General features: G+C 33.1%; 4 protein-coding genes, 1 long non-coding RNA gene and 2 pseudogenes across 7 annotated transcripts; 5 read left to right on the top strand and 2 right to left on the bottom strand.

The window, feature by feature from the left end:
- Nucleotides 1-1484: 1484 nt before the first annotated feature.
- Nucleotides 1485-10240, bottom strand: LOC146896986 (dentin sialophosphoprotein-like protein). Its single transcript, XM_085738997.1, has 12 exons — nucleotides 9881-10240; nucleotides 8126-8349; nucleotides 6814-6881; nucleotides 6487-6564; nucleotides 6011-6357; nucleotides 5831-5899; nucleotides 5663-5751; nucleotides 3133-5316; nucleotides 2927-3004; nucleotides 2712-2826; nucleotides 2057-2107; nucleotides 1485-1931 (listed from the first exon to the last, which is right to left on the bottom strand). Exons 1-12 carry the CDS (start codon nucleotides 10190-10192, stop codon nucleotides 1884-1886), a joined length of 3663 nt encoding a protein of 1220 aa, XP_085595123.1. The 5' UTR covers nucleotides 10193-10240; the 3' UTR covers nucleotides 1485-1883.
- A 5808-nt stretch (nucleotides 10241-16048) lies between these two features.
- On the top strand, nucleotides 16049-16620 carry LOC146896987 (uncharacterized). The gene is made up of 2 exons (XR_015024089.1): nucleotides 16049-16184; nucleotides 16290-16620. It is a non-coding gene; the product is annotated as an uncharacterized LOC146896987 (long non-coding RNA).
- A 2292-nt stretch (nucleotides 16621-18912) lies between these two features.
- On the top strand, nucleotides 18913-29382 carry UBP6 (ubiquitin-specific protease 6). The gene is made up of 18 exons (XM_085738998.1): nucleotides 18913-19013; nucleotides 19886-20031; nucleotides 20184-20219; nucleotides 20312-20419; nucleotides 21208-21308; nucleotides 21403-21529; nucleotides 22630-22689; nucleotides 22779-22846; nucleotides 23141-23191; nucleotides 24164-24272; nucleotides 25493-25581; nucleotides 26754-26823; nucleotides 26936-27016; nucleotides 27127-27222; nucleotides 28252-28300; nucleotides 28399-28509; nucleotides 28594-28668; nucleotides 28915-29382. The coding sequence occupies exons 1-18, from the start codon at nucleotides 19004-19006 to the stop codon at nucleotides 28968-28970; spliced, it is 1443 nt and encodes a 480-aa protein (XP_085595124.1). The 5' UTR covers nucleotides 18913-19003; the 3' UTR covers nucleotides 28971-29382.
- A 12118-nt stretch (nucleotides 29383-41500) lies between these two features.
- LOC146896989 (F-box/FBD/LRR-repeat protein At5g56420-like) lies at nucleotides 41501-48749 on the top strand. 3 transcript variants are annotated; one of them, XM_085733205.1, is made up of 4 exons: nucleotides 41501-41932; nucleotides 47141-47914; nucleotides 47992-48177; nucleotides 48429-48749. In XM_085733205.1, the coding sequence occupies exons 1-4, from the start codon at nucleotides 41501-41503 to the stop codon at nucleotides 48621-48623; spliced, it is 1587 nt and encodes a 528-aa protein (XP_085589331.1). In that variant the 3' UTR covers nucleotides 48624-48749. The 3 variants fall into 3 exon arrangements, with proteins under 3 accessions (XP_085589331.1, XP_085589330.1, XP_085589329.1); XM_085733204.1 differs by lacking the exon at nucleotides 41501-41932 and adding an exon at nucleotides 46236-46474 and having other exon boundaries at nucleotides 46670-47914; XM_085733203.1 differs by lacking the exon at nucleotides 41501-41932 and having other exon boundaries at nucleotides 46625-47914.
- A 10005-nt stretch (nucleotides 48750-58754) lies between these two features.
- On the top strand, nucleotides 58755-60685 carry LOC146896990 (putative F-box protein At1g49610; annotated as a pseudogene).
- Nucleotides 60686-62952: 2267 nt separating this feature from the next.
- Nucleotides 62953-65578, top strand: LOC146896991 (putative F-box/LRR-repeat protein At3g58880; annotated as a pseudogene).
- A 2965-nt stretch (nucleotides 65579-68543) lies between these two features.
- Nucleotides 68544-71439, bottom strand: LOC146896992 (FBD-associated F-box protein At3g52670-like). Its single transcript, XM_085733736.1, has 4 exons — nucleotides 71157-71439; nucleotides 69743-70984; nucleotides 69486-69665; nucleotides 68544-68828 (listed from the first exon to the last, which is right to left on the bottom strand). Exons 2-4 carry the CDS (start codon nucleotides 70973-70975, stop codon nucleotides 68634-68636), a joined length of 1608 nt encoding a protein of 535 aa, XP_085589862.1. The 5' UTR covers nucleotides 70976-70984; nucleotides 71157-71439; the 3' UTR covers nucleotides 68544-68633.
- Between the last annotated feature and the right edge of the window lie 38 nt (nucleotides 71440-71477).

A 71477-nucleotide genomic window follows, 5' to 3' on the forward strand; every position in this document is an offset into this window, starting at 1 on the left:
TAAAAACACCAATTAAAAGATAACTAAGCATAAAGAGAAGACAAGGAACTAAAAAAGACCACCAATTGCAGAAACATGAGTGACGAGTTGGAGGCCAGATTTACAAAGGAGGGGGCTCCGGAGGAGGTCGGATCGACACCGGATGTGAGGTAGGTGGTGGCACACCGCCACCACCGTCAGAGGTACGAACTGTGGGATAGTTGTTGAACAACAACAGCAGAGTAGCCATGAACAAAAGAGAAGGGTATGGGGTGAAAATGATGAGAGAAAGGGCTCAAAGGAGGATGAGAAGAAAAAGGGAGAACACTCTCCTCTCAAAGGAGAACAGAGACCTAGCCGGAGGGGTGGGCTGTGCTAGGGAGCGGCTAACCCTAGCAAAGCTAGGTTAGGAAAGGAGCGCTGGGTTCAGCGGCGAAGCTAGCAAAAGAATTATGCAGGGGCCAACTATAAAGAAACAATAAAATATTTTTAAAACCAATATATTAATTTTAAGGATAAAATATGTTTTTAGTCCTTATAAAAAATTTATTCAATTTTTGTCTCGATTTTTTAAAATTTTACAAAAAAAAAAGTCTTTTTAGTCTTGCATTTAATCTATAACAAAAAATTAAGGACTAACATCAAACAAAATCCTAAGAGTCCCCGTGAGCTTAGCTTAATTGGTAAGGACAAATGCATAATATATGCAAGGACCAAGGTTCGAACCCCAAACACCACAAAAAAAAAAATCTTAAGAACTTAACTTAAAAACCGCAAGTGTTCCAGAGACTAAAAACAAATTTAATCGAAATTTAACCAATACATGAAAAAAATCACAATAATTTTTACTTATATGAAATGTAAATTAAAGCAACAACAAAGGATAAAAATTGACAATAGTTATTTAGAAAAGTTGTGTAAAATGCATTTCAAGAAGCCAAATTTATCCATAATTGACCGTTTACTAAATAGATTAATAATGTATTTTTCAATGTAAGGAAATAGGTTATTTGTAAGAAACTATTGTACATTTAATTTGTTTATGACTATTGTCTTAATAATTTTTATTGTTGAAAAGTTTTCTCTATAACTGTTATTGAGTTCGAAAGTATCAAACAAATATAAATAAATCTATCAATCAGGTATTAATATTTTTACTTTCTTATGTTAATTTTTGACAACTGAATTTGTTTGGGGTGGCTCAATGTTTATTATTTGAGGTAGCCGGATATAATTATATACCAGTCAATTGAAGAATAGTATATTTTTTGGGGTAGCCTAGGCTACCCCTTGTTCATGAAGGGCTACGCCCCTGGCTGGGTTGAATTACATGTTTCGTTCTATTCTAACATGTGTTATCCTATAGGGGAAAAATGTCATACCTGAAATAAAAGAGTTGTAAAAAAATGTATTATGCTCTCAAATTACTATTATAAAATTAACATTCATCCATCAAAAAAAGAAATTATACCACCACCACTCGAAATGGGGGATTTACTGGGTCATTTATAATAGTTCCTTGCTTTATTTGGCAGCAATTTTCTTGTAATAACCATGTGACCAAGCATAAGTTCAACGATGCTTGAAATGTAAGTCTCAATTTTCTCCAGAAATGTGGAGACTGAAGCAAACTAAACTTGTTTGACAAGAAGAACAATACAACATTTATCCGGAATTTGAAAAAATGGTCGGGCTAAGCCATAAAAATGTCATACCTATGCATAAAAATAAATACATTTTATTTATGTACAAATATACGGCTCTACCAAAATTTATACTAAAAGCTAGTGCACATACAAATCTGCACAATAATTCATCTATGAAATGTACTTCATGTATCACCCAAAAGTTTTAAAGCTTTGATGAGCATGTTTCAATTTTATGTAAATGGTACTCTTGTATTTTCAGTCTTTATTGGACTGAACAAAGTCTCTAATCATTTGCTTGGTATTCTGCATGAAGCGGGGAAAAAGCAGCATGATGAGCACATAAAAACTCTAACAACTATTAAGTAAAAAAGTTCATAATTTAATCAAAAAAATTAGATTAATGATAAAAAAAATATTTAAATAATTACCACCAGTTCTTCGTGAAGCACAATAAATATTTTCTTCAGTCTTTTGTGTCTCTGCAATTCACATTGAGGCCACATGTTTAGAAAATAGGTCCGGAATATAATGAGAATGTTGCAATTTAGGTACCACAATGCTTTAGAAAATAATTGGAAAAAAAAAATACAATATCCCAAACACAACATTTGAATAAAAATTGATTCAATAATTTGCTCAAACTCAACCAAAGTTGATTGAGTTAAACTAAACAATTATCAGTTAATTAGTTTTTCTGGTAAGATAAACCAGCTTATATGACTACACACTAGAGGATTAAATTTGTCATATGCACCATCAATGTACATAAATTCATTACTGTTACCAAATTATGGTAGAACTAACAGTACATGTTAACAAGATTTTGTCTTACTCACAGTGATTTGGACAGTACATGAATTTTCAGTTTTTATTGTTCAAAACATAAAGGTAACGGATAAGATAAATAAAAGGACCCCAAGTACAAATTGAGAAACTGTTAGCTGCAAAACAAGTCAAGAATATAAAAAAATGACTTTTCAATATTTGAGCTCTACACAGTATATGATGAATACTACATCATGATGTAGTATTCACTGAATACTATTCAGTCTACATGCATGGGTGAAGACAAATAAAACATACCGCTCCGCATCGCCTATAGGATTCCTTAACTTGTGCTGCAATCTCTTCATATCTATCCATATCCCCCTTGCTTTTAGCATATTCTAAATCATCACCTAGTTTCTGAAACTCAACCCTGCAAATGGGTGAGATGTTTGACAAAATATCAGATACATAATCAAAATACACACTTGAACTGAAAAGAAAAGAAACTTTTAATCATTAGACTATTTAACCTGTAATCCTCCAAAATCTTGTTCAGGGAGAGGTAACTCTCATATTTATCCTGGTAATCCTGCACATATTCTTTATATCTAGCATTGCATGTAGAAAACATATATCAGAACAAGCAAACGAAGAAGCAGTTAAGTCAAAAGAACCCTACCACCTCACTAACTACTACAACAATATTTACAAAAGAAAATAAAGAATAACTGCTTACTGGGAGAAAGTCGTTATAGGTCCCTTTAATTCAGGTTCCTCCTTTTCAAACTTTGAATAAGAGCAACTATTTTCATCTGAGGAGGATTCTCTCTTCTTTTGGTCACCATTATTTCTATCTGCAAATACTGAATCCTTTCTTCCATCAGGCACCTCTTCACGTGAATTAGGTGTTTGTCTTTTACTTTCTTTCACAGGGTAAGAAACCATTCCACGTTTTGCCTCTTGCTTAGATCCATTTGCAGGCACTCTTCTATTGCTTTCACTGCGACCATCTAAATCAATATCATGGTTCACCCCAGATTCACTATTTCTAAATTTGGTACTCATTTCTGTCAATTTGTTTTGAGATCCAACGTCCACATTATCTGCTTTCAAATGCTGCGAATGAGTCTGCATAACTCTAGAACGAGACTTTGTTGAATCTTCAAAATGATAATCAGCATTCTTTTTATTTGTGACTTCCAAATTGCTAGGAAAACCTGAACTTAACACCGAGGATGGTCTTGCAGAATCTAAAGTTGCTTTCGATGAAGGTTTTACTTTATTGATGTTTGAATTCACATCCTCTGAAGTGTTTGCTTTGTTTTCCATATGTTTAAATGAACCTTTTCGTTCAAATTGCTTTGCAGCAATGGTTTCATCTGGAGTGGACTCACGAAGTTCTCCCAACTCCAAATCAGAAAGCTCTCTTTGAAGCGAGATGCCTCGCCCATTAACAGCAGGGGATTTGTTAAGACCAGTTCTGTTGTTATCCTTAGGTGATGTTCCCAAATGTGACTGCGTACTTTGTCGGCCTTCCTTTAACTTACCAACCATTTCACCTTGTTTTTGGTAATTAGAATCCATGGATAATAGTGATTGCTTACTTCCAATACTACCATCCCTGGAATTCCTGGGGACTTTTTTCTCAGTGGCATAAATATCTTCATTTTGACCATCTCTCTGAGATTTATTTTCCTGTGCATAAGAAACTTCACGTGCACGGAAGTCCTTTCCAGAGTGTTTCCTGCTATGCCTTCTACCTTCAAGTTTATTTGATTTTTCTAATGGATAGGAAGGGTTTCCTAGAGGGCTTTGGTCAAAGGACCTTTGACCTGTTTGTGGTAAATCTGAACTAGATTTTCCAGGCAATGCTCGATTAAATCCTTTCTGGAAACCAAGATCAGAGTTTCCTTGTCTGTCAGCTCTATTCCCCACTTGTGTATTGGGGCCCTTACCAGTGTCTTCAGTAAATTCAAATGGAGAAAAATTTCTAGAGTTCCCAAACATTTGTACATCTGTACCTGGAGGATATGATTCACGAGTCAAGTTTCCTGTTTTCAACCTCTTTGTACCTTCAGATTTCTCATCAATGTTCCTCAATTCAGAACCCCTCTTATGTTTACCTTTAGATAGCCTATCAGACTGTTCGTTCCTAGAGCTATCTGTGACTTCACTTTCCCTTTCATCAAACAAACTCCCTATATAATTTTTGCGCTCCTGGAGCTGTTGATAATCAGGTGAAGAAGGCTTCATATCTTCTGCATACTTTCCAACTTTATTGGAAATGGTATCTGTAGTTAGCCCCATGTTAGCTTCCTGTTCCGCAGGTGAGTCATTTTCAATATCAACTGCATCAGATTCATTACCATCCTGCTTCTCATTAACCTCAATCTGCATAGATCTTCCATCAGGAGATTTTACAGGAATGGACATCCTTTGATCAAAGGCTTCTGCTTTATGCTTTGGTTCTTTTTCATCATCACTCATAATATCTACATCCTCATCAGAACCCTCCAATGCCTCCTTGCTGCTGGAAGACGCATCGCTTTCACTGTCACTACTACTCCCACTCCCTGATCCAGCAGGACTTCTACTTCTGCTCCTACTATGGCTTCCACTGTCACTTCCACTGTCACTACTGTTGCTTTCACTGTCACTATCACTTCCACTAGCACTGGAGCTGCCTGCCCTCCCTTCACTATAATCAGAACCTTTTCGGTCACCAAATATATCAGGTGAAACATGTTGCGTGTCAATTTTTTCCAATGTGTTTGATGCTTCTTCCACTTTGGATTCTACTTGCACTGTTTCCTCCAAATCGTCGTTTTGAAGTTTCTCTTCAAAACCTCCCTGTGGAACTGATGTCTGATTATGAAACTCTTCATGGGCAGGTATTTGGTTATGATTTTCTTCAGGCGAACTGTACGAACATATTGAATTTAAAGAGAATGAGAGGAAGAGATAATATACTACTAGATTTGATTTTTAAGAAACTGATGCAAAAGATACAAAGCCTGGTAGCTATTAACCTATTTATACAACTACTCAAGCTTGTATTGTGTCTGAAATTCATTCACTTAACAGAAACTTATAATCACTGTAACAAACTAAACAATGTTCTAGAAAAGCTTTAGAATAGTCCAGTAAGCACATAAACTATACACAATGAAAAAAAGAAATGACACCTTAAATAAATTATGGGTCCAAACAAGACACACTTGCGGTACTAGTATCCAGTGATAACGTTGAGTGAAAATAACAGATACCTTCCACTTTCAGTCTGAGGTTTCTTGAAGCTTTCCGAATCTACCGCTGGCTTTAAAATATACCTTCCAGGGGGCTGTAATGTTGCAATCTGATGTTCAAGATCAAATGAAAAATTAGATCACACATGTATCATAAAATAATATCCTCAAAACATTCCCACCACTTACTCTTTTTATAATGGGCTCAAAATCCTTAATGGAACTTGGAAGTGATTCAATGACTGATTTCTCCAAGGCCTATAAACAAAGAAGAAAGCAGTTAGACAAATGCTATTAAATCTAAACTTAGAGATTGTAAAAACAAGTCTAAGAAGTAAGAATAACTATGTATTTGACTTTATAGAGCACCTTATGAGACATTCCGTTAGGTTTATCTTTTAGGAGAGAAATTAAGAAGCTCTGCAAATCTGATGGTTTAGATCCATTATTTCCTTTGCCTCCTGGTTTGTTCCTCATAGCATTGCTTGCCCTGGTAGGGATTTCTTTCTCAGAGACAACATTGGTATCCTGCTTGTCTGTCATTTCTGATGGCACAGCATCATCAAGGCTTTTAGAGATGTTTACAGCTCCCAGTGGAGAGGAAGAAGGAGCAAAATGATCAGGTGAAGATGGAAGAGGAGAAGAACGTTTGCCCTTAGCAGTAGTGGTTGTTGACTTCAGTCCAGGTCTATGAGAGGTTTTTGGGGGGCCTCCAACTATGAAAAAATTCCAGACAAATAAACTACATGAGCAGATGAGCTAACAAAGATTTATATGACCGGTTTCAATACTTCTATGTAATGTCATCTTACTATTGATTTAAACTGTATTGGAAATTTTAATACCTTGAAGAGTGTCTGGTTTCCTTTTGTTCTTATTAAGTGCAGCTTCTCTCTTTGCATATTTAGCCTTCCATGACGTAGCTAGAAAAAGGGAAGCACAATGCACTACAGTTAGATAGTTCAAATATAAACATCATTAAACTAAAAGTGGAAGTCTTTGACAGAACAAAATAGAACGGTGATAAGATAACAATACCCAAACATCATCAAGATTTTTCTTTCTTCCAAGTTTCATGGCCCGTTGACCCAATAAATCAGCAACTTGAAATTACAAATTTAAAGACTAGGGAAAAATTAATTCATAAATACAATAAGCAAAGCAAAAATTACCCTCCACAGCTGCCACTGCCTTCATCTGGCTCTTCGTGGACGGATTCCCAGGCTCCAAGACAATGGCTCTATCATGAGAATGTAGTAATTGATTAATTGGACAAAAAATGGGAGTAGATATCCATACATCATGTACTATTGCCAGTATGGAAAGTAATGTCAGAAAGAAAGAAAAAAATCATTGAGTTCGGTAAAAACTAAGCAGCCTATTTAGACTTTTAGCACTATAAATTGAATTTCTGAACCAAAATTTCTTTTACAGGCCAAATGGCTGATTACAACTTCATCAATAGTCAGTTCACTTTCAAATACTGAAGTACAGTAGAGCAAATGGCTGATTGCAACATTACATTGTAGAAAATTGATAGAACAGTACAGTAGAGCAGAGAAGCGGGTACCAACGATGGAATTTAATATTGAAGGTTACTCCTATCCTTCGGTCGGAACAATAAATCAAGAGGATTGCAGAACCAAATGAATGCCAAGGACAAATCTTCTCTAAACTTAAAGGATCCGAGAATCCCGGGCCCTTCCATCCACTCCACTCCCAAAATCAGTCTACACCCAAAAATTGCTAATCCTATTATTTTTATTCTGCCATTTCCTTCCCTTGTCCTTAATACTGTTTGATCCCCCACCACTAATCAATTCCGTCAGAAACTCCAACTAACTAAGTTCTAGGACAGCTGTCAACTGCAGGGTTGTTAATAACAGAAACTGACCCGGCCATGTTCCCCAATAATCACCCCTATTTCGCCTAGTATAAACCTTTTTTATGGGGGTCAGTTAACAGAAATTCATAATTCTTCTCAATGAACATAAATCCACCAACCTAAATACAAGTAATTTAACACAAGATACTTTTATTAAATAATAAAAAATGTGAGGAAATGTCCTGAGCAAAATAGAAATCCTTCGTGATCATAGAAAAGAGAAGTGTTTCAAACATCACCACTGTCAAGATTTTAAAACTAAGCTTCAAAATACCCTAGCAGTTGCTTGACATTTATATACATGCTCATGCATATATTATTTTTTTTATTACTGAAACCCTAAAAATTTATAAATACGAGTGTGATACTTTGATAGACTTCCACTAGTTACCATCTAAAAAATATATTCAGATAACTATCACCAAATATATCATGTTTACAAAATTTATTGTGTTTTCATTAACACGTGCCAGATGCATAAATTAACAAGAAAACTGAAAGAGACCGATAAATTCACAAGTTGAAGACAGGGTTTTCAAAGCGCATAGTGCGAAAAAATTAGGAGTGTATGACAATAAGTAAGGAGTGTGAGACAATACTTGCGTGACTTGAGCTTGTGTTCAGCTTCCTCAGACCGCATTTTGACGCGATTCTTAGTTGACTCGTCCAAGATACGTTGTACATTCACTTTGCGCCAGGCACACCCAGATTCAACAAGCAAACCACTTCCGTCTACACCACTTTGGCGCTGTTCATAAATATCACATAGATCACCATCCCTCGACCATGTAAATCTGAACTCCTTCCCACCAACGTCGATAATCTGGTACAAAGAAAAAACAGCAGGCGTTTCAAACTAAATAAAAAATTTCATACAAAAAGGCAAACACACCAAAATGAAAGACAGTAGATCAGGACTAAACTGCAATGGTAATCTTATATTAATCTCGAATAAAAAAGTTCGTAATTTTTATGGAAAGCTATCAAATTAGGTACACCATTCAATGGTTAGTTTATATCCATATTGTCATTAAGACAATGCTATAAGTATTTTAATCTAGATTCAGGTTCACTGTGAACCATGTATTTGGCCGCATATCCATCGCTGAACTGTAATCCATAATATGCACGTGTGGTGAATATATTAATAATACTCCTCTTTTGGAGCCACCAACCTCCTGCCACGTGCGATAAAGAGATGGGCGAGCCCATCATAAGCAACTTATCTCGAATTTACATGTTAATCGCATGTTTGGATACACAATATGGAGTGTCCAACACGGGTTTTTTCTTATCACACGTGATTTTGGTAAAACTTAATATTAGGTTTTTTATATTATACCTGACCCATTCTTACAAAACTGGTTTGTAAGGTGAAGGGTGCCACTCTTTATAAACTATTTTCAGGCTTTATCTCTTTTCAATGGGTGACTTGAGTTTTCCCCAATATACCCCTCAAGCCCTCTTTATATTCTTGTTAGTTTGCCACCAAACCTCGATTCAACGAGAATTAAAAATTACTTTTGCAATTTACATCAGCTTAAAAAAATTACTCTCAAGTTTTACATCAAATTTGTTTTTCGAGAGAAAAAATTAAAACATAATCACTTCACTTCAAACTAATTTATCAAACAAATCAATTTTACAAAGTCAAGTTGATTCAGAATCACATTTGGTAAAAACTCACCCAAATAAAGTCTAATTCCACAACTCGAATCTACGAAACAGTCTAACTCCATAACTCCAACCCATGACCTATGACTAAAAATATTTAAAACAATAATCACTTCACTTCAAACTAATTTTTAAACAAATCAAGTCGATCCAAAATCACATTCCGCCAAAAATCGTCCTAATAAAATCTAACTCCACGACTCAAACCTATGAAACATTCCAACTCCACAACTCCAACCTTTGACCTATGACCATAAATATAGTCAGGCAATAGCAACTCCCAACACTTGTACCGAGACTATTACTCGTCAAAATGATTATTTTCCCCCTAAAACAATAATCAGATAAACTCAAATGGAAAGGGGTGATAAGTCATAACCTAACAAGAGCATTACTAGAAACAAAAATCAACAAATAACAAATTAGCATCTAATGATCAAGTGATTGAACTCAAACGGTTAACCAGCTTCGTTAACGAACCAACCGTTCGTGGGAACCAAAGTTCAAATTCTGACTGAAACAATCATTGACCAGACAACTTCTGATTACTAGGGCTCCCTTCTATCTGAAACTTAGCATTTGATTACACTAACTATACTTCAAAATGCAAATGCAGTAATCAAATCAAACAAAAAAACCAATCAACAATTCAAAACTAGTAAGAACAAGAAGAATCATACATTTCCATTAGGATTATTCGGGTTAGGATCAAATTTCATACGGGGAGTACCACCCTGTGCTTCCACGCGCTTGATCTCTTCGATAAGGTCAGGAGCAAGCCTAATGATCATAGAGAATGCGGGGGGATTGGTTCCAGAGACAAGGCTGAAAGTTTCCTCCACCGCCGGCGGTGTTTTCTTGGCGGAGCCACCGAGGGAGAGACGAGAATTGGCGGAGGAAGGTGGACGGTGAGGCGGAGGTGGAGGAAATGAGTTGTGGAGACGTTTTGGACCGCCGCCGCGGCCCAGTTTGGAAGAAGGTCCCCCGTACATGTTTCCGACTCCGACCCGACGATGATGATGATGATATGATTATTATTAGGGTTAAATATGTTTTTGGTCCCTATAAATATGTCAACTTTTCGTTTTAGTCCCTCTAAAATTTTCCTTCAACTTTTGGTCCCTATAAAATTTTCAATCACTACTTTTGGTCCCTATTTTCAACTTAATTTATGTATTTTTTAATGAAATTGTGCAGAAATGTGTAAGATATTCTAAAACAATTTCCTTAAAAAAATTAGAATTTTTTAACAAAACACAAATTAAATATGAATTTTTAACCGTAAAAAATATAAAAATTCATATTAAATTCATGTTTTGTTAAAAAATTCTAAATTTTTTTTGGAGTGATTCTTATAATATTTTAAATTTTTCTGGAAAATTTTATTAAAAAATATGAATTCTACATATGAGTTTACTTTAAAAGAGGGGCCAAAAGTGAAGATTGAAAATTTTATAGGGACTAAAAGTTGAAGGAAAATTTTAGAGGGACTAAAACGAAAAGTTGACATATTTATAGGGACCAAAAACATATTTAACCCTTATTATTATATGATGAAAATGAAATATGAAATAAAAATGAAACCTATATTACTTGATCGTATTTTTTTTATACTATGGTTATATTTTTTATAATTCACTTTCTCTAACATTGCAATGATATCCCTCAATTTTTTGTTTATTAGATTTTATTTATGTTTGTGTGCTTTTTGTAACATATAAGTTTTGTGTTGTGTCACTTGTGTGTTTAGATTACCTAAAAATTAATTTTATAAAGTTTTGTTTGTAAAAATGAAATTAATTTTTTTAATATGTTAACTTTCCGATTTTTTGAGGAAATAATGGTGGTTAAATGAGGAAATATGTATGACTAGCAACTGAGGCGCGCAAATGAGAAAATATGTGTGACTAACGACTGAGACGCGCGTATGGTATAGTTTATAGCGGATCTTATTTATGAAACTAATACTATTTTTGGATGGTTTAAATCACGTTATTATTGAATCGGATTCGAACGAAATTATATCTTATATCTAATAGGTGTCTTGCGACTAGGTCTTTTTTTTTTTTGCTAGACAAGGAGAGAGGACAAGCATCAAGAGAAAACACCGACATCCCAACTAGGTTGGCGCCCTGGGAAACCTCCGTCCTGTGCAGCCAAACTCTAAAATTTTATTAAAAAAAAGTAAAAAAATATATACAAGAAGAAGGGGGACTAGGCCAAAACCCTCAAAAGAAAATAAACAAAAAAACTAGAGCAGACAACAGTGAACTAAGGAAACATGTAGTTAGGCAAGCCAACTCGACCACAAAAGAAATCCAGATGCAACTCCGTCGAAAGCGTATCTAACCAAAAGAGAACCCTGAATGGCGTGACCCATATTCGCTAACCTGTCAGCACAACAATTACCTTCGCGAAAAAAAATGGGAAGAAATAATCTGAATTTCAAGGCTACGGGCGTTATGCCATCTGTTCCGAAGCAAAAAATGGGACTAAAGAAGGGTTCGAAAAAATCAGCAAGACACTAGTTGAGTCACTCTCCAACCAGACATTCCGCCACCCGTGAAGAGCCACATGTTCCATAGCTAAGATGAATGCAAAAACTTTCGATTTTAGACTCTTATAAATAGACATGCTATAAATTATGAGTACTATGGTATATTATTTCTTTATTTTTTTTAACTTTATTCTCATATACCATGAGTCAAATAAAAAAAAAAGTTCCAATATAATTGCCTATATTAATCTATCAACATGTTCTTTGTTTATTCTAAAAGTATGTAAGTGTTTTTTTCTACAATATGTAAATGTTATTATTGTTGACTAAAAAATTATGTAAATATCATAATGTGATATTCCTATTCTATTACATGCTACAAAAATTAAGATGATAATATTTTTTTACTCATTTGTTGATCTTCTTGGATTGAACCAATCATATATTCTTCTTTTTCTTTTTCTCATTATCGTTGTATTTATCTTTCTGTCACGTGCTAGAGGATACAGTCACTTAAAAAACGTGGGACTGAATCCTAGTGTGTTAGGATATTCGGAAGTTTTTTTTTTGTCACAAGGATATTGGAAAGTTAGGAAATAAGAAATTAGATCATCATTATGTTTTTTTTTTGACCAAATAGATCATCATTATGTTGATATTTTATTTACTGCTTTTAAGCAGTGAATATTTGCTTTCATTTGATTTCAATTCTAAACAATTTGCTTTCAAAATACATACCGCTAATTTTGGTGAAGCGGAAACTAGTTTTTGAAAACTTTCCTGAATTACGCGTATTGGAATTAACAAATAAAATTTTAGTTTTGTCAAAAAAAAATTTAGCGTTATCAATGTGAATCTACACTTTGGAAACGAAATTCAAATAAAATGGTGAGACATGTATTAATTTCATTCAAAAAGAGAATGAATGTTAAAAAAAAAATGTTCAAAAGAGAACGTTGTTAACATTTCTCACCTATAAAAATATTGGTAAAAATGATTGCAAAGCATAGAAAATTAGGACTTCCTTCAAAAAAAAAAATAGGACTATGAGAAATGGCGAATATGCAAAGATTAATTGATTAAGAAAATCAACCAATTGAATTTGCTAAGTTAGTGAATGATTTAGACGAATTATTCAACCAATATTACTTCTAGCATACTATTTTGCTATTATATAGTTAAACAAAAAATTAAGTTTTAACCCCTCTAATTCAAAAACTAGCTTTTTGGTCTTTATGTTGAGTTTTGATCCCCACATAAGAGTAAAGATCCTTTCTATCTAGACTTATCCCTCATCCCTTATCCCTTATTCTTAAAATTTATTATGTCCGGTTACATGTAAACGTAATCTTTTTCCACTAATTATCTGTCATCCTTATTTATTAATTTTGTTACGTCTGCAACAACTTAACCTAATTTTTTCCCGCTCATTTGCTTTATTAGGTTTGCAATTATTTAACCTAACAAATTCCATCTAAAAAAATGTATTGCACACCAATTTCATTCCTATCCTCTTGCCTTTTTTTTTTGAAGAAAATATTTTCTACCATATCAATGATCTTACGGGTTAAAGATTATTTATTGGTCTCTATTATAGTCGAGAAAACTCGTGCGACGCACGGGACAAAAGTCTAGTTAAATGTTAATCCTTTAACCCTAAACTTTTTTTTCCCTCACAAATTGCTATAACTAATGCAGGTTAACGTGATAATAAGGTTGACTATTTATACTCTATCGGCTCCCCCAAACCATTCCTGCAATGCATTAAAAGCTTTGTCACCTATTTAAATTGAATTTAAAATTTCCCTTTCAAACTACCTTCGATTGCCCATGTAAATCAACAAACCATCCCATGCAATACATATATAATCTCATGAGCAATTACCATGCTTCACTACACGCACCCACCCTTTCCTTTTTTCTTGCCCTAAATGAGATTTTGAATATCGAATTCTTATGTATAACTCTAAACAGCCTTAAAATTCCATCTTTAATTAGTTAACATCGTAAATGGCAAAAAAAAATAAAATAATTGTTGTGTATTTTTCTATACACACACATTAAATTTAATTAGAATATTAAAAAAAATCAAGAGTATGTAATTTTTTGTATAAAATATCCATGACAATAAATATTAAGAGAATTAGAGTAAGTACCTTTTCCATCCTAAAATGAATGATCGATTTGGAAAAAAATTGTTTTAAAACGGTTCTTTTGTATTGTTTTTCTTGTCAAACAAGTTTAGTTTGCTTCAACCTCCACATTTCCGGAGAAAATTGAACATTTCAAGCATCGTTGAACTTATGCTTGGTCACATGGTCATTATAAGACAATTGTTGCCAAATAAAGCAAGGAACTATTATACTCGTGCACATTAGACAAAATCAACTTAAATTAATTTTGTTTTGAGGTTTTGGTAGAAGAAAAACATTTTATTAATGTTTTAACTCTAAGATCCCTACAATTTTTATCTTCTGTGCATGCTAAGCACTTGGATTTCTCAGCGACCAACTCTCATGATATCCTATATTGATAACAAAAGATGAACTATTATTTATAAATATAATTTTGACATCCTTTTCCACCCTATTCAGATTATATAATTCGAACGACATAAACATCACCTAAAAACCTCCAAAATACATTAAAGAGAAATATAGGAAAATATAACAACCTATAATTTTTTGCATGGAAAAATATTTGTCGATTTCAGTTTATTTCAAATAGATTTTTGAGTTGTTTATTCTTTATAGTTTAATAAAGCACCACAACTAATTCAAGTCAAACAACTAATTTTTCGTGCGGATTTATTTAAAGAGTAAAACACTCTTGTTTTTTCATTCATGTGACTTGAATTCAATGACCATTTTGGATATGTTTGGTTTTTTTTTCTTTTTTTTTTTAAACGATCAATATTAATAGTTACTTCCTCCGGTCCTATTTATAAGAAATTTTTCAAAAAAAAATGGTCGTATTTATAAGAAAAAGTTACAATTTTTAAGGTATATTTATTGCTTAAAAGACATTTATAACCCTAATTTAACGGTGGTCTTTTCAATATTAGTGGGTATATTTAATACTTTACAAATTTTATAAAGGTATATTTGTAAAAACATTAAAAAAGTTACAACAATTAATGACGATTTTGGTTTTGATGATTTTTGGTTTTTATTCTTATAATAAAGACCAGAGGTATTTGGATCACTCTCCATTCAATATCCATTAAACTTTGACTTCTTCAAACACTCCCACGACCTTCAAACATTTGTCTCAACATCCATTAAAACTTTTTTAAGATATTGTGATTTATGAGGTTTTCACCGTTAAGGACAACCACATTCTAACAATCATCACCATTAAAAATAATCCTCTGCTGAATCAGTAATGTTGTAAACCTTGATGATATTTGGATTGCCTAAATACCGGCAAAACAAATATTTAAGTCAAATAAAAAAATATATATCATATACGAAATTAGCATTTTTCTAATAAAATAGTAAAAAAAATTGTACATTTTTTATTATTTTCTGTAAGTTATGTGTAAGGTAAACAACCATCTTGCATGGATTAAAGATTAAATATTTGTAGTCTTTATAAATATAACAAATTTTTATTTTACTCTATAAAAGTTTCCTTCAACTTTTAGGATTTCAATCGTTTTTCATCACCACTTTTGGCACCTACTTTTCAATAAACTCGTGTGTATCATTAGAATTGCTAAATGAGTTTGTGCATTGATGTTTATAGTATTATAATTTTTTTGTGGAGAGAATATTATAATATTATAAATACTTATGTAAAATTTCATTCAAAAATATGAAGGTTACACAAGAGGGGGACCAAAATTGGTGATGAAAAACTTTTAATGAATTAAATGTTGAAGAATTTTTTAAAGGAGAGAGAGAGATCACACGTACTCCTTGTATATGTTTTACAAGATGGAATTATGGTCTCGTCAGCGTAACTTCAATTTATGCATGCTTGAAAGCACAAAAATTAAGTTTTATCACCAAAAAACCTGTTGAATCTTCGTGGCTCTAACACCTATAACTCGTAAGGTTTCTACTAATGACCTTACTTACTCTCTTTTTTAGTCAGGTAGCCTAGTGGCTGGAACTCACACATTTTTAAAGTGGATAAATGGGGTGTCAGGGGTTCGAACCCCGACCCCTGCATATAATATGTGTCTGTCCCTACCAACTGAGTTAAGCTCACGTGGACAACGACCCTACTTACTTATGGTATCATGAAAGGGTAAAACATGAATTTAAATAATATAATAAATAACTAGTAAATTAATGAATTATAAAGACCATCAAGAGACAGTTAATAATAATTAAATTTGTAAGAATGAAGTTGTTCACACTATAAATTGATAATGTAAATTTATATTTCTACATCCAAACAAGTAAACAATATGGGTGAAATTACAAAGATTGTTTATGTTATGATTATTTATCTTTTCATGTTCACCATGGCATCCAACAGTAAGTTTATTTTTGCAAAATAAAAATAAAATTTCTCTATTTAATCTTATACATAATGTTTTATTGCATTTACTAACAATTAATTTTTAATATTTTGCATCATAGAGGTCACTGTATGTAATTCTAATAAGGATTGTCGCAATTATTACTGTGGTCCTTATAAATTTCCAGTGTGCAAGGGGAAGATTTGTATATGTCTATAATGGTAGAAATTAAGTTCAAAGCTACGGATATGGTACTTCTAAAAGCGAATAATTGTATTTAAAATTATATTGTTCTTGCTTTTATGATGTATTTCACACTTCAATATTTGTTTGTCCGACCTTTAAATTTATTTGAATAACTATTGTATTTCAAACTATGATGTTGATACTCTTATTCCTCAAAAAAAAAAAACTATGATGTTGATACTCTTATGATATATTCCACACTTCAATATTTGTTTGTCAGACCTTCTGATGATGGAACATCATATCATATTATAGTCCATGTTTTTAGTTATTTTCTTTGCATTTGAAGACAAATTAGAAGTCATTTAGAGGAGTTGCCAATGATTTGAGGAACTTTCTGTATTGTTTTCATTCGATTCGTTGTAATTCAGTTTTATCCTAAATCATGAAACTTCATAGATGTTTTGAGTCTTTTTAGTGAGAAATCGTGTAAATCGGAAAGACAAAACATCGAGTGAAGGATCAAGTGAAGTGGAAGAAATAGTCGCAAGAAAGATGGGGTTTGAATTGCGACCCTCTTTAAATTTAATCCTGAAACTTAACAAGTTTATGTACTCAAGAAAATTCTTGGTAAATGTTAGACAAAAGAAGATTATAAAATATTTAGATATTTAAATAGTTGTTTTTATCAAGGACCAGAACGTTCTGGATATGGTAAGTTTAAATAATTAAATAATTTTACTAAGGATCATAATGTTTTGGATAATAATTATATAATTAATAAAGAGACTGAAATAATAAAACAATATTAATAATTACCAAGGACCAGAGAACTATGGAAGAATATAAATGTTAAGCAGTTATATTAGGACCAGAATGTTCTGGATAACAGTTATAAGATTAATTATTTAAACTGAATGGCAAAATAATATTATGGTTAAATAAGGATCAGAGAACTCTGGATAAATATAAAGTAGTTATATTTAAATATTAAGCTGAATGATAAAACAATATTAATGGTTATTTAAGGAACATAAAACTCTGGATTAATTTGGTTGTGATTAATTAGGACCAATATATTCTGGAGATTAATAAATATTAATATGAGTGTGATAATGTGAGTATAATAAAGTAAAGATTAAATCAGGACCATTGAACTCTGGATTAATATGGTTGTGATTAATTAGGACCATAATATCCTGGAGATAAATAAATATTAATGCGTGTGATAGTGTGTGCATATCGTGTATAAATAAAATAGAGAGAGAGAGAGAGAGAGAGAGAGAGAGAGAGAGAGAAGAGAGAGAGAGAGATAAGAATAACACAGGAGAGTTATCCTGGTTCACCAAACCCGGCTACTTCCCGTCCCCACACTTCGTGTGAGATTATCCACTATAGTATTCAACTAGTAGAAACTTCTAACTAGCACTATAAGGTCTGGATCACACCAGATCAGTCCGGAACACCTGTATTATCAACCTCAATAGGCTTCTACAATTCTTTGCTTTCGCACAAGAAAGGTTGGAGCTTTTTTATCTCAAACTATTAAGCCCAATAGTCTTGAGACATAGATTACACTTTGTATGATGGTTGGATTTGGTGGAAAATAATATCTCAAACAAAAGAGATATTTTACAAACACAAACTCAAAAGACTACATGGCACAAAATATAGTGTGAGAGATTATGGAGTTTTCTTATGTCTATTGAAGAGATTGATTGAGATAATGATTTCCTTAGCTTTAGAGAGAGAGATATAAAGCTTTTGTATTTCAAACTCTTGCTTTTAACCTTCATAAACGTCCTCTATTTATAGGAGATGTATGTCTTGATGTCATATGATGATATCATATGCTTTTCTCACAAGGAACAACATTTGATATCTTTCTTTGGTGGTTTTGCTTACCCAGAACATTCTCTTTGTACAAGCCAAACTTGAGCAAAGAATGAACATGTATTACAAGTTGTTATGAGCTGTTATCTTGATTGTAGAAGCTTGGAGACCACTTATGATGATGCCTTTTGTAGTTATTTTTATGATATTTTGGCTGTTTTTCATGTATTATATTTACACTTGCATCGGTGCGCATTTTGATGACATTTTCATTAGTTAATTATTCGATTTAATTTTACGTATTAATATGCATATTTTTTAACTTGAATGATTGAATTAATGTATGAATAAGAGATGAAATTGAATAAATGAAGTAACGAAGAAAATTAAGAAAAAAAAGTGTTTATGCTGTTTTGGTATTGGACACAGGCAGAGCGTGACTTAACTCACGCCGACCTACAATCTACGTGAATTAATTCACACTAGATATAATACCTGCGTTAAGTCACGTGGAAGATACTTTCTTCCATTTGTATAGGAGAAGAACAATTTTCTACATATTATGAAGTGTTACATGTCTCATTTCTTTAGAAAAATAAAAATAAATTGACCCATTTTCTAATATCGGGTTGTTTGACTAGATTAGCAAGCCCAAACCCGAAGAGAAAATATGGACCCATCTATAAGTGTTGATTCAATAGCGCGTGTGGTTTGGTTTCGTATCTGATTTTTCCCCTTCTTCAAGCCAAGAACAACCTCTTCTCAACTCTTCTCACTCTCTTCTTCGCTTCTCGATCTTTCTCTAATTCTTCCACCATGATTAATGGTTCGATTTCTATTCCTTTTCTCACATCTACATTCATTCACCTGATTTTGATTCCTGTTAAATTTTAAATTTAGCGATTTTCATTCATGTTTTGTAATTTTGATATCAATTCGATTCGCCCTTTGTAAATTAGGGTTTGCGTGTGGAAAAAAATGTGTTTTTTTAGGATGGGTAAACAAAATGTGTTAATTGGGATTTTTTAAGGGATGAGATGATTTTAGCTTGATTTATATGGATTATTTTTAACGAGATTGTGCTAAGGTAGGATTTTTCGTTAATCTGTGTTATTATTAAGTGCAAAGTTCACTTTTTTCGGTGTATTTGTTGAACTTTGGAAATTTCAGATGTAGTTAAGTTGAAGAATAACCATCAATCTTGTCACCCTCTTTCCAATTTTGTTCCTAAACTATATGAAATCAGTCTATTTAGTTCTTAAAGCATATGAAAATCTGTCAATTTAGGCCTAGCATATTAACAACAGAGACTAAATTGATGGAGTTTGTATAGTTACGAGACTACTTATTATATTTGTATAGTTTAGGGACTAAATTGAAGGTAGAATGATAGTTTAGGGGCTAAATTGATAGTTTATTCTTAATTTGAAATTGCCTTTGCTCGTGAGTTTGGAGGGGAGGGGAGGTCTCTGGGGTGGTGGCAATTGGAAAATATGGAGAAATCTTTCACATTTTGTTAAACTGTGTTTTTGCAGAGAATGATAAACTAATGCTTATGATCAATATATTTTTAATAATTGATGTGAAGTAAGTTTGGTTTAATATTAACGAATGGATGCATTGTCAATCGTTAGTTAGTATATTTCTAACGTGATATTAATTGATTTAGAATGCTGAATACTGAGCTTTTTTCTGCAGTGAGTGTTAAGTGGCAAAAGGAACTTTTCAAGGATGTAGAAATTGATACCAGCCAGCCCCCTTATGTTTTTAAGTGCCAATTGTTTGATCTGACTGGAGTGCCTCCTGAAAGACAAAAGATTATGGTCAAGGGTGGTCTTTTAAAGGTGAGTACATAAATAGATTGCTGAATGTGATACTAATTAGAAAACTGTTGATGAGCATGTTTTATCTGATTTCAATTTGATTTGATGTTCCTTACGTTTTTAAATAAGACCTAATATGTTTTTCCCACCTTTTATTTCCTCTTGCAATGCAGGATGATGCTGATTGGGCAAAGTTAGGAGTGAAAGCGGTTAGTGGTGCTAGAATGTGTTTTTCAGTAATGTTTTAGTACGTTCCATGCATCATTTTATTTGAATGACCTAGACTATATGTCTTTTACAGGGTCAAAAGCTAATGATGATGGGAACAGCTGATGAAATTATGAAATCTCCAGAGAAGGGAACTGTTTTTGTCGAAGATCTTCCTGAAGAAGAACAAGTAGCTGCTGTTGTAAGTTTTAACTCTTTCTTTATATATTAACAACAATAGTTCATAAACTTGTGAGTTGTCATCATGCTTGTAATTTTTATAAACTGTAACTCGAATTAACATGAATGGTCCAAAAGAATCTTGATTGCATTGATCCATAAGATTCTTGATTGCATTGATCCTTGTGTTATGTGTCATCTATAGATCTTAGAAGTTAAAACTAAATTTTCCTTTAGTTTAAAGGTTTATTGTCTCCAAAGACCATGGGAAACATATTGACGATAATGCCTTTTATCTTCATGCTTATCAATTTTCTTACAATTCATGCTAGCCATGAGATTCGATCGGGAAAGAAAAGGTTCATCAACTACATTTATTTCCATTTTCCACTCAGTTCTTCCTCTTGGTTGTCTTGGGAAAGGAGATTAAATGCCAAAGCACATTAAATATTGCATTGTCTATCCTATTGAATTTTGAAGGGAAATCGAGCATTGGCCATGAGAGTGTTCTTGCTGCAATTGTCTGCTTTGTGCAACTTATTTTTAGGATCGTGGTTTAGTTGATCTAGGAGGGCCTGTCTAGTTTTTAATTTTTGAATGAAAAAGAATTCTCAAATTTTAACTAGAATCATGTTGAAGAATTTTATAGTAATTATATAATTTTTTTGATGAAAACTTGAAAACAGTTAGAAAATGTTTAATAATTAGGCAAGTTTCGTGATGAAACTCAAACAATCTGTCTTAATGCTGGATTGAATCATATAATGTTTTTGTTTGAATATTTGATTCCCCCCTTTTCCTGTGGGACAGGGACATACTGCTGGTCTTTTCAATTTGGGAAATACATGTTACATGAACTCAACATTACAATGCCTCCATTCTGTCCCAGAATTGAAGTCGGCTTTGATTGAGTAAGTATTTTCTAAGGAGAAATTAATCAACATTTTCTTTTGCTGCATTTGAAGCTGATATCTGACAGCAATATTTGAATTTTTTTGTTATCAGTTACTCACATTCAGGACGAAGCAATGATGTTGATCAGACATCTCATATGCTGACCGTTGCAACCCGTGACTTATTCAGCGAGCTTGATAAAAGTGTCAAGGCTGTGGCACCTATGCAATTTTGGATGGTATAATTATTCATCTATTGCTGTTGATTTATGTGTATACAATGATGTGATGAAGTTTTGGGATTTATTTTTTAATTTTTTTTGCAATGTCATGGTTATATCATAGAATCATGATAGTATTGGGTAGATATAATTAAAATTTAGCTACAAATTTATGTTTCCAGGAATCTGATTCTAAAGAAAGTATTATTGTATAAAAAAATTATTTGTTAATTTGTTCTTTTTCTTACACTTTTTAAAATATGGATATTTTTCTCAATTTGACAAGGGCTTAGGAGTTAGGAAAACCATATTCCTCAACCATCATTACTGTTTGGAACAGTTATTTCGTATTTATTCTTATTATTTTTGGCATATAACTTGAGTGTTTACATCTTGGAGGAGTAGTATTATGAATTTTGCTTACGCTCTTAACATATATCTGTAGCTAGTCACTGCATTTACTTCGTGGGAAGTAAATTATTTGATGTGTTCATAAATTGTTCTAAGTCACACCCCACCCACCCCACCACCACCACCACTCACACACACACACACGTGATCAGACATATAACTCACACTGGTAAATATGTTTTCTGCTTGCTATATGTTTTTTAGGGTTGAAGTCATTTCGTAGGGTCTGCCCTTTTCTTTTGGCCATTATCTACCTTTGCCTTTGCTTGTGTTACCCGGTCACTTAATTTTTTGCCAATATCATCTGCATCGTTTAAGGCACAATTTCAAACCTTTATTTTCCAACATTTCTTTCATGTAGATTGATGTGTATGGGTTTGTTGAGGCAAAGTTGGTTTATGCCCTTTTCTGTGGCAATACTTTCGTGTTCTGAAATTATCGCAATACCATCCAAAGTGGGAATGTTATTTTAGAAGAAATTATCGCAATATCATCCAAAGTGGGAATGTTATTTTAGAAAAAAATTAGTAATTAATTTCGGCCACTTTTAGTTTACTGCTTTTGTCAATTGAGCAGGGTAGCTTATTCTCTGCCAGTGTATATTGTAAATTTTGTTTTCATAACTATTTTAATTATTGATTACTGTTTGACTTTTGCCTTACGTATAAAGAAATGATATATTCATAATTTGCTTCTGCATTTGCCAGGTATTGAGGAAAAAGTATCCTCAATTTGGCCAGCTGCATAATGGAGTGTTCATGCAACAGGTTCGTAAGTTGTATGCCTTTTTTTGGAATTACATTCATTGATCTAGTGAATTTATATACCTACGTATTTAACTTCCCATGTCTAACAGGATGCTGAAGAATGCTGGACACAAATTCTATACACACTTTCACAATCTCTAAGATCCCCTGGATCTAGGTAACTTTCTTCATATTTCTTGGTAAACAAATGCAGTTGTTGCAGTATATTGTAACTAATATTTTATCATTTAGAGAAAGTAGGAGACTTAATTGAATTGCTAACTTGTTGATCTCGATTATTCTTACTTCGTCTCACTCCTAGACACACTGTCTCGTCAAATTAGTTTAAAATGCAATTTCAAAGTAGTCTACTATATTTTACGAACTCTTTGTTATGCTTTATATTTCATCAACTTCTTTCTAGTGTGAATATTGATTTCAATCAAACTAATTTTATCTGTCATTTGTTCAGTGAAAATACTGATGCTGTGAAGGCTCTTTTTGGCATAGAACTTAATAGCAGGTACGTTTTGAGACATCTTCAACAATTTTTGACCGCATGTGCAATACGTGAATTCAGTCACAAACTATACTGTGCTTAATTTTATATTTCGTCTTTTGTATCACTTATGTTGTTACTATTTGCCTCTAGTGATAGCACAAACAATACTATGTTGTATACAAAAACTCAAATACTTTGCATTTTAATATCCAAGTTAATTGCATAATATTAATTATGAGCACCATTTATAAAAAATATCCAAATTGAGAATTAAGATGACCACAAAATGACCACTAAGAGGGGATGATGACCCTACAGACGAAATAGAGGACTGAAAAGTGAAAAGGGAAAGATGTGTCAAAGTGATGGGAAAAAGTTGTTTTTGGGGACACTTGTCTTAAGATCCCACATATGTTGCACGGGTGGTGTGGTGTTTGATACGTGTTGGACACGCTTAAACCCACAAGCACCGTTGCTTCGTTGCAAACAACCTTAGAGGGACAAATGTGATAGAGACGACAAAGGATAGAGTTTTAATGAACCACATAGTAACTAGGTGACATAACTCGAGAGGACAGTTGAAATTCCATGTTCTGATGCAATTATGGTTGGGCTGTTTGGGCTGATAATGGTTACAAGTTGTAATGTTAGTAATGGATGGACAAGCGTTGAGCTGGTTCTAGTGGTGAGAATCTTGTCCTAACAAATTAGCCGGGCATCATTCCCAGTCTATTGTCATCTGTATAATTTTTTTAATTTGTTTACTTGTTTCTAGCTTTCTATTCTTATTTGACTATATTTTAACTTTTGTTTCTTGTAACTTTATTGCCCATACTCTATGGTGCATATGGTTTAGTTCAACTAAGCATGGATAAAAAATAGAAATTTACTTGTTTTTAATGTTAAAAAATGTATTAAATCTTTTATTCGGTTCATAAGATTGTATCTTTTTATGTACACCCATTGTCTGTTATTGATTTGATAAATTCTCAGGATTTATTGCCAAGAGAGCAATGAAGAAAGCTCAGAAACAGAATCTGTTTATTCACTTAAATGCCACATATCGCAGGAGGTAAACCATTTGCACGAAGGACTAAAACATGTAAGTGCTGAAGCCAATCTCTTCGAATTACTGATAGTGCAAGCATAATAAACATTACTCGATATGTATATATATTCCACTTCACCTTCCATCTTCCCTCAATGCGCTCCAAGATTTTTCAATAATTTTTCTTGATAAATCTGTATAACTATGCCATTGCATATGCATGCGGTGTAATGACATGTTGGATTGGTGAAAATCTAGTGAACTTGATAATTTAATTTTTTTTAGTTAATGATTAGGTCTCGGTTACCTTGAAAAATCAGTAAATTATATTTTAATTTTTGTACTTTCACCTGGACACATTATCTTATTTTGGTGTAAGAGGCATGGCGATCTTTAGGCAGAGGTATTGGGTTTATTTCAAAGTTATTGGGTACTGTTTAATATGTGAATTTCTCAGTTTTGAGTTCATGAGAGGTAAGAGAGAGAGAGAGAGAGAGAATAACAGAAATATCTTTCTAACTGTTTCTAATATTGAATGAATTAAATTATCACATGATGAGGAAAAGGTCCTTATATAGGCCTGAATTCACTATTAACTAGGCTCTGATACCATGTTAAGTTTGTGAATTTCTCAGTTTTGAGTTCATGGGAGGAGAGAGAAAATAGTGAGAATAACAGAAATCTAACCAACTCTAACTGTTTCTAATATTGAATGAATTAAATTATTACAGTATGAGGAAACGGTCCATTTATAGGCTTTGGCTTCACTGTTAACTAAACCAATGAAGTTAACCAACTATAGTTACCAGTGTGACTACAACTAACTAACTTTAGTTGAGTCATTTCTAAATTCTAATCTATCCTTTAATAGGCACTAATTCTTTTCTTCCTGTTTTAGTGCAGAGGTTGGTGGGGTTTTAGGCAGAGGTGTTTGGTTTGGTTCAAAGTTATTGTGCAATAATTCTTAGTTGTGATTAATTAATGGTTAATGTCATTCAAACAGTAGTTAATTATAACAGGCAGCTTATTTAATTTATAACACGTCAGTAATTAATTGTTAATAATCTTGAGTTATGTCTTCTTTGTCATAGATTTTTTTTTTTCCTTCCCAAATTCCCCCGCTAAAACATTTGCTACATAAAATTTTAAAACCATACGAAATAACTAATGTCTACCTAATAGTTTGATGTTTGAATTCTTTTACATAGTTTCTTTTTTGTGTGATGATTAATTTGCTTTTGAAGAAGCTCTATTAACATAGATGATTTTTGCAGGGTTTAAAATCAGAGTTGGAAAAGGCTTCTGCTGCTTTGGGTCGTAGTGCTATCTACTTGAAAGAATCGCGCATCAATGCCCTGCCAAGGTTATTATTCTCTTCTTAGATATCACGCTCGCCCCATTTGCCATTGCCATGCAATTTCAGTTGGAATACGTTCCCAAATTCAATCGTCATTTAGGTATTAAGTTACATATATGTGATGCCCATGCCCGATTTAATTGAATTATAGTGATTGGATGTGTCAGGCATCAAACTTCTAACGAATAGTCACTTAGTCACATTGGCCTTACTACTGCGTTATGAATAGATTAATCCAAACCAAAAGTCTAACCTAGTTCCCGGCTCAATAATGATTTTTATCTGCAACAGGGGAAGTGAGTGGAAACCCATTGTGATGTGTGCTTACTTATCTTTTCCCCTGTTGTACAGCTTATATATATTAGCCCTCCCTCCTACCCTTCCCAAAGAAAACTTACCCACACGAAATATGAATGCAAAACTATCATAGTCTTGTTAAAGATTTATTGAATAATGTAGGTCTGTTGCATATTAATAAAAAGGTATAGCTAGTCTAGATAAGTTTGGTTTCAAAGTTGTGTTTGCCAGGACAATCTTCAGTTGATAGTGAATTTAGTCTCAGTTTTTTCTGGGTAGAATTACGAAGCAAAGTTCAGTTGTGAGTCGATATTACTAATTTTAATTGGGTCATGCTAACTTGTGCCCTTGAGGCACATGTTAAGCGACCCAAAAGTAGAAACTTTTTCTTAAATTTTGTGCATTTAATTAATTAAAAGTAAAAAATTTAAATTCAAATGCGTTAATTACAACAAATTTTTTCTAATTTTGACTCATTAACTTGTGCCTTAAGGGCAAGTTAGCATTTCCCTACATCTTAGAAATTACATGAAAGTGTTGTCAAGATCTTATGCTATTATTTATGATCTTTTTCATTGGTCATAATCAATTAAAATATTGGTGCAATTTTTGGCTAAATTGGATTTCAAAATATTGATTTCATGTTAGTTTAGATGAAGATCTTCTGTTTCATGCGTTTCGTTTCTTGCTAGCTAATTTCTTTTTGAGGAGTCATAATCAATTAAAATATTGGTGCAATTTTTGGCTAAATTGGATTTCAAAATATTGATTTCATGTTAGTTTAGATGAAGATCTTCTGTTTCATGCGTTTCGTTTCTTGCTAGCTAATTTCTTTTTGAGGATACAATTCTGAGAGTGGTTTCAACTTTTGTGTTTTCAAGGTACTTGACTGTTCAGTTTGTCCGTTTCTTTTGGAAGAGGGAATCAAACCAAAAGGCTAAGATTTTGCGAGTAATGCATACTATCTCTTTTTATTTTTTTGGATACTGTTGGGATGGAACAAATTTCCTTTTATTCGCTTTCTCAATTTATTTTTTAATGCAACTGTGTTTGGTTATGTCAGAAAGTAGATTATCCTCTGGAGTTGGATGTTTACGATCTTTGTTCTGATGATCTTAAAAAGAAATTAGAAGCTCCTAGAAAGGTATCCACTTTGTTTTGACACTTGAAATCTGATGGTTGTTTGTACTAGTGAGATGTTTGCCTAGTTAAATGTGCGGGTCTATATTTTCGTTCTGCATGTTGTGCCTACAGTTCCTAAGAGATGAAGAAGGCAAAAAGCTTGGTCTGAAAGTGAATGAGAAAAGCTCTGTTCCCAAGGAAAATGATGTAAAAATGTCTGATGCTGAGGTACGGAAACAACTAAACTTAACATCATGTAGTTATGTTGGTGATTCCATTCCCTGATTACAATGTTTCTAGGATGAAAGTACGAAATAGTTATTCCATCCAATTCTGAATCCCATTTTTAAAAGGGAGGTACTGAATCCCGTTACCTTCCAAGCGGTGGGGTTGGGATTTCACGCTCCATGAAATCCCAACAGAAAAGTGGACTAATCCAACCAATCTTGTTTGCACAATGGAAAGAGCCACTGGTTTATCTCTCCATCGAATCAAATTCGCCAATGATATGTATTCTTTCTTTACAACACAACTTCTGATGTTTAAAAAATAAGAAAATATCAGTGTTGTTAAATTAAACATGTATACACCTAAATATTTCTCTTTTCAAACCAAACCAAACCAGTTTCCGTTTTAAGCAACATTTTTTGCATTATGGTGCTATGTAAAGAAAACTGAACATTTGTACATTTAGGGGCGAAAATCCATTTTCTCTAGAAAATTAGTAATGTTGACCTTCCTCCATTTATGACTTTTTGTAGAAAATGAATTTAGCAAATTCACCGAGTGAATCTTGTGGTATTAACGTGATGATCATATATGCCAGATTTAATAATTAAACATTCAGAGTTAGTATGTAATTTAATAATTGGCGTGACAAAAGTTTTCAATCAATTTTAGATTTTACATAATTTTGTACACTTGTCTACTTGATGTGTACGTTCAATTCAACAGCTGGATTTATTAAATGCACATTTTATCAAAATTTATTAAATGAAGTAAGATTGATATTTTTCTTTTCTTTCTAGAGTATATTAATCCCCTTGTAAATACTTTGGCAAATAGATAGAGGGGGACACAACTATAGGTTTCAAGCAGGGCATTTGAAATTTGAAATGAACTAATGCTTCAAGTGTGGTATGCAATAGAACAATACTTCAAGAATATGTATGTAGAGGAATCACCATTCCACTTTTCACGAATGTCCATAAATAGAACGCAATGATCTCTTATACCGTGTTTCTTTCATTAATTTAGGGGTCATCAAATGGAGGAGGGGAGCCATCTGTTGCTCCAATGGAGGAAGGTAAAAACCTAGTACATTTTCTACGTTGTATGATTTGATTACCAATATTATTAATTTTTTTTTTCTTCCGCTTTTTACTATCCCTTCTGTGTCTATAGGTGAAAAAGAAACACAAATGACTGGGGTTTATGATTTGGTTGCTGTATTGACCCACAAGGGTAGGAGTGCTGATTCAGGACATTATGTTGGCTGGGTCAAGCAAGAGAACGGTTAGTTGTTGTAAACAAAGTTGTGTTTATCTGGTATGTGACTATATGTCATAGTTAATCACTATATATGTTACTTGTTGGCAGGGAAATGGATAGAGTTTGATGATGACAATCCAAAACCTAGAGTTCAAGATGACATCACTAGACTATCTGGAGGAGGTGAGAATTTTTTTGACAAGAATAATATAATATTTATATAGTCATTAACCTTAATTGAGCCTAGCATGAGTTGACATTAAGTAAAAAATCAGCAGCACTATTTGTTTTTCTTCCAAGGATTAGCCAACTCATATGACAGTTTGTTTTAATTATATGGAAATTTAAAAACCACCTTTTTTTTTTTTCACTTCAAATTTGTTGTATATGATGATATGATTGAAAAAATGTTTGATCATCTGTGTTTAGGTGATTGGCATATGGCATATATAATCATGTACAAGGCTCGTGTTGTGTCAATGTAATTGGTAAGAAGAGCACGATTGATGTTTTACTTCAGATTCAAGGATTGTGAAAAAGAATGGTCCACGGGTCATTGTTTGTATTTTACCCTTTGAGATTTGATCAATGTTAGTTAGTCTTATTTGTTTATTTTAGATATTGTTTTTTTTTTAAGAAAGGATGTATAAGAATTTGAATGGAAGCACGGTTACTATCCTGAGTATTCTCCCTCCCCTCGACTGAGCTTATCAGGCAGCTGAACATCAAGTTATATTTATATGATGAAGTCCAGTCTATTTCTATGAACTAAAACATCAGGGCATTGTCTTTTATGGAAGTGCTTAATGAGCAGACTAATTATTAGTGTAATTGCCATTGTTGATGATATACAGGAAGAAATACATAGGGAAACCTATTTGATTTGGATTTGGTGAACATTATTGTCTTTTTTTAGATGATTTCTCCTTATATCATGGTCTTTTACACGACCTTCATTTTATGCCTCTTTCTTATATTATTATCTCATTATATTTATTATATCTCTTCCATCTATCTCATAAAACACAAATTATAATAAAGTCACCGAATCCCAACCTGGGGAAGGATGGTCCAATTATTTTTTCTGCCAATCTGCTTCAGGATTTAGCAGTCGGAGAAAGTAATATGTCTAACTTCTTTTTAATTACGATATTAGTAACATGTCTAACTTCTTTTTAATTACGATATTACTAACATAAAATGAAAAGTAAACCCTTCCCTCCATTTCCCTCATAAACCCTCAATTCAAACACACCCTAAGGGACACCATAGGAGTTTTACGCATGTTTAATGTTCAAACTTTAAAAAGGTAACCACTAACATGCTAATATTTTTCTATTCAAAGAACATACATAATCAATGAAGTCTTTTCTTTTACTCCACAAAACTAACTCTTATATTTGTCCAGTAAAGAAAAAATCTATTTATTTTGTGATGTATCTTGTCATATTCATTCTCATATCGTTGTTATATATAACAACATAACATGATGAATTAGTATATTAAAACCTCATCGCGAAGGAAGGAAATAAAGTTTGTAGTTTCCACGATTTTGACGATCGTCGATCAACCACCGACCGTATCTCTCAGTTTCAGGCAATTTTCAAAGTGATTTTACAACAGGTTTGATTTCAGTTTTCCAGTGGTGATTTTGATTAAATTTTCACTTCAACCATCGTGTTTAACATGGCTTTTGTCTTTTCGCAAAAGCAAAATGAATTGTATCACAAGATGTGCAGAATGTCTTACAAAATTTCCCAACACAATTGATTGTTAAGACTATAAAACCAACCATAATTGGTAAATTAGCAATCCATTAGTTTCTGGCATTCTACTACAATAAACATGAGTAAATACTTTTTGTAACATTAAATGGGATGTAAATATATTCAAATCACCATGACCAAACCATGTTTATACCAGAACATGGACGCAGCACTATAACACTCCGATATTTTGCATTTGTTCACAAATATGTTGATCTTTCCACCACTTTGTCTTTGTATCCCATTCTATACTTTTTAAACTTCCTTTCACAATACCATTATCTTGATCTTCTTCACAACCTTATCCAGTCATCTCATATGCAGCATATTAGCATTGTGCAGCACTTTATCGCATTCTCATGACACTTAATCACAATACATGAAGCACATAATCCATGTATAATCTGCTGAGAAAAATCACATCTTTAAAGCAACTTGTTAAATTTATAACTTTGGGAATTAACTACACAATGGAACAATTCACATGTATTCTTAAGAATAAAATCCAAAAGAAGCCATGAACTTACTTAGCTATATATATATATATATATATATATATATATATATATATATATATATATATATATATATATATATATATATATACATACAAGTAGGAAAAAGTCTGTTGCCGTGTAAATATGAATATATGATGGAACAATTAAACAAAAGTCCCCCAAAACAACAAGAGATGTGAAAGAAAAGCCGGTACAAACATAAGAATAGTAGAGAACAATATTTTCTCTCAGAAGATAAAGGCTCAAATGCAGTTTTACCTCCCCTATTGTGCCTAATTTTGAATTTTAACCCTCATATTAAAATTCAAAATTTTAGCCCCTCTAATTTGTATTTATCAGGATTATACCCCCAACCACATGTATACTAATTTTTGCTGATTTGGATCATAATATATTATTTTATCATCCACATAATTAATTAACAATGAATATTAATTATTTTTTAAAATTAAAATATTTTGAATAAAAAAAGGACATGAAAATAAAAGAAAAAATATTAAATAAAAACAGAAAAAACTAGAAAATCGGTAAATAAAAACCAGTAAATAACCATAAATAAATGCATAAAAATATTTAGATAAATACTAGAAAATTACCAATAAAAATACTGAGTTTTCCATGTAATTTTATTGGGATGGATTTTTCTGGTATTGTTTTTAGTATTTTCATGCACATTGCTGGTTTTTTTTACTGATTTTTATTATTTTTTATTGTTTCATTTTTGAACTTTCATGTACTTTTTTCATTCAAAATATATATATTTTTAAAATAAAATAATATTTAATATTAATTAAATAAGCGGATAATAACATAATATTTTAATTTAAAAAACATAATATTTTATAATCTACGTAAACATTGCCACATCAACAAAAATGAGTACAATTGTGGTTGGGGGCAAAATCCTGAAAAATACAAAATAAAAGGGTTAAAATTCAAATTATAAAATAGAATAATTAAAATTGAGAGTTGGTCAAAACAAAGGGGAAACACTGCATTTAAGTTGAAGAAAAAAATAGAGAACAACATAAACATCTTTTGAGGAAACTCTAGTACTGTATGTATAGAAACAAATCATATATTAATAACCCAAAAATTCAAAATTGGTTTCTAGTAACAAGCAATAAATAGAAAAGGTTATGTAACTTATGTTATTACTATGCTAATACTTCATCCAATCCTATTTATAAGAGAAAATTGGGTCAACAAAAGTTGATGGATATGAACCAAATTGTTAACTAAATAGGACGGGAGAGAGTATGATTTTTATGCCAAATTTGAAATCAACATAATAAACTCGAGGTTTTTCCATCAACCAAATCCATCAACTACACACAAAAACTTTGCTACCGCACACACACAGACAATATTATTAATGCCTTATTGATTATGGCAGTGACAAAAAACAGCACATCAACATGTAATTATATATTAAACTTCTAAGCTAAACAATATAGAATTCATCTTCATGTTTAATCATTATCTATCCAAGGCCATACTCCAAGTAAAGTAGTGTACTAGGGTGATCCACTCAGAAATCGTTGATGCTATAGCAAGTTGGCATCAACAAAACAAAAACCAAAATAAATGCTAATATTATTTATAATTCTGGCTTACACTACAAAACAAGAATCAAGGATAAATGTTAAAACTCAAAAGAATAATTACAAAACAAGAACAAATGACTTCTTAATTTTATTCGTTCTTTTAAGATGCGATTCATCAATTTTTCTTTTTCAAGATGTCCTTCATTTCAATCAACAACCACAAGAAATAGTAGTATTTCATAATTTTTTTTCTTGAAAAAAATATGAAATATTATAACTATTCCTTGAAATTGTTACTGAATGAAACACATCTTGATTCATTAAGACTAAACAAGTGTTTCATTTGACTAGGAAGAAGAAAAGAAAACTTCTTCTTATTAAGGCGAGGAGTGTTTCAAGATGGAAGTGTGTTGATGTAGAGTGTGCACGCTCACATTTATATAAAGGGAGGTGGAGATTTTTACTGCTGTTAAATTTGAATGGACGGATCAGATTAAAAGTTAAAACAAAAGAAAAGATGTACTATGTGATTTTTATCTCCCTTCATTTTCTCTGCAATATTGGATACCCATATGGCCTTTTTCTATTGGTTGCTGAAAAGTGGAAGATGGCTTTGTACCATCGTAAATGGAAAGTTGTTTTGTTGAACGCTCAAAATGGACTCACAATAGCTGTCTCAATTTCATCTTATTTGTTGTAACCACTAAACATACAACAAGCAAGGTTTAAGGCCCCATTAGTCTATTTGTGATGGGGTGAGTTATCCTAAAATGCCCATTGAAGCTTGATTGTTATCCCATCTTGTATAGGGCAATACCCCCTAGCCTTAAATGTGTTTTTTAAGGAAAATATATTTTGGGTGCGTCTAATATGGACCTCTCAAGAATGATTTAAAAATAAACGTTTACCATTTTCAGTAATTTTTTTATAATAGTAAAATATTAACAAAAATAACATTTTATTAACTTCTTAAAGATATGAATGTCCACCTTTAAAATAAATATCATATAAGAAGATAATGTTCTAATGAATATATTTTGAAGCTTAACTTTATCCAATATGATATTAGACCTATTTTATAGATAAAAAAAGACATATTTTTAAGGGACTTGTTTTTTTACATGGAATTAAAATTAATCAGTGTAATATATACTTTACTTTCATTTCTACTATAAAACATAAATTTAAAGGTAATTTGTTTGATGAGGAAAAAGCCAATAAACTTGTGTAGTAAGAGTCAAAATGGTTACAAGGACGTATGCAGAGACCGGTCATGGTTATAAACGCAAGTAACAATGGTTTCCTAAGCATTCAAGAGATAAAGGGAAATCCCAAGAATAAAATATGCTTCCCTATTGCTTCTTTTGTCTAATAAATTTGTATTTGCAACCCGTATTTGTCCTTTTTTTAAACAATGCAAAGGAAGAAAGAAAGAAAAAATAGTGATAGGATAAACCAGTTGATTTAATGTATGTTTAAGTGTGTGTAATTGGTTATATGATAACATAAATTGATTTTACATTAACTGATTATGTAAATTGACTCTAGTTAAAAGTGAGTTGAATGAATATAAAGTGATTTATTTATATTTGGATACACTCATATAAAAGCAAGTTGAAAAAAAAAAATTCAAGATTAAAAATTAATTATAGAAGGTGTTCTGGACCGGCCAAAAGGACCTTTGGCCCATTTACTTAGGCCCAATACAATCCAAAGCCCAAGCACCACGTTTGGCAACGTTACTTGCGACACACCCCTTCCCAACGAGGGGGGGTGCACGGAGCGAGCGAGACTGGTTCAAGCAAGCCACAACGTCTCTCTGCACGTTCCCGCAATAAACTCTCTGGCGGTTACACTTCCCACGATTTCGTAACCGCTAGAGCTAGGTGTGCCACTACAACGGCTCTACAGCCCTCCACCTCTATAAATATGGGACTCACTACAGTCCCCAAGGTAGAATCTATCCCTTCCTCTAAACCCTCACTCTCTGATCTCTACTGACTTGAGCGTCGGAGTGCCTGCAGGTACACTCCCCCCATCCGCTCCAAGAAGCATTCTGACGTATTCCACCACCGTCTAAACCACCGCATTCAAAGCACCGGTAGTCACTTTCTGATCAGGTACGATCAGAAGGCAAAACCACAAATTCTTATGTTACATGTGAGCTTGTGTGGTTGAAACATTTGGTGCAAGAGCTGCATTTTTGTTAGGTTGGTCTAATGTTACTTGTATGTGATAATCGATAAGCTTTACACCTCTCCTCCAATCCAAGAAGTCAACTTCCGTTTAATTAATTACGAAAAAGATTCTATGTAAAGTCATCAAAACTTCCGTTGTCAATTCTAAAGATCAACCGAGTCATCAAAACTTTTGTTGTCAATTCTAATGATCAACTTGTTGATATCTTAGACAAAAGTTGGATGCAAAAGATATACACGCTCCTCCTTGAGTGTAGTGTTTAGATATTGATATTTATCATAGTTTGATTTATTAGTATCCTTCGGGATTATGATTGGATTACATTACATTCCTATTTAGATGGCTCATGTATGATAGAACAAGGTGCCGATTTTGTGTAAAAAGATTATGTAATTAGGGTTCTTGAGGAAATTGAAGAAGAATTGAGAGAGAATTAATATTGAAACTGTAACAGTTTTATTGAAGTGAATTGAATCAGTTATTTACAAAGCATAAAGGAGCTTATATACATTGAGATATGTAACCAACTCCATAACAAACTAGATTACTTGGTTTACAAGTTAACCAAGGTAGTTACCATAAAACTAGGGTTTTCTAACTAATTGAATTCTTAAACCTCCAATAATGTACTTAAATGTTTGTATAAACCTTTTCATTGATAATGAGAAATATTCATATTCAAGTCTTCATTATACCACCAATCAGAGTTGTGATGGTTGACTTGATAGCAATAACATTTGAAATTAGCCAAACGATATACAGTGCCATAACATTGCTATTATTGAATGGACTTACAATATAGTGTCTCCTATTCTTTTGAATTTTGTTTAGAACTTAATTCCATAAATGAGATGATAATAATACCTTAGCTATCTGGTAACCAAGTAATTTTTTATTTTATTTATATAATCATTTTCTTTATTCTTCTATATGTCATGTGACACTGTAACATGATAAGTATGAAGAGAACCGTATGTTTTGAATTTTGATCCCTCACTAATGTTGTTCATTTGCTCCAACTCTAAAAGCATTGTTGTTTCTTTTATAAATCACTGATACCCGATGAATTTCTAACCTAATGTTTGTGTTGATTGTTGTTGATGTTGGTCATAACTCTTTTCGTTTTGTGAAGGTTGTGCTTACTTGATTTCATGAAATGAACACTAGCATAGTCGATGCTTCGATTACTTCAAGAAGACGTAAAAAAAGTGAATATGAACATGTGCTGTTTCTCCGAGTTTTTTGAATGCGAAATTGAAAGATTTAGTCTGTCATATGCTAGCATATTCTATTAAATCCATGTTAGAGAGGGATTAAAATTTTGCTAATGTGCTAACATTGTGTACCAATGAGTTTTAAAGAATTTGGATTAAAATCAATGTTCTACAAACTTTGTACCACTTATGAGAAGGGGAATTTTTCAAGTACCTCTTGTGTTTCAGTTTATTCTTTTGGAAGAGTAGGCTAAAGCTAAAGAATACCATGTTTAATAGTAAGATTATGAGACTTGTTATTGGTACTGCTGCTGGATGGGGTAGCATTGGCTTTTTTTATCCTTGGTTGCTTGTATTTTATCATGAGCATTATGGCTACCTTGGTGCCTCGCAGAAGAAGGTTAATGTTGCTAAAGACAAGTCCACAAAGGTTAATCGCTTTATTTGAGAACATAAGTTTACATTTTTAATTGATTGAGTTATATTCTTTTAAAAATTGAAAGCAATTAAATAATTTGGTTTTGATATCTCTCTCTCTCTCTCTCTCTCTCTCTCTCAGGTGTTATGGTATGCTATAACAAATTATAGGATATGGTCACTACAAAAAAATAATTATAGGACATGGATTTTTTTGCCCTGTTTCATGGTTACGAATTAACCACCGATAATGTTATCGGTGGAATTAAGATTAAATAGTTAAATTATTAAACTAATGATATTTTAAGGTCTTATCAATTTATTAAAAAAAAGTCTTATAGATGATATGAAAAAAATAAATCATTTGGAACTCGAATGGCGAACTTTTGTAAAAAATATGGACTTAAATTTTTAACAAAAAATTTAGAGGGACAATTGAAGGAAATTTTTAGTGGAGCTAAAAATGAAAGTTGATGTATTTAAATAAATGTATGAAAAATATATTTAACCCTAAAATACCGGTCCTATTTATAAGAAAAAGTCAAATGTTTCTTATAATTAAATAGGACCGATGAGTAACCATTAATGAGATTATTTTGGAGTAATTAATTAGGAATGATGAGTTGTCGGACCCCACTTATTCATTTTAAAAGGTGAATTTCAGTCTATGGACTACTTGACCAAAATAAATGCAAAATTGTTTTAACTTTTCTTTTGTTGGTCAAGTAGCCTAGTTATTTGAATTCACATAAATGCAGAGAAGTGTGGTATCGGTGTTCAAGCATCGACTATTGTATATACTCCTTCCGGTCCTATTTATAAGAAAAAATTGACTTTTTACATTCATTGAGTAATTAATGTACTTGGTATAGAATATAGACCAAATACTTCATTTATGCAATGAATCAAAAAAGTCAAATGTTTCTTATAAATAAAACCGGAGGGAGTATTGTACAATGTTCATACAAATTTTGTTAAGCTCAGGACGACACGACGACAATTGTTGATTTAACCATATTAGTAATAATGTAAGTTTTTGTTCCTCGAAATATTAAACCTAAATTATTATTTTTATTATTATTATTTTTTGAATCCCTCAAAAAAAATTTATTTTTTGAAATAACCTAAATTATTTTTTGATGTAGTTTTTTTGGTGATTAATACATCATTTTTTTTTGAATCGATAATACATCATTTGTTTGTTTAAAATTTATCGATATCCCTGCAATTGTTTGGTATTATTTGTTTAGATGTAGGAAGGAATCCTTGGACAAAACTGTGGAAGGAAAGTAGTAATAAGGAGAACACGTTCATCTTTATTTTATTTTTATTATTTTTTTAATAAATTAAATGAGGTGTAATGTTTTTATTGGTTGTTTGTAAATGCTGACATGTTACTTACGTTCCCATCTAAGAATTTCTCACAAATAGGGTTTAGAGAATTGGCATGTAGGGTAAAACAAGAGGTGAGAAAGAGAGAAAAACTTGTTGAAAGGTACGCACCATTTTTCCTTTTAAAATAACTGTGGTATTGAGGCGTTTGTTTTCATTTTTTTTTGTGTTTAAACATGTATCAGTGGTCGTTGTTTTATATATTCCATTGTAATTGCTGCACTGCACAACCATTGAACTCAGAAAAATCGCAAAAACAGTTCAATAGTGCCGCCACTGTTAGGGTTAATGATAAGGTCTATTAGTGGGCATCTTAGAGGTATGCCTTCCGGCTACGCTCCATCTTCATCCGGAAAGGAAGGATGGTCATTGTATGTAGGGGTGATCCTAGAGGGACAAGCACCTTTGTTGGAAGAGGTGTTTGGGAAAGATCCCCAAAGAGAATTGGTTTTACATTCTCAAAACGTGGAAAACGGCCATGCTTTGCAAGAGGGGGCAACAAATGACAAGTAGAAGATTTCATTCACCTCTTATAACATGGGGCATCTTGATCATATTACATAGCTTGAAGTCAATGATATTTGAAACGAAGACAAAATCGGGTAGAACATTAATACTTTGCATATCTGAGCATATTTCGGATTTTAGAAACATAAATGTAGAAGAACACATTTTGGTTTCTAGAATCCAAACAACAGTAGAAATTCAGAAGAAAAAAATTAGTCAAACACCAAAGATTTGAGCAAATGTGTACTAACCTATTGTGTAGTATTTAGAACATCTCAAATTCAATGGATTGAACCAAGTTTAGTTGAAAAATGACACAATAAAGAGAGATTCAGATTTTTTTATTGTTTTCATTTGGAGGGAGGGGTTGTTGGAGTTCTTAGGTTAAAAAACGAAAAATGGAGAAATGAGGAAAAGTGGTTGAGCACTATTGTTATATACGCATGGTTCGGATCCGATAAACTAAAGTGCATGTTTTTTTATTCGGTTTCCAGAATTCATGCGGAGCAAAAGTGGGAAATTCGAAGGACATGTAAGAGACATGGGAGGGGGGAGAATTTTATTATTACGATTCCATTTTGGGTAAGTGTGATGTGTGTGTCTTAGTTATTATTGTTCTTTCTCTTTGGTGGTGAAGTGGTGCTTGAATTAGGCATACATGTTAAAAAAAAGTTTCAAAGTAAAAACCCATCCCTGAGAGATTTTGAAGGATACTGTTAGGAAACATGACATCCATTGATGAAGGAGAGAAAAGCTTAACTAACTTTGTATTGATGAATATGAAAAAAATGTTACAATGAGTGAAAGTTGTCCCACTTATGGGGAGGTTACAACTATATATACTAATAGGACTAATACTAGTAACTAAACTATATATCTCTAATAGTCCCCCTCAAGTTGGCAGGTGTTCAAAAACACATCCAACTTGAAATGAGAAAATACAAGGAAAGATGCCGGAAATACATCGGCTAAGAAAAATATCAAACAAGTGCTCATCCAATAAGAAGCAACCACAACTCAAGGTTGAACCAATTGAAGGAAGGAGCATCAAATCAACGCTTAACCACCATCCGGTAGAAGCCAATATCAACAAAGCCAATTAAGGCACAACGCTTAACCATCAAGAGTGTTCAATCACTCAAGATAGAAGCACAAGACAAGAAATACAAGGATATCCAAAAATCAATGATGATATCCAAAAAGAAGTGCAAGGAATGGCCATAGTCTACAATGGAAGGAGGTCATATACAAGACCAAGGTTCCAAAGATAAAAAGTGATGCCCTCCAATGCCGAGCCGAGACAAGAAAAAAAACAAAATGCAAGGAAGAGTCATAGTCAACAATGGAAGGAGGTCATATGTTGAACAAACTTCACACCAAAAGTACCATGAAGCAACAAGACCAAGCTTCCAAAGATAAAAGTGATGCCCTCCTATGCCAAGCTGAGACAAGAAAAACCAAATGCAACCAATGCACCAATAATGAAGCTAAAACAAATCCAAAATAGTCTTCAATTGTCACAATAATAGGCAAAGCAGAAGCAAATAATAGGCGAAAATGCACTCTTCAGAAAGCAAACCAAGAATCTTCCAACAATCCAAAAAACTGAGCCAAAACGTTAAACCTTACCAAACTGAAGCAAATGCAATTCACAATGAAAATCAAATTGAATAATCAATATTGGTCAGAACAATTATGCAGCAAGAAGGAAGCTTCATACACTAAACCATTCACATAGGCTACCAAGTTATGAAATGGCTCAACGACAGTACACAAACTCTTCATATTGCACATCTCAATCCATGCCTTCTTTAGCCAATCAGAATGTGTTTCATGTGCAATTGTAGTCACCAAAAATATTTCAAGAGAGTGAATCCAGTAGCTTACAATTCCCACACAATTATACTTGATGCATGGGTAACACATTTAGCAACAAGAGGCATGAAAAGAAATTACCAAACAATTTCAGCAAGATATCAATAATCACAGAAACTGTAGCAGCAATCGATCATCAATAACCAGAAACTAAACCAAACAACCAGCTTTTCGCAAGTTTCAGCCAAACCAAACTTATTCAAAGCAAACCAGAATAGCTTTCCAGAGACGCACTCGTCCAATATCAAAATCACTTACGCTTTTGGCAACAACTTCTGGACCTGTTGAGAATCAAAGAATGGAACAAAGAAACAACACAACATGCTGAGTTAAGCATGACCAGCAAAAAAGGTTATTCCAATCGTGATTCTTGGAGTATGATATTGATGAACAAACTATGGAAAGCCAAACTTGAACCGAACACGTAATCATCAGAGGAATTTCCACAAACACCTATTGAGCACAATATCAACAGACTGCAATTACAACACAACTCTATCTATAAACAGAGTTCTCTATACGACACAGAGAATCAATGCGAAACCGAGTCTGAATGTGAACAAGCACATCTGATGAGGATAAGCCACCATAGATTGCACAAGAATTACCAATAACAATCAACAAAATCATGTAACAATCAACATCACACCGTCAAAGTTGCCGAAGTCGAAAGCCAGCAAAAATAGAGAGAAGCTTCTGCAATCAGTAACCGAAAACCAAAAAAAATGTGAATCATCAAATCTTGCTTTGATTCATCATTCAGAAGTGATCCTAACAAGAAATCGCGAGAGGTAGGATTGTGATCGGAATCACAAACAAGAGGAATCAAAATTGAGATGGATGAAACATATTGAACCAAAAAGAATACATGAGGAAGATGAAAACAAACCGAAAGTGAACAGAAACTGAAAAGAAAAGAAAGAAACGATCGTAAAATCCGGAAACCCTAGGATTTGGTGGAAAATGAGAAGAACAACATCTTAAACAATTGCGAACAGAATCGCAAAGGAGAATATACGGAAAACACGAAAACGATCAAAAGAATTGGAAGAAATTGAGATAAAGAGAAGAAAAAAATCTGATCAGAACGATGAAGAATGAAGACAGAAAGGTGAAAGAAGTTTCACGAGATAGTGAAGAAAGAAAAAAAATCTAAAATGGGAAGGAAAGTGAAAATTGAGAAAATTGGATTTTCTCATGAAAATGCAGCGGAAAATATCCTTCACAAGGTGGATACCAAGTTTGCTCTGATACCATGTTAGGAAACATGGCATCCATTGATGAAGGAGAGAAAAGCTTAACTAACTTTGTATTGATGAATATGAAAAAATGTTACAATGAGTGAAAGTTGTCCCACTTATGGGGAGGTTACAACTATATATACTAATAGGACTAATACTAGTAACTAAACTATATATCTCTAATAGATACTACTAGTTCATTCAAAAGGTTTTAGTTTTGAAAATGGAAAATCACTGATTAAATTTGTTCTTGATCTCTCTTTGATCCATCCAACTAGGACACGGCGTTGTGGCTTATTTAACATAGATATTGATATTCTTGTTGGTTTCAGAACTTAAATGGAGCTGGAGGTAGATCGATTATCGAGTGTGCCAAAAATAATTCTCCACGATATTATGTCAATGCTGCTAGAAAAAGATGCTGCTAGAACAAGTGTTTTGTCCAAGTCTTGGTTAGAGACATGGTATACTTTTCCTATGTTGTCTTTTTCTGATACTAAAGTTGTCAAGACGTTACCTCAACCAAAGGAAAATTTAACGAGGACTAGAAAGTATTTTATTGATTGTGTGAATAAATCGTTGTTGAGATTCTATGTCCGTAGATTGGCTATCAAAGAATTTAAGCTTAGTGTGAGGTGTTTTGAGCTTCGTTACATGTCAAAGGATGTTGATTTTTGGTTGATGTTAGCAAGTGAAAGTTGTGTTGAAATACTAGAACTTATTTTGCCTATTCAGGGTGAATGCTATGTTTTACCGAAGGGTGTAATTGAAGTCAAATCATTGAGTAAGTTGTTGTTGAATGGAAGAATTAGAATTGATCAAACATTCATGAATCTTTCAACTAGGTTATTCTTGTTAAGAGAATTATATTTGTATGTTCCTTTTGGAGACGAACAAGCAATTGAGCATCTCATTTCTTGTTGCCCTTTGATTGAATGTATAACTTTGCATTTTTTTCTAGTGCCGCCGAGCTCAAGTATTACGTGGTTCAAGAAAAAAACATGTTTATGAGAAGAACTACTTGAGATAAATTATGTGCAAAGTACTAGTTTCAAATTCTTAGTGAGTACCTAGAGAAACAGAAAACCAATACCTTGGCTTTGTGCTTTCTCACAATTCAAATCATCATCACTCACTTAAGTTTGCTCAATATTTGGCTCTTTCGAGCACTTTATACTTTGGTGTTCATGAGCAATTTTCTTTTGAGAGACACAAGTAAGATTAAACAAAAATTATCCAAAGCACAACAGTTAAAAACAACAACAAGCTAAGTTATTAACTAAGGTAAATAAAACTAAAAGTACTGAAATATAGTACCAAAATGACAATGAAAATTGTTCCAACATAAAAATAAAGACATAAAGTAAAATGTCAGAGCAAAAGCAATAAGCATCACTAAAAACACAAAAGCTGTGGTTAATGGTTCGCCTCATCATCCCCATCATCATCCATGTCATCTACGCCATGAACACTAGCGGTCCTTTCCTCGTCATCAACAGGGCCACCGAATGCACCATCCCCTCCAGAGTAGACTGGCCTGTCCCCAGGCCACATGCAAGACTGGTAATACTGGGCGGGAGTCATCATCGCATAAGTCAGATCCATGTGAGCATCATAAAGATGTTGGTAGGTCCCCTGATTACTTCTGAAAACAGCAGCTTGCTGGTCCATCAAGAGGGTGTCCTTCTGCTCCTGTCGCCGAGCTCTCTGCTCCTGCCTCTGCTCCTGCTGAGTTAACATAGCAGCAAGGGATGAAAATCATAAGCGCCAGAATGCTGAGGCATATCATGCTGATGTACATCCTCCTGTGGTATCTCTGGTTCGTGCTCAGACTCAGGCTCATGTGGCAGTACTCCACCTATTTTCTGGGCATGGTTGTGAATGTATCGATCATTAATCACCCCCGTAATATTCTCAGCACAAGGTTTAGGAATTTGGACACCTTGATGATTCACTAGTCCCATGATGAAGCCAGGAAAGCCCAATTTGGCAGCCTTATGCGTCAAACCACTCAAAGCTATATATCTCAGCTGATCGGAGATGATTCTGGCGACATCTACCTCTCCTCCCTTAAGTATGTGCCTAATCAGGGGCGTCACAGTCACAGGGGTGGTAGTGACATGACTCTTGGGCCACACATTATGCACCAAGAACTGGAAAAGCATGGCTGCCTCGAGGGTCATATCACTAATGTTCGCAATGGTAAACTCCTCGTTCTTCCCCCTATTGTAACGTTTACAAGGCAAAAGAATCTCTCTTTGGATCTGGGTATGGTTCCACTCTTGGTCTTTTTCCTTTTGACCATAGTCACAAAGGGAAGGGATGGTCAGATCCTTAGATGGTGGGAGTTCAAATGGGTTGCCAAGATACGTGTTGATGGTATCTCGGTCAAAGTGGATAGTGGAACCCCTCACAAAGGTAGTGAAAGTGAATTGTTCCACCAAGAGATGTTTCTCACACACCGGCATAGCATTGGCATAATTTTTTTTGACAATATAAGGATTGATGCGGGTTGGGGGGGGTCATGAGTTTGTCCCACTTCCGGCTAGTAATCAACTCAAGGATGTGGGCATATGGTCCCTCCGGGTTAATGCTAACCACTTTGGTGCCATGTACCCTTTTCAAATGAAGTAAACCTCTGAAAATGTCGGCCGGAAAGGAAACGGGATCGGTCAAAATTTCTTGGTGGTGGGATTGGTCGCTCTATGGTACTGGAGGTGGAGGCTGAGGATTTACGTTTAACACCAGTTTTGGATTTGGGTGCCATCTGCAAAACAACCAGCAAAATCCATATACAAAGTATAACAAGTAATTAGAACACGTATGGAATTAAAGGAAGTAAAACAGTTTAGAGCTACACAGAAAAGGGCAGTTCTAGGGTCTGCACGCTTGAGGCACGCTTAAGCGACCTCACAAGCGAGCATTCATAGGAATTCTGGGTTTGCACGCTTGAGGCACGCTTAAGCGACCTCACAAGCAAACATAAAAAAAATCCAAGCAGTTTCCTATGAATACACGCTTAAGCGTGCTGTACTTTTTTGGCAAGCGTGCAGCCCCTGTCCCTACTAAATTTCACCAAAATCCAGCCTATTCCAACACAATCCAGCATATTTAATCATGAAATTTACCCCTAATCCTCTACAATTCAAAAGTGATCAAGAAATGAACCCGAATCATAACATTTGACAAGAAATCACTCAAAACCCTTATTTTTCAAAAGTTTCTAAAATGGGTTTAAAATTTGCAATAATTGAGTGTTCAAGGCATTTGTGTAGTGATTCAAGTTCATTTGCACACTATAATCTTCTACAAACAGTCTCTAACCACAACAATCTATCCCTAACCTAGCCATTTCTAAAAATGCTCCAAAGCATGATTTTTCAATTTAAATCAAGAAGAAAGGGAGGAAAATCAAACCTGTTAAGCGATGAATGCAAGGACAAGATGAAATGTGATGCAATGTATGTAGTGCTTGACTTGTCTTTGACTAGGAAATAATTGGATTTGATTTAGGGTTATGTGTGTGAGAGAATTTTGAAAGTGTGTAGAGAGAGACAAAAACGTGAATGAATGCAAGTGAGTGGGTGGGAGTGGTTATGCAGAGTAATGGCCTTAGGAACCGTTACTTTTGGCCTGCCAAGACGTTGTTCGCTTAAGCGTACAAATGGTCGCTTAAGCGTGCGGACCACAGTTCTCTCACAGTTGCTTGAATTTTTGCTTTTTTAAATGCTTGGTTCCTATCCTACATGCAATTAAATATAAAAATCAACTTACAAAACTGGGTTGCCTCCCAGCAAGCGCTTGTTTCACGTCATAAGCTCGACGCCTTTTGCATGAAGAAATCGTGGATCGATTAGTGAAATTGTCGACATTTGCCTATCAACTTCACCACCAAAGTAGGGCTTCAATCTTTTCCCATTCACCGTCCAGTTGGACTTTGTCATTGGAACTTCTAACACTATCGTTCCATAAGGCTCGTCTTCTTTGATAGAGCTTGAATAAAAAAGTTGCATGAAAGCGAATGACATCCAAAAACTAAAATTCAAGTTAAAAAAATTAAACAATTGACACCCCAAAATAAACAAAACAAATCATCGTAACGTTGAAACTTTCGTTGGAGCTCAATTGGAATGTATCATCGCTTTAGACTAAGAGCAATCACACAAGTGAGATTGACATCACATCTTCACGCAAAATCTTAGGACATTATGTATATGTGTCGTCTTGCTTATATGTTGTTCGACATCTACTCTTGCATACAATGTGAAATTTTAGCTCACACTTAACACATTAATATTTCTCTATCAAGTGTCAGACTTTCGGTGTCGGTAATCCACCACCAAGAATCACTCTCGATCCCCCATAATATTGAGCAAATATATGATACCACTGTTAGGCCTTATGAGCGAGCCAACACTTGTGTGAATCGACACATTAGTGAAAGAGCAACCACACAAGTGAGAACAATACCACATCTTCATCCAAAATTTTAATGTTCAAGAACATGAGTTTTCCACTTATTTGTTGTTCAATTTCTGCTCATTTATCCAATGTTAAGCTGTTTTTGATACTTGACACAACACAATATTTTCTCCCTCAAATAAGATGAAATTCTAGTATGTGCTTGGCACGAGAGTTTCCATACTAGTTTGATGCAATTGAAGACTCCAATATTTAATCATATATTGACGAATAACGACTATCTGTGTGGTAACACCAACACTTTGAAACAGTTGGACTGTATGTTTTGAGTCAATGCAACATTATTTTACACGAACCTTCTTTCCAATACATGCGAACGCCATGCATCAAGGCTAGAATCTCAACATGCAGGATGATCGAGACACCAATATTTTTGTAGTATCCTTAATAAAGTCTCTTATAGTATCTTGAATTAGACCACCAAATCCGAGCACCCTAGGGTTTGTTAGAGAGCTCCCATCAACATTAATGACATTTTTTTTTTGTTACCAACATTAATGACATATGTATCTTCCTGTGTCGTTTCCAATCCTAAAATTTATTATAGTTTTATTTAAAGTGAAGCAAAAAAATATTTTTACCAATCCTAAAATTTATTATAGTTTTATATAAAGTGAACCAAAAAAAATATTTTTATTATTTCTGAAAATAAATCATCCACACTAAAAAAAAATAAAAAAATATATCATCCCTAACTAATTAGTATTTTTTTCCTATAAATATCGAAACCTCACCGCCACACCAAGCAATTACAGCTTTCAAATTGTTGTCTCTGAAGATTCCGACCGACAGACGATAGTTGTTCAACCACCAAACGTTAACCTCTCTCAGGTAACTCTCTCTCTCTCTCTCTCTCTCTCTCTCTCTCTCTCTCTCTCTAAATCTTTATCACCTAATCATCTGTTTCGCAACTTAAGCTGATACGTTAAACCCTAAACCCTAACTATATCCACTAAAAGTTGTTGATTGAATTTCGTTAATAATCTCACTCTTATGCTTCTTCACTTTCGTTATTGCTTCTTGCAGAACAAAAATATGGAGCACGATGAGGACCGATTATCGAATCTGCCGAAAATCATTCTTCATAACATTCTGTCGAGATTACGAGAAAGAGATGCTGCAAGGACAAGTGTTTTGTCCAAAGCTTGGTTAGAGACATGTCATACTTTTCCTATATTGTCCTTTTCTGATGCTAAAATCACTGGGATGTTTACCCCATCTGATATAGGGAAGTTGCTGTTTCCCGAATCTATGGATGATGTTGTTAGAAAGATAGAAAACTTCACTGATTATGTGAAAAGGAGGTTGTTGAGATTCTATGATAATGGATTGGCTATCAAAATATTTAAGCTTTCTGTGTACAATGTTGAGCGATGTAGTTACATGTTAAAGGATATTGATCTTTGGTTGAAATTGGCAAGTGAAAGTGGTGTTGAAGTAATACATCTTTATTTGCCTTATGATCTCGATCAGGATGAATGCTATGTCCTACCCAAGGGTGTAATTGAAGTCAAATCGCTTACTGAGTTAGTGTTGATTGGGGGAATCAGAGTTGATACAGCATTCATGAATCATTCAATTAAATTTTTCTCACTAAGAATATTGTCATTGTGGTATGTCCTTTCGAAAGACGAACATGCAATTGAGCAATTCATTTCTTGTTGTCCTTTGATTGAACATATAACTTTGAGGTTTGGACGTGGGGTTATGAAGTCTTTGAGTTTGCATCGTCTACTTAAGCTCAAGAAAGTTGATGTTCAAGGAATCCAGGAGGTATATATTGATGCTTCGTATCTTGAGGAATTGTGTTTTTGTCCCGATGTATATATTGATGCACCATATAAGATTTATTTTGATAGATGCCAACATTTGAAATATTTGTCTCTGGAGAGTTGTATTATCACAAAAAAATGGTTTCTTGAACTATTTCCAAAATTTCCTTTCCTTGAGAGTTTGAAATTGGATGATTGTGCAATGGCCGAGAGGATTAATATTTCAAGTGTTCAACTTAAGGTGTTGAAGATATCTAATTGTTCTGACGTGAAGGAGGTCAACATTGATGCTCCAAATCTATTATCATGTGTATATTGCATTGATGATGATGATTTAGAGCCTATTATATCTTTTTTGACAAGTTCTAGTCTACTAAAAGTTGATATGGAGATTGACATTGAATATCATCATCTTTGTAACTTGAGGGAATTTCTTCAAAACATCAAACCTCAAAATGTTTTGTCATCTCTGTCCCTAGACATCTTTGATCTAACTGAGGTGAGTATTAATTAGCTACTTAATTCGTTATTTCAATCTTCATACCTACTTATTGTATTTGTGTCTGGATTATGTAGGATGTACAACACCCGATGGTATTTCAAGTGTCATCCCCTCCACCAAGTATCAAACACTTGCACCTTCACTCTGTTCCAAAAAATGATACTTTGTTTTCATCTATTGTAAATATCTTACTTTCAAGTTGCCGCCCTGCATTTATATCTTTGAGGCAGAATTCTTCTTGCAGCAAAGCGTTCATTGAGGTGTGATATTCTCTCCTATGTTCCTTTATAGAGATATATCATTGTCTCACATGTTCATATAGTATTAGACCATGCTTCCTACAATTGGTGATTGTCCTATTTAATCAAAAAAGTAAAAATTGTATTGCCATGTTTCCGTTTTATGTCAGACACATGCATTTATGCTTAAAAGATTTGCTTTTTATCAATATATAAAACATAATTATTTTGTATAGTGTCTAACTCTATTTGTTAATCATCTGAATCTGCAGTTCTTATATGAGACGCTAATGGAAAGAAAGGGGGATGACTGCTTTTGCAGTTCTAGTGATACTAAATGTTGGTGGCATGGCTTGAAGAATGTGAAAGTCATAAGCTCAATGAAGATTGATGAGAATATTGATTTCAAGACCATGCTAGAATTGTTGCCAATTTGGGAAAAAATTAATTTTATGTTAGAATTTTAATGTTGCTGTCATAATCTCATAGATATGTTTTTACTTTGAAGTTTGATTACCTCTTGATGCATTTAAGTGCAGCTGTTCCTTTTTATGTTGCATAATGACACTCCATTTGTTTTGATATACACTATGGAAAATGCTGAACGGTTAAGTTTGTTATAATCCCATCAATGATAATTACAACATGTTCTCCTAGTTGCAATGTACACATCATGTTCTGCAATCTTTCTTGACTAATTTCGAATTAGGAGGTTAGCCGATGAGTAGTTACTTTGAAAAAATTGATGAATATAACAACTCAATCAATGTGTATTTTATTTTTCTCGTGAAATATTTATAAATTGGAACAAGTATGTGAGGGTTATCTATATTCATATGAACTAGTCACAATGGTTTCCTTTCTTGTCTTGATTTTGGATTATGATTTATGAGAAAGACCTTTGATTATGCTTAAGTGGTGTGTTCAACACTCGAGTTGCGATCCAGCGATGACCAAAACGTTAGTGCCATGTTAGATGATCTTTGGTGCAATATGGGCATGGCTAAAGGGTTGCACAAGAGTTGCGATTTTTTTTTTTTAAGGAAAGAGTTGTGATTTTTAGGACCGTTAGATTGTCCCATTTGCTGAACAGCGGAAGCCGATATAGATCTATCATCTATGCATGAATGGCGAAACACATGGTCGTAATGATGAACCAGTAAGGATATGAATCTTTCGATTTAAATCCTGTGGCAAGATATGGATCTAAAACATCTCTGCTTCTTGAACTGGAGCTCATTGCACTGTAATGAAGCCGTCGGCATTTGAAGGGTACGGTCTAATGATTGGCTTATATACAAAACCTTCGGACGGAGACATGACAGGAACAAACCATTGGTAAACCATTAGCACTTCAAATAATAGTTCACGTGATATAGGTAAACACTACTCTAATTGTATGCGTCAAAATAGTGTCTATGTTCAAGGGCCGCCCCTGCCTATATAAAAAAATGTTATGAAAGTATGAGAATTAAGAGGCAATAATTCATATACTTATACTTAGAAGACAAAGAAGCCTCATCCTTGCTCATATCTCTCCTTCCAAGGAAGGACCCTCTGCCAATTTCTAACTCACCGTAACATTTTCGGACATCACTCATTTCCAGCTTCTCCGTGTAATGATCCCTTAGGTTTATTTTGTCTACAAAAGGTGCATGATGTTCATACCTTGCAATGTTTTCAAGCTGTCTACTGAAATATTTTTATTTTCTTCCTTTATTGATTTAAAATACTTATCTTTAACCGATGAGTAGTTTGCTCTTCCTATATTGTGCTGATTTCAGTTCTATGGCTACAGCTCAATTCATTGCCTTTATAAATGAATCTATGGACTTTTCACATGAATAGAAACCTAATTAAGTTACTTATCTTGCTGAATTTTGGTAACTTGTTTTGCTTGTTTCATGTGTTGTAAGTCATGACTTACTGTCAACTTGGTTAAGTTAATTTTTCTGGAATTACATGCATCGAAGCTGCAGAATTTGATGCTTTGATTGTTACCAAAATGTAATAGTATAAACATCATATCTGGATGGTTATAAAATGTAAAGAAAATAACCAACTGAAATGTACGTCACGTTCTTTGATAGCAGGCTAACATGCTTTCTTTCCCTTGTTGGAATACGGGACTTTTCAGATTTTGAATTTCCAGCCATGAGTGCTGAAAAATTATTCAATATTTTTTTCATATTTTACGTTTCCAGAAACTTTGAAAATTTCAAAACAATAGCTACGCGGGGAAACTCTTGCAGCGTCTCTCATGAGATTGAGAAGCAAACGAAACTCATTTGGAGGATCAGTCATAACAATTAACTCGTTAATGGTTCTAGCACCAATCTTGACAAGAAAATCATGGCACATGTTCCCCTCATGCAACATATGATGCAATTGAAGACTCCAATATTTGATCATATATTGACGAATAACGACTATCTCATTGCCGAAATGTTGTGGAGTAACAACACTTTGAAACAATTGAGTGTATGTTTTGAGTCAATGTAACATGAATTATAATTTTTAAATTGTATTGTCTACTAACAATATATAAAAATTGAAGTACATCAAAATTTCATAACCGTCCTTCTTAAAACTCATAATCTCCTTAATTTCATGTGCATAATAGTCATTTTGCAATTTATTGTTTTTTAAAAAATTATTTATGATAATGGTGTAATAAATTTCCACTTCTACGTGTAACAAAATTCCACTTCTACGGATAAGTCATTTTTTTGCCTAAATTTAATTGTTTTATAAAAAAAATTTGTTGATTCAATAAAGTATAATGGTGTAACAAATTTCCAATGAATAGTGTAACAAATTATAACTTCCACAGATGGGTCATTTCTTTGCAAAATTTAATTAAATATTTTTAAAAAATTATTTAAGATAATGATGGGACTTAGTGTAACGAATTTCCTTAAAATTTCATACGCCAACTTCTTCTTATCTAGACGTATCACTTCCATTCTATCCGAACAATTAATTTCATCTCTTCAGTTCTCCTTCTTTGCTATTCAACTCACAAAAGGTATATGTTTTTCTTAAAAAAAAAAAAAGGTATATGTTTTTTCTCCAACCCATCATTTGATTTCACGACTTTGATGAACAATTAGTTGTTAATCTTATTCTTCGTTTTTTGTTTTAAGGATGGGACTATCTATTGATGCAATCATTGATATCAATGACTCTAAAGAAATATGGAGGCTTGCTGTTTGTGTTCTCGATGTCTGGAGTGTTGTGAACAATCACGGGAATGAGCAACTTGAAATGATCGTTATGGATTTTTTTTTTTGAGAGATGATCGTTATGGATTGAAAGGTAAATTCTTTGGAAAGAAACTTTTATGATCCTGCTAACTGGTGCCCCTAGGGCACTGGTTAAACATACCATAAAAGAGAATTATTACCATAAAAGAAGAGAATTATTACCATAAAATGAAACTGTTTTTGACTTTATTATAAATTAATTACACAATTTCAATGTATTAACTACTATATAATTTCTTCAGAAAAAAAACTACTATATAATTTCCTTTTTAATATCCTTAACTAGTGCCGGGGCACCGGTTAGCATTTCCCAACTTTTATATATATTTTTTAACTCATTTTGCTATAGTCATTCTAGAACAGACATCATTTTTTTTTAATGCGGATAAAGAGTGATAATAGCAAGGGTTGAATAATAAATAAATACTAATTCTACTCAAATAATGTCATAGCTTTATTAGAGTTTTCTTTCCTATTGCATCGTATATGGGAGCTTTATTAGAGTTTTATTTGCTATTGTATCATATATGGGATAAAATGACCATCATGGGTTCTTTAAGTGATGATCAAATTTTTATTTTTAAGGGATTTATTTAGTAGTGATGTTAATAGGGTGGTTACATTTTTTTATAGCTGATGCACCTTTCTAATTTGCGAATTATGTTAGCTGTCTTTTATTTTCAATTCGTATAGCTTTTACTCAACCTTCTGATCCTAACATATATTTGTAAGGGAAATTGCCTAAACTGCTACGACCAAAGCATTGCATATTAGCAGCAACTGAAGTATTCCCTCATCAACTCCCAATTTGAATCTATAAATAGTGGCAAGGTCGCAATAATCAAAAGAGAAGATTTTAGAAAACCTTTTCATTTGCTTTATAAACCTGTTATAAAAAGAAAAAGAAAAGATTAGTGAAATTGTGTTAGGGACTATGAAATGATTTAAAATATTAAAAAAAATCAGTTTCCATTGATTCTTGAATTTTCTTAGGCCCTTTAGTCCTGCCATTCATCATTTCCTTAATACGAAACTTAATATTTAAACAATAACTTTATGGAGGTTAACACTAATTTGATAATTCATATATATTGAAAAAAAAAATCAATTTAACACTTACTGTAATTTTAATTTGTGTTACCAGGGTTACGGTTGTCTAATGAAGAAATTTTCAATTTACCACTAATTGAAATTGAGATACACTTGCAAAAGAATCGTAAGTCTTTGAAGGACTGTGTTGAAATGCCATATGCAAATGGATATGTTATAGATTTATTTATGAAAGCGTGCTTATGATCATAATGAGCAACTTCAAGAATTCAATGGCTTATATCGAAGTCTCACAGGTTTGTATATTTTACTATACTGATTATGTTAGATCTAATTTTATTTTTTTTATTTTTTTATAAAAGAGTCATGCTAATTGTGTATTATTAATAGCTTCGAGAAAAAAAAAATTGTTTATTGGTAATAAACTTATTATGTCTTTGATTTTTTCACAAGATAAACAACAAGGTATCTTCAGAAAAAATAGTGGAAGTTGTAAACAACCAAAAAGGTGTTTTTCCTTTATGGTCATGGTGGCACATGGAAGACATATATGTGGAGAACTTTAGCTTCTTACATACGTCAAATAAACAAATTGTTTTGACAGTTGCTACGTCTAGAATTGCATCACTGTTACTGTTGGGAGGTCGAATAACACATTCGAAGTTCATGATTCCAATACCTCCTCTTGAGTCATCAACATGTGGTATAGATAAAGAGAGTGATTGTGCAGAGCTTATAAAACTAGCCAAGTTAATCATTTGGGATGAGGCCCCTATGGCTCACAAGTTATGTTTTGAAGCATTAGATAGAGCACTTAAAGACCTAATGATGGGTATGCAGATAATGACATTCCATCAGATTTGTTGATCACTAATTTTGATGATCCAATTTAGGTGATCGTTCAAAGCATGTATCTAAACTTAGTCAAGGATCCAAATTTTTTTACAATCCAAAGCTATTTTAGCTGGAACACTTGAGATTGTTAATGATATCAACAAATATATTTTGGGCTTGATTCCAGGTAATACATTATTTCAACATGTGTTTAGAATTATTTGTTATAATTTGATCATTAACTGTAGTTTTATAGGTGTTGAAAAAGAGTATTTAAATGCGGATTCTGTTGATAGATCTCAAGCTGATAACAATGAGAATTTTGATGTGTTAACCCCTAAGTTTTTAAATACTGACATGATTTCAGGGCTGCCTAACCATAAAATAAAACTCAAAGACCAGCACACTTATAATGCTACTCAGAAATATTGAACAGGGTTTGTGTAATGGAACATGACTCATAGTAACAAAAGTAGTAAACCATGTTATCAAAGCAAATGTTATTTCAGGTAAGAACATTGGAGGAGTTTTAAATATCCCTAGAATGGAGATAACCCTTACACAGTTTCCATGGCCTTTCAAGCTTAGTAGAAGGCAATTTCCAATTACTGTTTGTTATGTTATGACAATCAACAAATCTCAAGGACAATCACTGGATTATGTCTTCCTCGAAGTGTGTTTAGTCATGATCAATTGTATGTGGCAATATCAAGGGTAAAGAATAAAAAGGTATCAAATAGTAATTCATAATAAGAAAATCAAGCATTGAAGTGTACCACCAATGTCGTTTTCAAAGAAGTTTTTGAAAACTTATAGTTTGTAATATATTTACACCTATATTAATGCTTATATATATATTAAACAATTGTAGTAATAAGAGTGGTGTTCGAAGTTTGTTCAACAAGGTCTACTTTTGTCCAGGTTTCAGCATTTACAAGTTGTTCTAACTTTTGGAAGTTGACTATGGATAATTTGTTGATTAAAAAAAAAATTTGTGTAAATCATCTTTGACAGAATTATTTGTATTAATTTGACCCTTTCAATTTATTCTATAATATATGTTGATTCCGACAATAATTATCGTAATAACCCTCGACCCGTGCGAATGCACGTGTCTATTACTAGTTTGATAAATAATAATGGTTTAATGACGTGGAAAATGAGGTTTTTTAAAGAAAATGTCAGATCAACACATTGTTTGCCACGTCATCGTTTTTGGAGAGCCAAAATGAGGATGAGGGCAAAATTGCAACAAAAGTAAAGGGCAAAAATTTTCAATTTAGAAATAGGGGGGCCATTTTTATGAGAAACGTAAAATAGGGAACCAAAATGCAATTAAGCAAAAAAATAAATAAAAAAAATACATCATCCCTAACTAGTTAGTACTCCATCCGTTTCAAAATGAGTGTCGCTTTAGCCAAAAAAATTTGTTCCAAAATGAATGTCGCTTTCAGTTTTCAATGCAATAATAATTTTTTCTTTTCAATTGTACCCTCCAATTAACACTATGCACACTACTTCCAAAGTATTACTTTTAGGGTCTTGTTAACTTGTGCCCTAAGGGCACAAGATAAGAAACTAAATAAAGAAATTTAACGTTGGAAATTGTGCATTCATAACCTTAAATACTTAAAAACTTGTCTTTTCAAGACAATATTTATTGTTTAATTCTATTTTAAGATCCTTATCTTGTGCCCTAAGGGCACAAGTTAACATTTCCCTTACTTTTAAGACTAACCAATAGTTAATAAGGATAATTTGGTAAAATAACCATTCTCTTTCTTTTAATCATTGCATTTCTTAATATGTGTGTAATCACCTAAAACGACACTCATTTTGAAACGGAGGGAGTATTTTTTTCCTATTAATATCGAAACCTCACCACCACACCAAGCAATTACAACGTTGCTCAACCACTAAACGTTAAGCTCTCTCAGGCGACTCTCTCTGTAACACCCCGTTTTCCCAACGTAAAAATTTCATAATTAAAAATAAGAGTAATTAAACTTTAACGGAATGCTACACTTCTTAAAAATTCATAAACTGAATAAATAGCAATTTATTCTTCAAAATCATTTAACATAAGTAATTCAAAACTCCGCGGAATTAGTTCATTCAACATAAAAAGTCTTTGGCACGCAGACCTCATCATAAAAATCTCAAGTCTTGTTCAACATTTATTCATAAAAATCCATAAGTAATACGTAAGGAATATAAATAGAAGACATAATCCCATCCCGTTACGTATCAGAGCACCTAAGACACATTTGTGAGGAGTCCACTCACGACCGCAACTAATCCTGGTTACCTGCAAGCTACCCATACGAAGAGCAACATTTCCAAGCAGAGGGGTGAGATTTCTCAAACAATAATATTAAGCATATAAATCATATAAAATACATTCAACAACTTAAACATCTTATAATTCATTAATCATATCTAACAACTTAAACTTCCTTAACTAGTGTCATTAATCTTCTTATATTGGTCGTAAAACTATCTTAATACTAATCATAAACATCTTCATATATTATCAATTACTAATCTTAACATCATCATATAACATCAAATAATAGTCTCCAACAATAATCACATAACATCAATATTAATCACAAACGTCACCACATTTCATCAAACATTATTTATAAGCATCAACACCTAATATCAAATATAATCATAAGCATCATCATGTAATTTCACATAAGTATTATTATCAAAACATAGCATTACCGAAAACAACTTCATAATCAAATTCGTAATCAACTTCATATATCAACATAATTATAACTCACGTAACATCTTATCATAAATCATTCGTCTTCATTCATCATATATAGCACTTCATTAATAACTTATCAACTTGACATCTTAACAACTTGACAACTTGACATCTCAACATCTTAACAACTTCGACTCTACTATGCAACCTCTACTTCTCAAATCATCTTAGACATCTTCATTATGCATGTGGTACCACCAGGAATTAAGCCCTCTTCTCTAAGGTCATAAAGGACCTATCAGGCATTAAGCCCCCATCTCTAAGGTCATAAAGGACCTGTCGGGCATAGAGCCCCCATCTCTAACTATGCAACGACACAACTCTAATGCAACGACATAAATTTCGTACAACTTAGACAACTTCATGAACATCTATGACATCCTAACATCTTGACATCTTGACAACATAACATCTTAACAACTTGATGACTTCATAATGACTCGACGACTTAACAACTCTTATCATCTTAACGTCTTAACATCTTAACATCTTAGCATCTTGACAACATATGGATCACATAAATAATTATGTCATATCATAATATAACAATATCAAATGATAATAAACAACATCTTAAAACATCATATTCATCAATCATAAACAACTTCATATAACATCGTATTTAAACATCGACAATAATTCACTATGTATCTTTGTAAAAACATAATAAATTATCCACAACATATTTTCATGTCAAATCAAAGCTACTGGAAAGATATCACAAATATCAACAACTTTCATGTTTACAACAGATCAATTCAAAACAGAAACATATGAACAAAACGCAAAAACATGAAACAGAGAATGCTGTCACCGTACAATTTTGCTAAGACCTCCCTGTAGTATTTTCATCATAACTCAAATACCAAACATCATTTTCACGTCAAACCAAAGCCAATAGAAAGCTAACAAGATTATCTAAAACTTTCATGTTTACGCCTAAGACCAATTCTGTACCGATCAATATCAGTTTTCATTTTAAATTCGGAAAAGTTGTGTTGAAAGTCCATAAAAATTCACTGTGACCTACGTGCAGTAATTTGACCATAACTTAAGTTCTATAAATGTGAGACCAACGGCATTAGAGAGCTAACATCCATACCTAAAACTTTCGTGTTTACACCTAAGACCAATTCCGCACCGATCAATACCAGTTTTAATATCAAAATTCGGGCAGAATGCAGATTTTCTTCAAGTTTCACCTAATCTCATGGTGCTAACCTCAAAACTGTTTCTAATTATCATCCTAATGATTATCTAAGGTTTGTACATAATTTCTACATCAATTCAACAAGTTTTCATCATCTAATCATCAAATCTCTCTCAAAACCCTAATTCTCAAATTCTCACAAACTCTCCCCAACTTGTTAGATGTAATCTAATGATTAACAACTTAATATTAATGCAAGATAGTCTCACCCTCACCTTAGATTAATTCTTGAATCAGCAGCAGCGGTCTTCTTTCCTAAGGTCTGCTCCTCTTCTCTTGACTTTTCTCATCTCTTCTCTTCTTTCTTGTTCCCCTCTTTTCCAAAAAGCGGTTTTTGGTAAACTCTTTCTAACCTAATCTTCTCTATTTATAATACTAAAATATTCTTTCCAAATCTATTTAGGCCCAACAACTTATTCTTCTTTCTATTCTAACCTCCAATTTTACTCACACTAATAATCCTCATATTCTAATAAATAATATTTCTCTACTAATTATATAATAATACACCAAATAACAAATATATATCTATAACAATTAACAAATATATTATGCTAGTAAATACCAACATATAACATAACAAAATATCGCTCAACAAAATATATTAACTAAATAATAAAAAGACATCTAATCTCAACAAATCATATATCCCTCATATACATCATATAAATATATAAATGGGTTTAATATGTGATTCGTCCCAGCAAATAGGGGTCGCTTAAAATTTCGTCCCTGCAATCACTAATCCTTTTTTTTTGCCCCTGCAAAGTTTAATCAGTTAAAAATTCGTCCTTTGACCCAGTTTAATCACTGCCACGTCAGCAAATTACCAAAATGGCATGCAAAAGGACGAAAATACCCCTGGCTTATTTTTTTTAAAAATTTCAAATTTTTGAAAATTCTTTTTTTAAATTTAAAAAAATCTGAAAAAATCATAAAAAATTTCGGAAAAAAATGTTAAAATTAAAACTAAAAAAACTGAAATTTTTCCGAGAAAAAATCGGGAAAAAGCTGGGAAAAAAATTTTTTTTGAAGGAAAAAACAAAAAAAATAAGCCAGGGGTATTTTCGTCCTTTCGCGTGCCATTTTGGTAATTTGCTGACGTGGCAGTGATTAAACTGGGTCAAAGGACGAATTTTTAACTGATTAAACTTTGCAGGGGCAAAAAAAAAGGATTAGTGATTGCAGGGACGAAATTTTAAGCGACCCCTATTTGCAGGGACGAATCACATATTAAACCCAATATAAATATATTCTAAAACTAATTAAAATAATTAAATAAAAAGGAGGGTGTTACACTCTCTCTCTCTCTCTAAATCTTTATTACCTAATCATCTGTTCGTAACTTAAGCTGAACCGTTAAACTCTAAACCCTAATTAACTATATCCACTGAATATTGTTGATTGAATTTCCTTATTAATCTCACTCTTACTCTTACTCTTATGCGTGAAGAACAAAAATATGGAGCACTATGAGGACCGATTATCGAATCTTCCAAAAATCATTCTTCATAACATTATGTCAAGGCTGCCAGAAGAAGATGCTGCTAGGACAAGTGTTCTGTCCAAAGCTTGGTTAGAGACATGGTATACTTTTCCTATTTTGTCTTTTTCTGAAACTAAAATCACAGAGACGTTTCCTCACCGAATGGAAGATTTCTAGAGGAAAAGAAAGTACTTCATTGATTATGTGAAGAGAAGATTGTTGAGGTTCTATGATAAACGATTGGCTATCAAAGAATTCAAGCTTAGCGTCGACAATTTTGAGCTTCCTTACATGTCAAAGGATGTTGATCATTGGTTGAAGTTGGCAAGTGAAAGTGGTGTTGAAGCTCTAAACCTTTTTTCGCCTAATCGGGGTGAATGCTATGTGTTACCAAACGGTGTAATTGAAGTCAAATCATTTACGAAGTTGGAGTTGACAGGGGGAATACGAGTTGATACAACATTCATGAATCATTCAATTAAGTTTTTCTCATTAAGAGTATTGTCATTGTGGAATGTCCTTTCGAGAGACGAACATGCAATTGAGCAATTCATTTCTTGTTGTCCTTTGATTGAACACATAACTTTAAGGATTGTCGACATGAAATTTTTGAGCATGCATGGTCTACTTAAGCTCAAGACAGTTGATGTTGAAGGAATCCAGGAGGTTTATATTGATGCCCCGTATCTTGAGAAATTGTGTTTTTGTCCCGATGATTTTTTCGCACCATATAAGATTGATTTCGATAGATGCCAAAATTTGAAAGAATTGTCTCTGAAGAGTTGTATTATCACAAACAAATGGTTTCTTGAACTGTTTCCAAAATTTCTTTTCCTTGAGAATTTGAAATTAGATAATTGTACAATGGCCGAGAGGATTAATATTTCGGGTGTTCAACTTAAGGTGTTGGAGTTATCTGATTGTTCTAACTTGAAGGAGGTCAACATTGATGCTCCAAATCTATTATCATGTGTATATTGCATTGATGATGATGATGATTCAGAGCCTATTATATCTTTTTTGACAAGTTCTAGTCTACTAAAAGTTGATATGGAGATTGACATTGAATATCTAACTGAGGTGAGTATTAATTAGCTACTTAATTCGTTATTTCAATCTTCATACCTACTTATTGTATTTGTGTCTGGATTATGTAGGATGTACAACACCCGATGGTATTTCAAGTGTCATCCCCTCCACCAAGTATCAAACACTTGCACCTTCACTATGTTCCAGAAAATGAAACTTTGTTTTCATCTATTGTAAATATCTTACTTTCAAGTTGCTGCCTTGCATTTATATCTTTGATCCCGCATCCTTATTTTTGCAGTAAAGCATTCACTGAGGTAGGTAATTCTCTCCTATATCTGAATTATGTAGAAGAATTCTTTGAATATCATCATGGTACTATCAGCCTTCACTATATCCTAAAATACAAAAAGAAAAGCATAGTGGAGACAACAATAGAGCATATCTCATTGTATTTTCACGTTAGTGGAACAATAATTTCTGAGACAAATCTGTCAAATATCGAGCCTACTGAAATTTGGCAATCTAAGAAGTTTTTTTATAATACAATTGTTATCCTCAATTTGGGTTAGATCCAATTCCTTTTATGTCTGACATGCATTTATGCTTAAAAGATTTTACTTTTTATCATCTGATATAATTCCTTTTATAATTATTTTGTTAATCATCTAAATCTGCAGTTTTTATATGAGACGCTAATGGAAAGAAAGGGGGATTACTGCTTTTGCAGTTCTAGTGATACTAAGTGTTGGTGGCATGGTTTGAAGAATGTGAAAGTCATAAGCTCAATGGAGATTGAGGAGAATATTGATTTCAAGACCATGCTAGAATTGTTGCCAAATGGAGAAAAAATTAGCTTTATGTTAGAATTTTAATGTTGCTGACGCTGTCATAAACTCAGAGACATGTTTTTACTTTGAAGTTTGATGTTACCTCTTAAATGGATGATGACACATTTGTTTTGATATAGACTATGGAAAATGTTGAACGGTATCGTAGAGATGGTAACTCTTAGTTTGTTCTTTATTATTGATAACTAGTTATTGTGATTCGCATCTTTCAAGCAATGACCTTCTGCTGATTTCCATTTCTCCAGAACATTTTTGGATATAACCCATTTCCAACTTCTCCATGCAACGATCCCTTTAAGTTGATTTTTTCTACAAAAGCTGCATGATCTTTGCATCTATGGGCATTAATACACTGCAATGTTTTCAAGCTGTCTACTAAAATATTTTTATTTTCTTTAACTGAAATATTTTTATATCACGCGCGATGACGACGCCGACCGTCCGGGGGGTTTGGACTTGAGCTTGAGAGCTCAAAAAAATATGTATCACTTGACGTCGTCTGTCCGGGCTTGCGCATGGGCTTCTTAACGATTTTTAATCTAATCCAACTAACTATCCGACCTTATCCGCTCGCATGCTCTAAGCTTATCTGATCTGTTTGTTACTTGAACCTTGTTCCCCAAGTCTCTGTAGATCAGTTGCGAATTTTCCCTTTGAAAGGACACTTCTGAATAATCGAATCTTTTTCTTCTCTTCTCCCTTCGGCTTGCTTTCATCAAGATGTTCTTCCATTCTTTTTCTGTTAATTTGGTTTCAAGTGGTATTCGTATCATATTGAGAGTGTGAACTGTGTTGTTTTGTTCCAGAGACAACACAATTGATAATTTGTCTTGCACGATTTTAGACAAGGCCGCAAAACATTTTAAAGAGAGCGATCTGCTCGTGAGTCAGCTCGATAATCTATTTTGGTGGGAAAAAAATAATGGTATTTTTAGAATCTCAAATCCAACAGATTGCAACTAAGCTGCGAGACAATATAAAGATCAGAACTAAATGGTATCAAACAAAATAACCAAATGAAATGTACGCCATGTGCTTGGAGTTATTGGCAGTGAATGGGATACAAAATTTCAGCTTTTGAATTTCCAGCCATGAATGATGAAAAAGTGTTCGATATTTTTTTTCTACATATTTTAGCTTTCAAGAAATTTTATTTATTTTTGGCAAAAAGTTTCAAGAAATTTTGAAAATGTCAAAAATATATATTTGAATTGTTTTGGAACTTACTCCACAACCAATTTTTCATTTGTTTCCTCTCTTTTGGTCTTAATTCAAAATGAACACTATTTTTAAATGGAAAACAAAATATATATTTTTAGAAAGTAATGGTGACATAGGTTGCTTACTTTGTGAAAATATTTTTCTATTCTATTTTTATTTCTTTAAAAAAAATTGTTACACGAGAAAAGAGGATAAAAAACTAGTTATGCTGGTAGAAAATCCTGTGTCTCTCATGAGAAGCAAACAAAGCTCATCTTTGGCAATACAGTAACATCAACTCGTTGTTGGATCTAGCACCAAGTTTGGCAGAAAGAAAAAAATCAGCATACATGTTCCTTTCACGCAACATATGATGCTGCTGAAGACTCCAGTCTTTGGCAATACAGTAACATCAACACTTTGGAACTACTGAAGTGTATGCTTTGAATCAATGTAATAAATTATTTTCCGCAAACCTTCTTTCCAACACATGCGAACGCCATGCATCAAGGCTACAATCTCAACATGCAGGATGTGTGAGACACCAGTATTTATGCGGTATCCTCGAATAAAGCCTTTTCATAGTATCTCAAATTAGACCACCAAATTTTAACACATCGAGATTCATTAGAAAGCTCTCATAAACATTGAGGATATATGTGTCTTCCTGAGGCTGTTTCCAATCCTAAAATTTATTATAGTTTTATTTATTTATTAACAACGAAAAAATATATTCTTAAAGTGAAAAAAAATTATTATTATCATCGTCAGTAAAAAAAAATACATCATCGCTATGGTGATTAGGAAGGTACATATATCGGGTTTGTGTAACACTCTGGCAACTCTCTCTAAACTTTCAATGAATGCATCTTTCTTGTTTAATCATCTGTTTTGTGTTATGGTTCGGTGTAACGTAAGCTAATAGGTTAAATCTGTGGTGTAAAATTCACGTGAATAAGTAACTCATTGCTGAAGAATTTTAAGCAATACTGTTGATTGAATTTTGCTGATTTATCCAATGATTCACATGTGATTCTTCTGCTTGCAGATCATAATTTCTCTTATTTTTTTGCTGCTTACAGACCAAAAATATGGAGCATGATGAGGACCAATTGTTGAATTTACCGAAAGTCATTCTTTATAACATTCTGTCCGAGATTGCCACAAAAAGATGTTGCTAGGACAAGTGTTTTGTCCAAAGCTTGGTTAGACACATGGTATACTTTTCCTATATTGTATTTTTCTGATACTATGCATGATATTGTGAGTAAAGGAGATAACTTTATTGATTATGTGAAGAGAAGGTTGTTGAGATTCTATGATAATGGATTGGCTATCAAAGTATTTAAGCTTATTGTGTACAATGTTGAGCTTCGTCGTTACATGTCAAAGGATGTTGATTAACAGAAAAAACAGTATAGTTTATTTGCTAATCATAAGTTCTCCATAGTAACTTATGATAACAATTTATAGCATAAACAAAAACAATTTAATTTAATTTTACGTTTTGCTATAGAAATAGGTTTTGTAAGATTATACATGAGTGCTTATTAGGATAAACGCTTGTGCTATAAGCCGCAAATAATTTGTTTATCCAAACAAGGCCTAAATCCATTCAAAAGGTTTTAGATTTGAAAATTTTCACTCTCTTTGGTCAATGCAAGTAAAAGTAGAAGACTCCATCTTTTGTCTTTCTCATGAACCCTAACAACCCGTTTTGATTCACATGGAAGTAGGACATGTATTATGCCTTATTTTTTCATAGCATTCTGTCAAGGCTGCCACAAAAAGATACTGCTAGGACATGTGTTTTGTCTAAAGCTTGGTTAGACACACAATATACTTTTCCTATATTGTCTTTTTCTGACACGAAAATCACAGGGATGTTTCCTCACCCAATGGAAGATTTTCAGAGAAAAACAAAGTACTTCATTGATTATGTAACGAGAAGATTGTTGAGGTTCTATGATAAAGGATTGGCTATCAAAGAGTTTAAGCTTAGCGTCGACATTTTTGAGCTTCCTTATATGTCAAAGGATGTTGATCATTGGTTGAAGTTGGCAAGTGAAAGTGGTGTTGAAGCTCTAAACCTTTTTTTTTGCCTAATCGGGGTGAATGCTATGTGTTACCAAACGATGTAATTGAAGTCAAATCGCTTACCAAGTTAGTGTTGGTAGGAGGAGTTAGAGTTGTCAAGCATTGATGAATCATTCAATTAAGTTTTTCTCGTTGAGAGAATTGTATTTTTGGCGCGTCCCTTTGGGAGATGAACAAGCAATTGAGTATCTCATTTCTCGTTGCCCTTTGATTGAATGTATAACTTTGAATTTTTTGTTGTCATCGACCTCTGATTGTGGCATGAAGTCTTTGAGCATACATGGTCTACTAAAACTAAAGTCAGTTGATGTTCAAGGAATAAAAGAGGTTCATATTGATGAAGCTTCGAGTCTTGAGAATTTTAATTGTAATCATGATGATTGGGACACACCATTTATAACTGAGTTTATTCGGTGCAGAAATTTGAAAGGGTTATGCTTGTTTTCTTGGAACAATACTATTATGACAGACAAATGGTTTCTTGATCTCTTTCGAAAATATTCCCTTTCCGAGAGGTTGAAATTGCAAAATTGCAAAATGTCCGAAAGTATTAATATTTCAAGTGTTCAACTTAATGTGATGGAGTTATCACATTGCTCTAACTTGAAGGAGGTCAACATTGATGCTCCCAATCTATTGTCTTGTGTATATCGTGGTAGGGGGGTTTCAAAACCTACAATATCCTTTTTAAGAAGTTCTAGTCAACTAGAAGTCGATGTTCAGATCCACCTTGATTATCTGGATATTTGTAACTTGGGTGGATTTCTCCAAAACATCAAACCTCAAAATATTTTGACATCACTATCTCTATTCATCTTTCAAATAACTACGGTGAGTATGAATTAACTACTTGATTTGTTCACTCATTCTGAATATTTATGTATTGTATTTGTGTCTATTTTACCTGAATTATGTAGGATGCATCGGACCCTGTGGTCTATCAAGTTTCATCCCCTCCACCAAGCGTCAAACACTTGCACCTTCGTTCCTTTCCAAAAAATAAAACTTTGTTTTCGTCTGCTGTAAATATCTTACTCTCAAGCTGCTGCCCTACAACTATATCTTTTAGCTTGCATCCGAATTTTTTGCAGCAGAGCATTCATTGAGGTATGTCATTGACTCCCATGTTCCTTTAAGTTCAATTTGTGCTTCCAGTAGTGAAATTCTTACATAACATATTGTGATTGTCTAAAAGAAGAAGCTTGTCTTGCATATTATCCCTCTATGTCAAAGACATTGCATGTTTTAATAAAATGATCATACTTTATCAATGTAAATGTTATGTTTAGCTTGAGTTTAACTCGATATTTTTTTTGTTTAAAACTACAGTTTTTCTATGAGACACTAATGGAAAGAAAAGGCGGTGACTGCTTTTGCATTTCTTGTGATACCAAGTGTTGGTGGCATGGCTTGAAGGATGTGAAAGTTACAAGCTCTATGAAGATTGATGAGAATGTTGATTTGAAGACCATTTTAGAATCGTTGCCAACTTTTCCAGATTCTGATCAAGAAAAAATTAGCTTTATACTGAAATTTTAATGTTGTTGTGATCAACAAATAGACATGCTTACTAGTGAGAGGTGCATCTTTTTTAAACTAGTGATTTATAAATTGTGGCCAGATATGTCGTCCTTAAATTCAACTTTCCATGGCTCAAAGTTTAAATTGATTTAGTGGTTCTTCTGGTTTCCAAAAATAGTGGTCTATAACTTGTAGTTTTTTTGTAAGTGTGTTAGAACTTAATTCACTTTTATTAGAAAACAAAGAAACTGTGCATTTTGATCTTTTCAAATTCAAATTTTTGTTTTTCTATGAAGTTTCCACTTTTGAATCCATGTTCAAATGAAAATTTTAAATCAGAATTGAACATCTCTATAAACCAACATCATAAGGTTCTATTGAAGGTTCATTTAGGTATGCATTTCTTCCCCTGATGTTGATGACAATCAGTTGTCTATATGTAGAAAGGTATAATTCCATGTTTGAATATCTCTATTATGGAAAATGCTATTTATCTAGAAAAATAGCATCAATAATTTTTCAAGACACATGTGGCAAGTTTTAATTGCATGATTTATTTGTCCACTTCCTATTTTTCAGCCACACCTCCTTGAATTGTGGCAAATAGTGCATTGTGATTGGTTGCTTTTTATTCTTGAAGAATTCTTGATGGTTTTTTTCTAGAGATATAGCATTGCTCCTCTATTATTTAAAAAGAAAGCAGGATGGTAGTTTCTCTCACTCTTAAGTTAATTGCAACATATTATTTCCAAAAGCTTGTAATAATTAACAATATGATGTGAAACCCAACCTTGACTTCAGAAACTTCACATTTGCATATTTTGAAGCACACGAGGCCTCTATTTGAAATAACATTCGAAGAGAGGTCAATTATAGCAAGAAAAATCAGATGAAGCGTAAACATATTAGAGATCAATTAATCAGCCCTTGTTTGTATAAGAGGCTTAGCTTGTTGATACAAGGTGTCATAGACGGAAGGGGACAAAAGATATATCATGCTGGTTGTTGATGACTGTTGAGTAAATAAGGAACTGGAAAAACGAAGTAAAATTCTTGTTGTTCAATGAGGAAACAAAGAGCAGTATGCTGGGTAGAATAATGGACGTAAGACTCATTTCAAGGAGAAACAAAACTATGAACAAAATTATTATACCATTTGCAGAGAAGTCAGTCTGTCTGGGTGTGTAACAGATGAAGTTCTCCTGTCTCTATTGCATTTGAGCATAAGTATTATACCATTTTTTCCCCTAAGAACAAAAGTATTGTACCATGAACAATAGTAAAAAAGATCTCTATGAACAAATGTATTATAAGGGTTTTCATCACTGTTGCGGCCACCACACGAGACAGTTAACTCTGCTATTTTCCTGTTCCCCTCTCCTTGCATTCTTATTCTTGCATTTTTATATTATCAGTGGCTAGTGTTGCCGAATAAATTGTTGTTGGCGTGGTTTCTTTTATCTGTGTTGCATGCAATTTTTGTGTTGTGCTATGTCTCTTCATAATGGATTGGGATTCCTATTGTAGTGTTATAAATGTTTGTTTATAGTATTTTGTTTCTGTTCGTTAAGTTGTTTTGAAGTTCACCACATTGTGTGAGCTTGGAGTTAAATAATTCGCTATCTAATTTAGTGTTCATTTTGAATTGAGACCAAAAGAGAAGAAATAATTGAATAAATTGGCCATGGAGTACGTTCCGAAACAATGCAAAAAAAAAAATTGTTGACATTTTCAAAATTTCTTGAAACCTAAAATATGAAAAAAATTATCAAACACTTTTTCATTATTCATGGCTGGAAATTCAAAAGATGAAAATTCCGCATTCACTGCAAATATCTCCAAGCACGTGGTGTACATTTCATTTAGTTATGATCTTTATACTGTGTCGCAACTTTGTTGCAATCTTTTGGATTTGAGATTAGAAAAATACCTTAGAATTTTTTTTTTACAACCGAATAGATTCTCAACTTAGGGTTGAGTTCATGTGAAAAGTTTATAAATTCATTTAGAAAGGAAAGGAATTGAGATGTAGCTATATAACTGAAATCAGCACAATATAGGAAGAGCAAACTACTCATCGGTTAAAGATAAGTGTTTTAAATCAATGAAGGAAGAAAATAAAAATATTTCAGTAGACAGCTTGAAAACATCGCAAGGTATTAATGCCCATAGATACGAAGATCATGCAGCTTTTGTAGAAAAAATCAACTTAAAGGGATCATTGCATGGAGAATTTGGAAATGAGTTATTGATACACCTTGATGTATCGAAATAGAAGCACTCTTCGAGTGGGTGTATACTTCTTGAGAAATTAAAAAGGAGAATGAGGACATTTTAGAGAGAAATAGAATTTTCTTATCATTCATCATAAGTATAAAGGGTTTCAAGCACATATTATATAAGGGAAATGTTAATCAGCGCTCCCGAGGCACTAGTTAAAGACTTTTAAGCGGTAACTTTTTATGAAAGTTTGTGTAATTTGTTGCATTGGAAATTGAAATTTTTCACATTTTTAAAGATTAATTACTTAATTTAGCATAACAAACTTGCTTAATTTGTGGAACTAAAATATAAAATAAAGATCAAAGAATTAATTGGTTTGTCTCTTCTCAAATGTTGGGCTATCTGACATCTCATCACTATTTGGCTCGTCCATGACTTGGTTGGGTTTTCACTTAACGGGTGGTGGAGTTGGAAATCAGAAGAAGTTCCTTGCTTGGCAGGAGAGATAAGAGTAAGGATAATGAGATTAGTAGAAATTATGATGCCTCGACTCGAAATGTAATTTTGCTATGCATATCTCCCGACGGTGTCGTAGAACTTACAGGTGAAAAGCAATTTTGGGAGACAAACGATCGTCAAGTAAGTTTATCTTATTAGTATGATATGTGTTTATAAATTGAAATTTCATCTCTGGTTAATTATGCTGAGTTTAATGTTTTTTAGATGTTAAACCTATATGTTTTTAGAAAATAAAGAACTACAAATAAGTAAAGCCAATAATAAAGAACAAACTAAGAATTACTATCTCTACGATATCATTCAACATTTTCCATAGTGTATATCAAAACAAATGTGTCATCATGCATTTAAGAGGTAACATCAAACTTCAAAGTAAAAACATGTCTATGAGTTTATGACAGCTTCAGCAACATTAAAATTCTAACATGAAGCTAATTTTTTCTCTATTTGGCAACAACTCTAGCATGGTCTTGAAATCAATATTCTCATCAATCTTCATTGAGCTTATGACTTTCACATTCTTCAAGCCATGCCACCAACACTTAGTATCACTAGAACTGCAAAAGCAGTCATCCCCCTTTCTTTCCATTAGCGTCTCATATAAGAACTGCAGATTCAGATGATTAAAAATAGAGTTAGATGCTCCACAAAATAATTAATATAAGCATGCATGGCAATGTCAGAAAAGGAAGAAATTGACAATAAATCTGGTGGAGAAATTTGTTAATTAGTCACCATGAGATATGCTCTATTGTTGTCTCCACTACGCCTTTCTTTGTGTATTTTAGGATATAGTAAATGCTGATTAGAGTAGTTAGTTTAAGTAGTTAAGAGTTGTTAGTAGTAGGGTATTTTTGTATTGGAGACGATTATGGTGGTTGATTTGTTGTGAGAAAGGAGAGTGCTCCTTTGGGGTGGCCTTCTTGTCCATTCCTATAATTACATTCTGTTTATAGTACCATGACGATATTCAAAGAATTCTTCTTTTTCTCAATTATATTGATCAATATTTATTCTAGTTAAAATCAATATTTTGTTTCCTCAATTTTGTCATGTTTTTAGCAATTCATTCTTACTCAAAGAACAAATCCTAACACATTTTAAGCATAAATGAAATGCATTTGACATAAAAGAAAAATAGATGACAAGCTTTTTTTTAACTTCTGTCATATAGTACAATCACAGATTCACGATATAATATGTAAGAATTTTACTGCTGGAAGCACTCTTTGAAATTAAAGGTATATGAGAGAGAATTACATACCTCAATGAATGCTTTACTGCACAAAGAATGTGGGCTCAAAGATATAAATGCAGGGCAGCAACTTGAAAGTAAGGTATTTATAGTAGATGAAAACAAAGTTTCATTTTCTGGAACACAGTGAAGGTGCAAGTGTTCGATACTTGCTGGAGGGGATGACACTTGAAATACCACCGGTACATCCTACATAATCCAGACACAAATACAATAAGTAGTTATGAAGATTGAATTAATACATTAAGTAGCTAATTAATACTCACCACAGTTCGTTGAAAGATGTATAGGGACAGAGATGACAAAACATTTTGAGGTTTGATGTTTTGCACACATTCCCTCAAGTTACAAAGATGATGATAATCAATGGGAATATCCATATCAACCTTTAGTTGACTAGAACTTGTTAGGAAAGATATAATAGGCTCTGAATCACCAACACTGCAATATACACACGATAATAGATTTGGAGCATCAATGTTAACCTCCTTCAAGTTAGAACAATCATATAACTTCAACACCTTAAGTTGAACACTTGAAATATTAATCCTCTCGGCCATTTTACAATAATTCAATTTCAAACTCTCAAGGAAAGGAAATTTTGAAAACAGTTCAAGAAACCATTTGTCTGTGATAATATCACTCTTCAAAGACAACAATTCTAAATATTTCAAATTTTGGCATCTATCAAAATCAATCTTAAACGGTGCTTTAAAACGACCAGGACTATAAAAGAATTTCTCAAGATACGGGGCATCAATATAAACCTCCTGGATTCCTTCAACATCAACCGTCTTTAGCTTACGTAGACCATGCATGCTCAAAGACTTCATGTCAATAAACCTCAAAGTTATATGTTCAATCAAAGGACAACAAGAAATGAATTGCTCAATTGCATGTTCGTCTCTCGAAAGGACATTCTTCAATGACAATACTCTTAATGAGAAAAATTTAATTGAATGATTCATGAATGCTGTATCAACTCTGATTCCCCCGGTCAACACTAACTCAATAAGCGATTTGACTTCAATTACACCCTTCGGTAGGACATAGCATTCATCCTGATCGAGATCATAAGGCATATAAAGATGTATTACTTCAACACCACTTTCACTTGCCAATTTCAACCAAAGATCAATATCCTTTAACATGTAACTGCATAGCTCAACATTGTCCACATCAAGCTTAAATTTTTTGATAGCCAATCCATTATCATAGAATCTCAACAACCTCCTTTTCACATAATCAGTGAAGTTTTCTATCTTTCTAACAACATCATCCATAGATTCGGGAAACAACAACTTCCCTATATCAGATGGGGTAAACATCCCAGTGATTTTATCATCAGAAAAGGACAATATAGGAAAAGTATGCCATGTGTCTAACCAAGCTTTGGACAAAACACTTGTCCTTGCAGCATCTCTTTCTGGTAATCTCGATAGAATGTTATGAAGAATGATTTTCGGCAGATTCGATAATCGGTCCTCATCGTGCTCCATATTTTTGTTCTGCAAGAAGCAATAACGAAATTGAAGAAGCATAAGAGTGAGGTTATTAACCAAATTCAATCAACAACTTTTAGTGGATATAGTTAGGGTTTAGGGTTATCAGCTTAAGTTGCGAAACAGATGATCGGTGATAGAGAGAGAGAGGGAGAGAGAGAGAGAGAGAGAGAGTTACCTGAGAGAGGTTAACGTTTGGTGGTTGAACAACTATCGTCGTCGGTCGGAATCTCAGAGACAACAATTTGAACGAAGCAACTACCTGTAAATTGTAATTGCTTGGTGTGGCGGTGAGGTTTCGATATTTATAGGAAAAAAAATATACTAATTTGGGATTCTTTTTTTCTTTTTTTTAGTGTGGATGATTTATTTTCAGAAATAATAAAAATATATTTTTGGTATTGTTATAAAATAAACTCGGTTTTTTTTTTTTCTTTCTAGATTTTACCCTCTCTTATTTAGGGGTTATTTACCCCCTCATGATATCAACCAATCAAAA

The sequence above is a fragment of the Medicago sativa genome, chromosome 8, assembly GCF_051527215.1.
Source record: "Medicago sativa cultivar Bolivia chromosome 8, Bolivia_mono, whole genome shotgun sequence".
NCBI lineage: Eukaryota > Viridiplantae > Streptophyta > Magnoliopsida > Fabales > Fabaceae > Medicago > Medicago sativa.

What these genes read in the sequence shown, in the direction of transcription:
- LOC146896986 (XM_085738997.1), bottom strand. Translation starts at nt 10,192, where the DNA reads ATGTACGGGGGACCTTCTTCCAAACTGGGCCGCGGCGGCGGTCCAAAA. An exon ending in CCTCAGACTGAAAGTGGAAG is followed by an intron (nt 5,317 to 5,662) that starts GTATCTGTTATT and finishes ATGTTCGTACAG; the next exon opens with TTCGCCTGAAGAAAATCATA. An exon ending in CCTATAACGACTTTCTCCCA is followed by an intron (nt 3,005 to 3,132) that starts GTAAGCAGTTAT and finishes ATGCAATGCTAG; the next exon opens with ATATAAAGAATATGTGCAGG.
- LOC146896989 (XM_085733203.1), top strand. Translation starts at nt 46,637, where the DNA reads ATGCTTCTTCACTTTCGTTATTGCTTCTTGCAGAACAAAAATATGGAG. An exon ending in ACATCTTTGATCTAACTGAG is followed by an intron (nt 47,915 to 47,991) that starts GTGAGTATTAAT and finishes TGGATTATGTAG; the next exon opens with GATGTACAACACCCGATGGT. An exon ending in GCAGCAAAGCGTTCATTGAG is followed by an intron (nt 48,178 to 48,428) that starts GTGTGATATTCT and finishes CTGAATCTGCAG; the next exon opens with TTCTTATATGAGACGCTAAT.
- LOC146896992 (XM_085733736.1), bottom strand. Translation starts at nt 70,975, where the DNA reads ATGGAGCACGATGAGGACCGATTATCGAATCTGCCGAAAATCATTCTT. An exon ending in ACATCTTTCAACGAACTGTG is followed by an intron (nt 69,666 to 69,742) that starts GTGAGTATTAAT and finishes TGGATTATGTAG; the next exon opens with GATGTACCGGTGGTATTTCA. An exon ending in GCAGTAAAGCATTCATTGAG is followed by an intron (nt 68,829 to 69,485) that starts GTATGTAATTCT and finishes CTGAATCTGCAG; the next exon opens with TTCTTATATGAGACGCTAAT.
- UBP6 (XM_085738998.1), top strand. An exon ending in CAAAGTTAGGAGTGAAAGCG is followed by an intron (nt 20,220 to 20,311) that starts GTTAGTGGTGCT and finishes TGTCTTTTACAG; the next exon opens with GGTCAAAAGCTAATGATGAT. An exon ending in AAGAACAAGTAGCTGCTGTT is followed by an intron (nt 20,420 to 21,207) that starts GTAAGTTTTAAC and finishes CCTGTGGGACAG; the next exon opens with GGACATACTGCTGGTCTTTT.